The 72,089-nt window shown below is 38.4% G+C and overlaps 1 pseudogene; it reads left to right on the top strand.

Annotated features, from left to right (window-relative positions):
* The first annotated feature begins 48,777 nt into the window (after positions 1-48,777).
* Positions 48,778-53,618, top strand: LOC120107177 (annotated as a pseudogene).
* Positions 53,619-72,089: the final 18,471 nt, after the last annotated feature.

Genomic DNA, 72,089 nt, shown 5'->3' with positions numbered 1-72,089 from the left:
CATGGCAGGGGAATAAAAAAAAGAAACTTGAAGAAGTGGCAAGAAGACAACAGAGCTGAGAAATATTATTCAAATCAGGAAACTAAGTGTGTACACCTCCTTACAGTGACAAATTGAGAAGGGACAACAAACATGCAACTGGAGAATGAAAGGCAGCAAAGACTAAAAAAGGCATATAGAATGAGTGTTCGGAGGTTTTATGGGGGAGACATGGAGGGAGGAATATAGCAGCCAATAACATGAGAAAAAGCTATAACTGGATCCCTAGGATAAAAAATCATTGGCCAAGAGAGCCATGGTGCCAACAAGGTGGTAGCCTGGTGGTAAGGGGGCTTGGACTCTACCTGAGTTGTCCGGGTTCAAAACGTGCGGGCGTCAATTAAATCAGGGGACCACATGCCCCACGCCCGAATGGCTCTGTGTGAATATGCTTTTCTTCCATCAGTACTGAGATGGCGCTGGGGTGACGTACTCACACGTGGATGGCCCAGTGGGGTTTTCCACGAGTTAGGGAGGGCACGGGAAAATTTGCGACCCACATCGAACATTCCCTGGTGGAAGGGGGGCCCAGTGGGGGCTGCTACGCAGGTGGGGTTCTGCCCCTCCCCCTCCCCTCCTATTTTTCACCAAAAAAAAAAGAGAGCCATAAAGGTGCAAGCAGAGAAACCTTGGATATTTACAAGAAATAAAATTTGTCTTACATGTAAATATCTAGAAAGTGAAAGACAACTATGAATGAATGGATCTTATCTGTTCTGCTGAGAAGAGATGTGCAGGAAACTAATTGGTGTATTAGAACAACATAGGAAAAATTTCCCCAACCATACAACAATCTTGCTAAACACAACCGGTGTTTAAAAAGCGGCCATGGTATTCGGGCAGTCAAGAGACTGCATAATGCATATGCCATATACGGGTTGCATACGCAGGTACATATGCAGTTAGTATTTTTTAACTATGTAAAGATAAATAAAGTATATTAAGTACAATAAAAATAGCAATGAAGATAGTAATATTTTTCTGGATAATTAATATCAATATTATTAACATAAACAATTAACACCTAGTATTTATTATTTGGTATAAATACTAACAATAATAGTTACAACATAATCAAACCCCACATTTGACTTGACCATCAGTTTGAACATGTTTCATCCACACAAGCCCACATAAGAATGGGACTCATATTTGGTTCCATAATGCAAAGTGGGTCACATATGTAGCCATACAATGCTAATTGAGCCACACATATAGATGTGATGCTAAATCAACTCGTTTCAGCCCATATGCGGTATGAACGTATATGGTAACTGCATATAAGCAATGCAGGGCAGTCAGGGGACAGCATACACATGCGGTGACATATGTGGTCTTATGCACCCCACATTTTAAAACACTGAATACAACAAGCAAAACCCGCATAGTTTATTAGCTGCACAACATGTAAACAATGAAGTACTACATAAACATGTGTAATGTGTAACTAGTAAACATATTAGACATCAGGGTCATAACCTCACCAAGGAATTTTGTCAAACAGGCGGAGAGTGTTTTTGGACTGGTGGATCTAGCAATAATAATGCACAAAAAAATGTCAAAAAGCATTAAGTCCATGGCATGGCTTAATCAAAGAAGAGTACCGAAGACCATTGGCGACTCTAGTGGCAATGATGAGATGAGGTTGGAAGAAGTTGTGGATGTGATGAAGCGAGGAAGTTTGGGTTGTCGATGTTGTGGAGAACAATGACTACAGTCAAGGCAGCGCCACCAAGTCAGCAAAGGGAGGCGTTAGTCAGAGAAGAGACGAGAGGCAAAGGCATTGCCATGAAGTCGGAGGAGATGAAGAAATGGCAGAAACCTCAAAACAGGCAAACAAGAAAAGAGGGAAGTGGAGCCTTCTAGAGAGGGATCTATTTTTGGAGAACTCGGAAGAAGTGATAGAGGAAGGGATATAACAAAGTCCTCTATAATTTTAGACATGACAATAGAACAATCTCCTGATTTCATCTAAACTGGGGAAAAGAAATTAGGAAAAAGAAAATGATAAACATGGAATGTAAAAAGGTCACACAAAGTTAAGGAACTGCTAGTAGTAGTAGTAGTAGTAGTAGTAGTAGTAGTAGTAGTTGTTGTTGTTATTGTTGTTGTAGCAGACATACACATACATATGTATGTATGTATGTATGAACATATGCATATATATACGTATACATGTATATATGTACATATGTAAGTACATACATATGTTTGTATGCAATATGAATGTATGTATATATGTATTATTTATGTATGTGTATATATATATGTTTGTATTTTCATAAGTTTGTATCTATGCCACATGATTTGAAGAAGAAAAATGATGGGACATTGATTATGAGAATGCATATGACTGATCATATAACTGATTTGCGAAAAAGGAACAATACAAAAATTAGTTCACAGCACCACACATGATAACAGCACAATATAATGAGTTCACAGCACCACACATGATAACAGCAAAGAGATACAAATAATGGTCAGGTTGAGGACACAAATTAGGCTGCAATCATGGCTCAGATCCAGCCAGTTCTCATTTCCATAAAGGAACCGGAAATGAGCAATATAAATGAGTTCATAGAACAATATCTGACAGCAGCTGATGAATATAAGGGAAGGGTAGAATGAACACAAAATTGAGGCTTGGGTTGGTAAAAAAATAACTAGGGCTTAAATTGAGCCAGTTCCTCAAATGAAAACTAAGAAATTTCGAAAAAAAATTAATTAAGGCTTATATTGAGTCCTAACATGAAATAAACAACATAAGCAAGGCCAATTTTATTTCAAAATATATAGCAAGGGCGATGTGAAACACCGTGGCTAGACAATACAAAACTAAAGTTAGACCAGCTTTAAATGAGACGGGAACTTGTTCTCTTTCCACCCAGATATAATCATCAAACTTAAATTAGAAAGAGACAATAGGACATAAATTAGCAAAAAAGAGAGCCAAATGACCTATCATCTTCCCAGACACATACATTGTCTTATCCAATCCCATCTCCAACAGTAAATCTTATTTTTCTGTACATGCCCTCCATAATGATGCAAATTTTCAACTGCATCAATCTTTCTAGCCTCTAAATTGTTGCGGTCCTTAAAAGTACTAATCTAACATGCTAGCACTTTCAGGACTAAGTTTCACTATTAAAAAATCATATATTCAACCAATCTTCAGCAAGAACAAGCAAAAAAAAAACACAGTTAATACAACCAGCCTATATTATATTAAGCAAGATTTCAAACTCTAAAAAAACTAAAAATTCAGTCAAAAGAGATGAACTGGAAAAAAAACAAAAATTCAAAGGCTGAAACAGTTCAATCCAACTCAAAGCCATGGAAACTTCTGATTAAATAAATAAAATGACAAATAAGGGGAGGAACCCTTACTTGCAAGGTCGGCAGCGGCGAGGGAAGGCGGGTTGGGGAGAGAAATCGGCGGCCGCTGCGAATATTCTCAGAGAAGGTATGAGGAGAATAACGACGAGAACGGGAGTATGAAGAGAGACTGGATGGGATTAGGGCTCCTCGAGGTGGGAGGAGACCATGGGGGAGGGGAGAGGACGAGGGCTAGGGCACAGGGGAATAGGGGAGGAGAATAGAGATGGGAATTGGTAAAGGTAATTCGCCTTTCATCAATGCTTTTTGCTGGAATAAACCCAGGATGTGCTAGTTCCACCGCACACTTGGAATTGTTATTCCTGGAACTCGCCCCCCGTTATGCTTCCCATTTCCACCACCCCGGCAGCAATGCAAATGGGTCCGGCGGACCCAGTAGCAGGCCGGAGCCATGATTTCTCCGCATATAGAAATGGGAGGAGTTTTTTTTTTTTTTCAAAAAGTGCTAAAGATCACTGCTCCATTCAACAGTCCGACGTGGAAGTAGGTGATTAGCTAAGCGGTAGGCAGGGTTGTTTTGTGGCCCTAATACTCATTATAGATCAGGGTTCTATTTAATTTGCTTTTTGAGAAGCTTGTGTTTACACATTCCCTTTTATATTTGGGTGCTTGATTCAATTAAGAGATTGAATCAGAAGGTCTAAGGTTGTAGTTGGTGATCCTTTTGCGAAAACCAACCGGGTTGTTTGTTAGCCCGAGTAAAACAAACAAGGAGGTTCGTTGTGAGCCGGTAAAACAACAAGTTTGGTTGTGAACTTGTAAAACAACCGTGCTGTAATTCTTAGATTATAGTGAAAATCTCGAGTGAAACTTGGGAAGTGGACGTAGGAGCAAGGTTAGCTCCGAACCACTATAAATATTGTGTCTTTATGCCGTGCTTTTCATTATCTCACTGTCTTCATTTCTCTAGCATTTCAGACTAACACTTTAGATTAATAAATCACTTCCTATTCCATCACGAGTTAAAATTTTACATTTTTAATTAAGACCCAATTCACCCCCTCCTCTTGGGTTGCTATCAGAGTAGGTGCTCTTTAATAGTGACTGTTGTCTAAGTCTCTCCTTGAGTAAAAGATTTAATGGCAACTCAATTTGGATCAACCTCAGGTGAAAGACAGTCAACCAATAGGCCACCCCTATTTAATGGAACAAACTATACCTATTGGAAGGCAAGAATGAAAATATTCTTTCAAGCCCAAGACTATGATGTTTGGAGTATTATTGTCAATGAGCCTCACATTCCCACACACACTGTTGATAACACAGTAATTCCCAAACTCGAAAAGGACTGGGATGAAAATGATAGAAAAAAGGCACAACTAAATGCCAAGGCTATGAATGTGCTTTATTGTGCCTTAGATGCAAATGAATTCAATAGAGAATCAACATGTAACTCCGCTAAGGAGATTTGGGATAGACTTGAAATCACTCATGAAGGCACAAATCAAGTTAAGGAGTCAAAAATTAATATGCTAGTGCATAAATATGAATTATTTAAAATGGAGCCATCCGAAACTATTACTTCCATGTTTACTACATTTACTGATATCATTAATGGACTGAAGAGCCTTGGAAAAGTGTACTTTAACAGTGATCTTGTCAGAAAGATTCTCCGTTCACTACCAAGCTCTTGGGAGGCTAAAGTGACGGCAATACAAGAAGCCAAGGACCTCAGCATCCTTCCTCTAGAAGAGCTTCTCGAATCCTTGATGACTCATGAACTCACCATGAACCAACACCTTAAGGATGAGAATCAGAAGAGAAAAGGAATAGCACTGAAGGCTTCTACCCAAAAGGAATGTAATGAGAGTAGTGTTGAAGGAGAAGATGAGAATGAGGATGATGATATTGCCCTTCTCGCGAAAAAATTCAGTAGGTTTATGAGGAGAAGGAGGATGAACCTCAAAAGGAATCCTATAATAAGATGTGAGGTTGTGGAGTGATTGATTAAAACCCTATTTGATTTTGATGAGCTCAAAGTATTTGAGTATATCGTTTGATTACTAATGAATTCAATTGAGTGTTTCAGTGAAAATCCTGTCTAAAGTGTCCCAAGACTTGGTTCATAAGTTTTGGATAAGTTAAGAAGTCAGCTTGAACCAATGTCTGAGACTCGAGTCGACTCCAGAGTATCACGAGTCGACTCCAAGCGTATCAAGTTCACTGGCACGAGCTCGAGTCGACTCCAGATCAGTACGAGTCGACTCCGACTGAGAACAGACAGAAGAACAGAAAGCTTCAACTCAGAACCTGTCAACGAGTCGACTCCTGAAGTGCGCGAGTCGACTCCGATGTTCACCGAGTCGACTCCAGGATAGTAAGAGTCGACTCCAAGAGGAACACAAAGAAAAAGTCAGAGAGCAGTTTTCGGGTCTGAGATTCGAGTCGACTCCAGTGGAACGCGAGTCGACTCCGATGGATGGGAAGTCGACTCCAAAGAAGGTGAGAGTCGACTCTCAAAGGAACTCAAGGAAAAAGTCAGAGAGCGATTTTCGGACTCTGAGATTCGAGTCGACTCCCGCAATACGCGAGTCGACTCCGAGACTCCACGACCATCAACAGACAGAAGATCAAGTTACTGCCTCTGAGATTAGAGTCGACTCCCAGACAGCTCGAGTCGACTCCAAGACAGCTTCACATCAAAAAGGCAGAAGACCAAGTTTCGGAAACTGAGAGCCGAGTCGACTCCGAGGAAGTTCGAGTCGACTCCAAAAGACAGAAGATCGGGAGTTCGGGCTCTGAGATTCGAGTCGACTCCCAGGACAGTCGAGTCGACTCGAGTGGACAAAATTCAAAATTAGATCCACGGACTTCAGGGGATGAGCCGACTCCACAAATGCCAAGTCAGCTCCAAAAGTTGGCGAGTCGACTCTAAGTCAAGACGAGTCGACTCCCAGTCGAGAAAGCAACTTTAATTCAAATCTGGTACAGTTGCCGAGTCGACTCCGGAAGAGTATGAGTCGACTTCCGCTACAGCCGAGTCGACTCCTGATCGCGCGAGTCGACTCCAACCCACCAACGGACACATTGTCAGGCTGCGCAGAGTGTGCAGAACGGGCAGAAAAAGCTCTCTAACGGCTAGTTTCCGTGGGGGTTGGTTTAAATAGCCACAGAGGACTGTAGCAGAGGAGAGAACAACTATTCCACTCCAAGTATTCAAGGATTCAACTCTGCAACTTGTTCTTCAACGAGAAAAAGAGGAAGATCTGCATTTACTGCATCCACCTACATCTTCCCAGCAATTAAAGCCTCCTCCTCCTGCATTCAAGTCGACTACTCATTCAAGAGGAGACCAGAAGTTTAAGAAGCCATTCCTCTTCTCCAACTTAAAAGCGTTTGAGGCTTCTTAACTTCATTTATTGTTCATATTGTCTTTTATCTGCTTTTGAGAAGCTGTAGTTTTCTGTTTCTTCTTTTCATCTACACATTGTATTTGCTTGGTTCAATCGGGGGATTGAATCAAGGGGATTGAGGTTGGTTGGTGAGCCGAGTGTAAAACCAACGTGTGTAAGGGTTCGATTGTGATTCCGGGAAAACAATCGGGGCGGTTCTAGTCGGTGAGCCTGGGAAAACCGACCGAGTTCGTTGTGAGCTCGTAAAACAACAAGTTTGGTTGTGAGCTTGGAAAACAACCGGCTGTAATCCAAGGGGGTTATAGTGAATTCCCAAGTGAGACTTGGGGAGTGGACGTAGGAGCAAGGGTTAGCTCCGAACCACTATAAAACTTGGTGTTTGTGATTGCTTGTTTCTATTCTTCTTCCTCTCATATCACTCACAGCACTTAGTAATTAATTAAATAACTTGCAATAGTTTTTAATTAGTCATCCATAACGTTTTAAATTATCTAAATTATTTTAAAACCCAATTCACCCCCCCTCTTGGGTTGTCTATCTGGGCAACAAGTGGTATCAGAGCCTAAACTCTTCCACCCAAGAGTAAAAGATCGAAATGACAACCCCATTCGGATCCTCTCACATTGAGGGTCAGTCCACCCAAAGACCTCCATACTTTAATGGATCCGACTACTCATATTGGAAGGCTAGGATGAGAATATTCATCCAAGCCCAAGACTATGAGATGTGGACCATTATAGTAAATGGCCCATACATCCCATCCATATATGTAGAGGGTGTCACAGTACCCAAACTAGAAAAGGATTGGGATGAACATGACATGAGAAAGGCACAACTAAACTCTAAAGCTATGAATGTGCTTTATTGTGCCTTAGATAGAAATGAATTTAATAGGGTCTCTACTTGCAATTCTGCAAAAGAGATTTGGGACAGACTTGAAGTGACCCATGAGGGCACGAATCAAGTCAAAGAGTCCAAAATAAATATTTTGGTTCATAAATATGAACTATTTAAAATGGATTCTAATGAAACAATTACATGCATGTTCACTAGGTTTACTGACATTGTCAATGGCCTAAAAAGCCTTGGCAAGAACTATACTAACAGTGAGCTTGTCAGGAAAATCCTTCGGTGTCTACCAAGGTCGTGGGAAGCTAAAGTGACGGCAATCCAAGAAGCCAAGGACTTGAACAAGTTACCACTTGAGGAGCTTCTTGGATCCCTAATGACGCACGAGCTAACCATGAAGCAACACAATGAGGAAGAGTCCTCCCATAAGAAAAAGGTAATAGCTCTAAAATCTACTTCATCTAACAAGGACTTATCTTGCAGCAGCAGCAGTGAAGAAGAAGAAGATGAGAAAGATGATGGTGAGGCACTTCTTGTGCGTAAGTTCAAAAAATTCATCAACCACAAGAAGTCTTATCATCAAAGGAGAGGTCCCTCAAATTCCTATAGAAAGGATAAGGGTAAGGAAAGAGAAAATGAGGGGATTGGGTGCTATGAGTGCAAAAAGCCGGGACACATCAGAGCTGAGTGTCCATTACTAAAGAAGGGCAGCAAGTACAAGAAGAAGAAGAAAGCCCTTGTCACCACCCTATCGGACTCCGACACATCATCTTCATCATCGGATGAAGAACAAGAAGAAAAGGCCAATTTCTGCTTCATGGCCAATGAAAATGAGGTAACTTCCGAATCACACCTTGATTTTTCTTTTGATGAACTTTATGATGCATTTAATGAATTAATAATAGAATATAAGGCCATAAATCTTAAGAATAAAGAACTAAAAATAGCTAATCAATCATACCTACATAAATACGATAAATTAGTTAAGGATAAGGATTTAATCACCAAAGAAAATATAGAACTTAAGACAAGCAACCAACTTTTAACTCAAAAGACTAATACCTTAACTAAAAATAATGAAAAACTAAATAAGGAATTTTCAGAACTTAAAAACCATAAACAAATCTTAAACAAGGATCTCACAAAAGAAATTAATGATTTAAAAGCAGAAAATCAAACACTAACTAACGAACTTAACAAATACAAACCTTTGGTTGAAAAATTTACATATAGTTCTGAAAAGTTAAATATGATACTCAATAGTCAACGAGCAGTATTTAATAAAGCGGGTTTAGGATATAAACCAAGAAATAAACAAAAACTTCTTAGTAACTTCTTTGTTAAAGCTGGGAAAACTAAAACTAAGAAAATAACCTGCTTTTGTTGTGGAACTATAGGTCATAAAGCAAATGTGTGTAATTTTAGGAAAGGTAAATCAAGAAGGAAAATTAAAAGGGTATGGGTTCCAAAAGGAACCAACTTGACTAACCATGAAGGACCCAAGAAAACTTGGGTACCTAAGATGACATGATTTGCTTGTGTAGGAGTGTCTTGCAGCCAAGGTCAACAAAAACTGCTGGTATTTGGATAGTGGCTGCTCAAGGCACATGACGGGTGATAAGGATCAATTTTTCACCCTTGAAGCTAAGAAGGGAGGTGCTGTGACCTTTGGAGACAACAACCAAGGTCACATCATTGGTATTGGTAAAGTTCAAATCACCCCTTCTACTTTTATTGATAATGTTAGATATGTTGATGGTCTTAAGCATAACTTGTTAAGCATTAGCCAATTATGTGATAAAGAATATGATGTTATGTTTAAACCATCACTATGCATTATAACAAACCCTAATGATAATAGTTTAGTTTTTAAAGGAATTAGACGAGGAAATGTATATGTCGTAGACCTTGAAGATCTTGCAAAACATAACCAATGTTTAGTTGTTAATGAAACTAAGGATAATGATGCTAGTTGGTTATGGCACCGTAAGTTAGGTCATGCAAGCATGGACACAATAACTAAACTAGTTAAAAGAGATTCCGTGATAGGTTTGCCAAAATTAAAATTTGAAAAGAACAAAATATGTGAAGCATGTCAATTTGGCAAACAATCTAGGAACTCATTTAAATCCATAAAATGTGTCTCTACCTCTAGGCCTCTAGAATTGTTACACATGGACCTATTCGGACCAACTAGAACAACAAGCCTAGGTGGAAATAAATATGGTCTAGTTATTGTAGATGATTACTCTAGGTACACATGGGTCATGTTCCTAGCACATAAGGATCAAGCATTTTCTGTTTTTTAAGAAGTTCCATAAGGAAGTAACAAATGCTAGAGAGTCTTCAGTCATAGCCATTAGAAGTGACCATGGAACTGAATTTGAAAATCAGTTATTTGATGAATTTTGTAGTAAAAAGGGGATAACCCATAATTTTTCTGCACCTAGGACACCACAACAAAATGGAGTTGTGGAGAGGAAAAATAGAACTCTAGAGGAAATGGCTAGAACTATGTTATGTGAAAGTAACCTCTCTAAGTACTTTTGGGGAGAAGCCATTAATACTTCTTGCCATATATTAAATAGAGTTCTATTGAGACCCATCATAAAGAAAACACCTTATGAACTGTGGAAAAACAGAAAACCAAAAGTTAATTACTTTCATGTTTTTGGATGTAGGTGTTTTGTTCATAATAATGGGAAAGATAATCTAGGTAAATTTGACTCTAAATCTGATGAAGGAATATTCTTAGGTTACTCTACAACTAGTAAAGCCTATAGAGTCTTTAATAAAAGAACTTTAGTTATAGAAGAATCTATACATGTTGTATTTGATGATTCTAGTGACATCTCCTCTAGTAAGAAAGTTAACTTTGATGATGATGTTGAAATTCTTGAAGAAAAGATAGATGAGATGGCATTACAAGATGATAATCAAAAATTGATTGAAGGAGCATCATCAAGCCAAGAGGCTATTGTGGATCATGGGCTAACTAAAGCTTGGAGGTATGCTCACGGGCATCCTAAGGAACTAATTCTAGATGATCCATCTCAACCGGTTAGGACTAGAGCATCCCTTAGGAATTTAAATAACCATCTAGCTTTTGTCTCACACTTTGAGCCCAAACATATAGAAGAAGCCGAAAATGATGTAAATTGGATAAATGCAATGCAAGAAGAACTAAACCAATTTACTAGAAACAAAGTGTGGAACCTAGTTGAGAGACCTTCTGAATATCCAATTATAGGTACTAAATGGATTTATAAAAATAAACTAGATGAAAATGGAATCGTAATAAGGAATAAGGCTAGACTAGTAGCAAAGGGGTATAATCAAGAAGAAGGTATAGATTTTGATGAAACCTTTGCTCCCGTAGCTAGACTTGAGGCCATTAGACTATTATTAGCATATGCATGCTCTAAGGACTTCAAACTATTTCAAATGGATGTAAAAAGTACATTTTTAAATGGGTATATTAATGAGGAGGTATATGTAGAACAACCTCCTGGTTTTGAAAATCATCAATACCCTAATCATGTATATAAACTGAACAAAGCACTTTATGGTTTAAAACAAGCACCTAGAGCATGGTATGAGAGACTTAGCAAATTCCTATTAGAACATGAATTCTCTAGGGAAAATGTAGATACAATACTATTTCTGAAAAAGCAAAATAAAGATATGTTATTAGTACAGATTTATGTTGATGATATCATTTTCGGTGCTACTAACAATCGCCTCTGCGAAGAATTTGCTGATTTGATGCAGAGTGAATTTGAGATGAGCATGATGGGAGAGCTGAACTACTTCCTCGGGCTCCAAATCAAACAGTCTGAAGGAGGCATCTTCATCAATCAAGCCAAATATATCAAGGAGATGCTCAAGAAGTTTGATATGGAGGGAAACAAGTCAATTAGCACCCCCATGAGCTCATCATGCAAATTAGACCAAGATGAATCAGGTAAATCTGTAGATCAGAAACTGTATAGAGGTATGATAGGATCATTATTGTATCTTACTGCAAGTAGACCTGATATTATGTTTAGTGTTTGCATGTGTGCTAGATATCAGGCTAATCCTAAGGAATCACATCTAGTTGCAGTTAAGAGAATTTTTAAATACTTAATAGGAACTAAGAATATAGGATTATGGTACTCTAAAGAATCTAGCCTAAACTTAATAGGATACACAAATTCAGACTTCGCTGGATGTAAGCTTGATAGAAAAAGTACCAGCGGGTCGTGTCAATTTCTAGGAGAAAATCTAATCTCATGGTTTAGCAAGAAACAAAACTCGGTTGCATTATCCACTGCTGAAGCTGAATATGTTGCAGTCGGGAGTTGTTGTGCTCAAATCTTGTGGATTAAACAACAACTAGAAGATTATGGCATTAAACAAGATAAAATTCCCATTAATTGTGATAATACAAGTGCCATTAATCTAACTAAAAATCCAATTCAGCATTCAAGAACTAAACACATTGAGATAAGACATCACTTCATAAGAGATCATGTATTGAATGGTGATGTGACACTCCAATTTGTTTGTACTGATAATTAATTAGCAGACATTTTTACAAAACCCCTAAGTGAAGAGAGGTTTAGTGTGCTTAGGAGGGGATTAGGAGTGATTGATCCATCCTAGTGGTGGTTTCCACTAGATTCATTGATTTTGATGATTAGATTGTGGTTAAAATAGAGTTTCTTTTCAATGATCATCAAATCAGATCATACTTTAGTGTTTTTCCCTCATTTGGCACGATTATAGCATGATTTTTAGGTGCGTGCCAAAGTTAGAGACGACTCGAGTAAGTTTCAGAGTCGGCTCCTAAGGGGGAGTCGACTCGCGCATTTGCGGGAGTCGACTCGCATAGACGGCAGCAGAGGGGGAGTCGACTCGCATACAGTCGGGAGTCGACTCGAGGTCTACAGGCGCATAAGGAGAGTCGACTCGCGCATATTCTGGAGTCGACTCGAGGTCGAGTCGACTCGCGACTCAGTGGAGTCGACTCGCAGTCGGGATCCGACTTTTTAACCCTAGATTTGTCGTTTTGAAAACATTTTTCTCTCAAGCCGCCACTGTTCAAAAGCTCTAGAGCCGACTCCTAGGTCGTCCCCGATCGTCCCCAAGGCTTTTTCCCGTCGATTCTTCACCGGTCATTGAGTTTTCCTCCCTTCCTAGGTCATTCCCAGTCGGTCCTAATCATTTCCCGTCGGTCCCTCACCGTTCTTTAGGTTTTCATCCCGTCTAGGTCATAATGCCGCGTAAGACTGTGGTCCGGAAGAGGTCCCGACCCGAGGCCGGTCCCGAGCGACGCTCCAAGGCGCGGCACGATCCCGCGAGGCCACCACCTCCGGCTCGTTCCCCGCCTAGGGCGGTTCCCGCGAGGCCATTGGCCGGGAAGGCCGTCACCACCGGGAGATATGTCGACTTCGACTATCTCTCCCGAGAAGGGTTCACCATAGGTGATAGGCTTAGGGTCCAGGGCCTAGAGTACTTCCTCACTTTAGATCTCCCCACATATCCTGGCCTTGTTAGAGAGTTCTATGGTACCGTCCATCGGGGAGATGGGGGTATCGAGGGCACAGTAGCCGGTGTCCCTCTGTTTGTTACGGAGGATCTTATTGCCCACATCCTCCACCTTCCACACGTAGGGGTGGCTCCCACACACCCTGAGGACAGGGTTGAGGCCCTTACGGCCGTTCTAGGGCATCCACCCCAGTCACCTCTAGACGAGGTATCCGCTAGCTCACTACCGATTGAGGTGCGGATCCTCTTGAGTATATTGTCTAGGTCCATCTTCCCTAAGACAGGGAGATTTGATTTTGTAAATGAGAGAGACCTAGCTCTTATGTTTTATATTCTTCAGGACACCCCAATCAACTTTCCCAAACTCATCTATAGGTATATGTGTGAGCCCCTAGATAGACCTAGGCTCACCCTCCCATACGGCATGATATTCACTCTTCTATTTAGGGAGTACGAGATTCCCATTCCTGAGGGGGAACCCTTTCGCGCATTGCGATGGACTGATCGCACGCGTGCAGGGACCCTACACAGGATGGGGTTTCGGAAGAGAGAGGGGGTATGGGTTAGGAAGTCTACCATCACCTCACAGACCGCCAGACCTTCCCCCAGTCCTGAGCCCGATTCAGACTACCCCGACCTTCCAGACCTTCCATCCACTCCTGCTCCTACCACCTCCGCCGGACCCTCCTCCTCGGCTCCACCATCTATGGAGGTCCGCATTGATCCTGAGCAGCTCCGGGAGCTGCGGCAGGAGATAGTCCGAGATCTGAGGGATGAGCTGCTTCGGGAGCTCCGAGGTTCGGTGCCTACTCCCTCTCCTGCGCCCACATCCTCTGCATTGGTCCCCTCCCTGACAGCCGTGACAGACATGACGGCTGAGGTGCGGCAAGAGATATACAACATGAGGACCTTGATGCAGGCTCAGTTCCACGGCTTGAGTGAGGTCACGAGCACCACTCGGAGGATGCGAGATGACATCGGCCGTGATATGTCCACTACCACCGCGGGGGCCGAGCGCTTGTCGAATGTGCTCATCGACAAGCTGGACGGACTGCAGAAGTCAGTACTTGAGCTGGATACGACCCAGAGCAGGGCCATCCAGGCCATCATTCGACAGCTCGAGAACGTGACCAATGCGGTCCAGTCACTCGTGGAGCGCATGCCTCGAGGAGATACATCCTCGAGAGGAGGAGCCACGTCCTCGAGAGGAGGAGCCACCTCCGCGAGAGGAGGGGATACATCCTCGAGAGGAGGAGCTTCATCCTCGAGGAGACCATAGATGTTCGTTTTGTTTTGTTTTGTATTGTTTTACTTTACTTATTGTATTCTGAAATGTACTTACATACAAATTAATACAATGAGTAGCCGCATTTTTCTTCAATACTGTGCCATTTGATGACTGATTGGTTGTGCCATTGATTGTGCGTGATTACCTCCTTTTTGATATGATGACAAAAAGGGGGAGAAATATGTATAAAATATGTAAAAAGGAAAGAAATATGTAAAATATGTAAAAAGGGGAGAAATATGTAAAAAATATGTAAAAGGAATCAATGGAAATCAATAAAAAGATAAACTCTTAAAACACACAAATTTGTTCTAAGTGAATTCGGTACCTCGAGGCTCATTATCTCTCTTTTGGGGCTCCTAATGGAGTAATCTCCAGAATCTATTCAAGGGATATTCGGAGATTAGCTGAATCCTACTCAAGAACAAATTGACAGATTTTTCCTCTAAAAACCAAAATTTCAGTTCAAAAACTTCAAAGCATTAAAAGGAAATTCAAAGAGTCAAAACAAAGTAGAATGCATATGTTGAGGGGGAGAATCTGAATTTTAATCAAGCTAAATCATTAATAACATATAAGCCAAACAATTGATTGCATAATATGAAGGCTTATATAATTCCAAATGAAAGGGGGAGCTTTAACTCCGAAATTTATTGTTTCACTCCTTTCAAGCTTGGATAAATTGAATTACCAGACATTTGAATTCATTTATGGATTTTACTTCATTGTTTATTAAGCAATTCATTTTACATATACTCAATGTTTTGTCATCATCAAAAAGGGGGAGATTGTGGAGTGATTGATTAAAACCCTATTTGATTTTGATGAGCTCAAAGCATTTGAGTATATCGTTTGATTACTAATGAATTCAATTGAGTGTTTCAGTGAAAATCCTGTCTAAAGTGTCCCAAGACTTGGTTCATAAGTTTTGGATAAGTTAAGAAGTCAGCTTGAACCAATGTCTGAGACTCGAGTCGACTCCAGAGTATCACGAGTCGACTCCAAGCGTATCAAGTTCACTGGCACGAGCTCGAGTCGACTCCAGATCAGTACGAGTCGACTCCGACTGAGAACAGACAGAAGAACAGAAAGCTTCAACTCAGAACCTGTCAACGAGTCGACTCCTGAAGTGCGCGAGTCGACTCCGATGTTCACCGAGTCGACTCCAGGATAGTAAGAGTCGACTCCAAGAGGAACACAAAGAAAAAGTCAGAGAGCAGTTTTCGGGTCTGAGATTCGAGTCGACTCCAGTGGAACGCGAGTCGACTCCGATGGATGGGAAGTCGACTCCAAAGAAGGTGAGAGTCGACTCTCAGAGGAACTCAAGGAAAAAGTCAGAGAGCGATTTTCGGACTCTGAGATTCGAGTCGACTCCCGCAATACGCGAGTCGACTCCGAGACTCCACGACCATCAACAGACAGAAGATCAAGTTACTGCCTCTGAGATTAGAGTCGACTCCCAGACAGCTCGAGTCGACTCCAAGACAGCTTCACATCAAAAAGGCAGAAGACCAAGTTTCGGAAACTGAGAGCCGAGTCGACTCCGAGGAAGTTCGAGTCGACTCCAAGACTGGACGAGCCAAAAGACAGAAGATCGGAAGTTCGGGCTCTGAGATTCGAGTCGACTCCCAGGACAGTCGAGTCGACTCGAGTGGACAAAATTCAAAATTAGATCCACGGACTTCATGGGATGAGCCGACTCCACAAATGCCAAGTCAGCTCCAAAAGTTGGCGAGTCGACTCTAAGTCAAGACGAGTCGACTCCCAGTCGAGAAGGCAACTTTAATTCAAATCTGGTACAGTTGCCGAGTCGACTCCAGAAGAGTATGAGTCGACTCCCGCTACAGTCGAGTCGACTCCTGATCGCGCGAGTCGACTCCAACCCACCAACGGACACATTGTCAGGCTGCGCAGAGTGTGCAGAACGGGCAGAAAAAGCTCTCTAACGGCTAGTTTCCGTGGGGGTTGGTTTAAATAGCCACAGAGGACTGTAGCAGAGGAGAGAACAACTATTCCACTCCAAGTATTCAAGGATTCAACTCTGCAACTTGTTCTTCAACGAGAAAAAGAGGAAGATCTGCATTTACTGCATCCACCTACATCTTCCCAGCAATTAAAGCCTCCTCCTCCTGCATTCAAGTCGACTACTCATTCAAGAGGAGACCAGAAGTTTAAGAAGCCATTCCTCTTCTCCAACTTAAAAGCGTTTGAGGCTTCTTAACTTCATTTATTGTTCATATTGTCTTTTATCTGCTTTTGAGAAGCTGTAGTTTTCTGTTTCTTCTTTTCATCTACACATTGTATTTGCTTGGTTCAATCGGGGGATTGAATCAAGGGGATTGAGGTTGGTTGGTGAGCCGAGTGTAAAACCAACGTGTGTAAGGGTTCGATTGTGATCCCGGGAAAACAATCGGGGCGGTTCTAGTCGGTGAGCCTGGAAAAACCGACCGAGTTCGTTGTGAGCTCGTAAAACAACAAGTTTGGTTGTGAGCTTGAAAAACAACCGGCTGTAATCCAAGGGGGTTATAGTGAATTCCCAAGTGAGACTTGGGGAGTGGACGTAGGAGCAAGGGTTAGCTCCGAACCACTATAAAACTTGGTGTTTGTGATTGCTTGTTTCTATTCTTCTTCCTCTCATATCACTCACAGCACTTAGTAATTAATTAAATAACTTGCAATAGTTTTTAATTAGTCATCCATAACGTTTTAAATTATCTAAATTATTTTAAAACCCAATTCACCCCCCCTCTTGGGTTGTCTATCTGGGCAACAGAGGTAGAAAAGGATAAGGAGTAACGGAAAGACCCCTTAGTGTGCTATGAGTGTAAGAGACCCGGACATTTTAGGCAAGACTGTTCGCTTTGTGAAGAAACCACAAAAAGAAAAAGAAGAAGGCATTTGTTGCAATGTGGGGAGATAGCGACGAATCCTCATCTGGAGAAGAATCCCAAGAAGTAGCCAACATTTGCCTTATGGCTTAAGACAATGAGGTAAGTTCTAGTGCATCACCCAGTTTCACTTTCAATGAATTATATGATGCCTTCAATGAGTTAGTTGTGATTATAAGAAACTTGGTATGAAAAATAAGAGTTAAGAACTGAAAAAAAAACTCTAAATGAATTATCTGAAAAATACAATGAAGAAAAATAATCCTTAACCAATGAAATGCAAATGTTGAAATCTGAAAAAGCAGAAGAAAGTCAAACAAAATGAAGAGCGGCTAAATGAGAACCAAAACCTTAAAAAAGAAGTAGATAAGTATAAGTTCATTGTAGATAAGTTCACTTGCAGTTCTGAAAAATTAGATATGATTCTAAACAATCAAAGAGCTGTTTTTAAAAAAGCCAGGCCAGAATTTAGGCCTAAAAAGGAACAAAAACTTTTAAAGAACTTTTTTGTCAAAGCAACAAAGACTGAATCTAACGATCTACATGTTTCTGCTGTGGTAAACCCGGGCATAAATCTTATGTGTGCAACTATAGACAAATATTAAAGAAAAGTAAAGAAAATTTCGGTTCCAAAATGAACTACTCACACTAACCATAAAGGACCCAAGAAGACTTGGGTACCTAAAGCCTTTTGATTCTCATACAGGTGTTGAGTTGACCCGCAGCGGCACGACGATCGCGGCGGAATCCGCTTGCCGGGCCCGGTGCATCGCATACGCCGGAACATGATCGGGTGAATTCAAAAGTTTTCTGATTCAGAATGATTCAGAACCCTTTTGAATTCAGATGGGGACTAAACTAAGATCTAATAATTAATTATAAATTGTTAAACTACCAGTAAATCAGAAATCTAAAAATTCAAATGAAGATCTCATCTTCACCTTTGTGCGGGTAGAAGAACACCGCAACCGATGATCGTGGTTTGGTTCCTTGTAGCTGCACAAACGTCCGGCCTCTACAAGTATCCACACGAGGTTGCTGAAGATCAAAGATGGGGCTTCACCGGGGTGCTATCTCCTTGCAAAAGCCTATCTTGGATGTCGAAGAAGAAGGAAGAAGAAATCACAAGGATCCCACCTTGTGCAGCCTTCAAAGGAAGAACAAATGCTTTCTTTGTTTTGATTCACTCCTTGCTGATTTAAAAATCCCAAAAATTCCTCCTTGCTGCCCCACGCCTGGGAGAAGAACTCTGATGAGGCTTTGGGGCGTGGGGCTTCATAAATAGGGCTCAAAAAAAAAAAAAAAAAAAAAAACTAGGCGCCAGGAGTCCTAGTCCTACTAGGTTTCCTGGCGCCCTCCCATTATCGGCGGGCCCCTTGATTCTTGGAGGGCGCTGGCTCCCAGCAAAGAAGGAGAGGGGGCCACGCCCCTCCTTGCCCTCTTGGCTGCCCCCTCTTGCCTATTTTGACTCCTCAAAATAAGGCATCAAGAGGGAGGCTCTATTCAGGAAAAAAAAAAAACTAAATTAGGTAGGGTTTTTAGGGACTTGATCTAGCCAACTCTTGACTAGGATTTGAGTCAAATTTCTTTGGGTCAGACCCAACAAAATTTGACTCAATTAATCAGCAATAAAAGACTTAATTATAATCTAATTATAATTATTTAATTCTTCCATTTAACTCACTAACTCTTAGTGGGTTATTTCGAACATCAATCTTATTGACAATTGACATTGTGATTCCAAATCACAATTCGACAATCCTAATAATCAGAACCCCTAATGTGTGTGACCTCGTAGGTTCTAATCTAACTGGTAATGAGACATATTGAGATCTCCATCTCAATATCACTGAAACACCTTTCAGCGGACTGAAACACTTTCAGCTCTACTCGTCAGGGTTTATCGATCTCCTCTAGGTGCAGTTATCATATGATACAGTTCTTCTATCGTGGATTCCTACAGGACAGAGGTCATAGACAACTCGTCAAACCCCATCGTCTGTCATATATCAATATTTATTCGACTTAAGTTCGAGAGTGGAAAACTCTTTCTCCACTGTGTATACTGCCCTGTCGAGGTCTTACGAACTCAGTCTTATAAATCACATAGGATCTCTCCTTATCTATCAAGGTCGATAGATTCCATATAGGTGCATACCCTACTCCTACAGTGAACCTACTGCAGCCAATCTACACTGCATGGACCCATATGTCTAGAGACCATGTATATGTGCAGTCAAACTACAATAACCTCACTGTGGTAGCCGAAGCACCGCAGGTCAAAGGACCAGTCACACTACTGCAACATCAAGCAAGTCATTGACGAGTGGATAGACATCCAAGCGACTTCTTGTCTTGGTCACGCTCAGTACCCTTATTCTCTAACAAGCACCTGCACTATTATTTCAGTGTCCCCATACCATGGACTTGAGTCTCGTCCATCCTCAAGGAAAGCAATGTGTGCACTGATATCATTGGATCGATCACCGTCCTCGTGATCATCCATCGACCAGGAGCATTTAGAAATTAATCACCAATGATGCATGGCTCAAATTTTCAACTCTTGAAAATATGCATCATCATCTTATTAATTCCTTGGACGATTCATAGACACATAAACAATATGAATGAAAAAAATACCTTTTATTTACTCAATAATAATAAAGTCAAGTACAAAATTATGTTCCATAATTAATAATGTGTCAGCCAGATTGGCTTATAGGGCATACATCTAACAATCTTCCACTTGCACTAAAGCCAATCAGTCATATATCTAAGCCCCATCTTCTCAAGGTGGGCTTCAATCTTTTGCTGACTCAGCTGCTTAGTGAACGAGTCCGCCACATTGTCCGCGGAGTCTACTCTCTGCACCTCGACATATTTCTTCTCAACATAGTCGCGTATGAGGTGAAAGCGCCGCTCTATATGCTTGGACTTCTGATGAGACCTTGGCTCCTTAGCAAGAGCTATGGTGCTATTATTATCGCAGTAGAGTGTTATGGCATCTGATGACATTACATCCAACTCTGTAATGAATTTTTTGAATCAGAAGCCTTCCTTAGCAGCTTCAGAGGCGGCGATGTATTCAGCTTCCATAGTAGAATCAGCAATAATCGGTTGTTTAGAGCTCTTCCAATTCATCGAACCACCATTGCACAAGAACACATATCCAGACGTAGACTTTCTATCATCGACATCAGTCATGAAGTCTGAATCTGTGTATCCTTCTATCTTTAACTCTGATGCTCCTCCAAAGACCAAGAACAAATCTTTAGTTCTTCTTAAGTACTTAAGAATATTCTTCACAGCTGTCCAATGCTCTTCACCTGGATTCGACTGATATCTGCTAGTGACACTTATAGCAAGGGCTATATCAGGTCGTGTACACAGCATGGCATATATGAGGCTCCCTATTGCCGATGCATAAGGGATCTTGCTCATGCGTTGAATCTCTTCAGATGTGTTGGGGCACATCTTCTTGGAGAGATGAATTCCATGCCTAAGGGGTAAGTGACCCCTTTTGGAGTTTTCCATGCTGAACCTTTTCAGTACTTTCTCTATGTACATCTTCTGTGACAGGCCAAGCATCCTTTTAGATCTATCTCTATAGACCTTTATCCCCAAAATATAGGATGCTTCCCCAAGGTCTTTCATGGAGAACTCTTTTGACAACCAGACCTTGACCGAGGTTAGCATGGGAATATCATTCCCTATCAGGAGGATGTCGTCCACGTATAGTACGAGAAACACGACAACACTCCCACTAACCTTCTTGTAAACATACGGTTTCTCTTCGTTCTTGATGAAATCAAACGTTTTGATTGCATCATTGAAATGAGTGTTCCAACTCTGAGATGCTTGCTTTAGTCCATAAATGGACATTTGCAGCTTGCAGACCTTGTGATCTCCATCACTGGAAGTGAAATCCAAAGGCTGTTCCATATAGATATCTTCATCAAGATATTCATTCAGGAAAGCAGTTTTCACATCCATCTGCCAAATTTCATAATCATGAATGCTACAATGGCAAGCAATGTTCGGATGGATTTCAGCATGGCTACAGGTGGAAAGGTCTCCTGATAGTCAATGCCTTCGCGCTGACTATACCCTTTCGCTACTAGCATTGCCTTATAGGTCTCTACCTTTCCAACCGAACTTGTCTTCCTTTTGTAGATCCATTTGCATCCAATAGGTACAATACCTTCTGGTAGATTCACTAAGGTTCAAACTTGGTTGGAATGCATGGAGTCTAACTCTGACTTCATAGCTTCCAGCCATTTTTCCGAATCGATATCTGATATCGCCTCGTCGTAGGTTTTGGGATCCTATATGTGTTGTTAGAAATTTGCCCTAGAAGCCAATTTGGCTGACGCATTATTTTATTCTGGAACATAAATTTGTACTTGACCTATTAAGTTGGGCATTCTTTTCATTCATGTTCTTATGTGTCCATGAATCGTCCAAGGAATTAATAAGATGATGACGCATATTCTCAAGAGTTAAGAATTTAAGGCATGTGTCATTAGTGATTAATTCCTGAATTGTTCCTGATCGATGGATCATCATGAGGACGGTGATTGATCCGCCGAGATTAGTGCACATATTGCTTTCTTTGATGGACGAGTCTTGAGTCCACAGTGTAGGAATACTGTAGCAATTGTGCAAGTGCTTGTTAGAGAACAAGGGTACTGAGCGTGACCAAGACAAGAAGTCACTTGGATATCTATCCACTCATCAGTGACTTGCTTGATGTTGTAGTAGTGTGACTGGTCCTTTGACCTGCGATGCTTCGGCTGCTCACAGTGAGGTTATTGTAGTTTGACTGCACACATACATGGTCTCTAGCCATATGGGTCCATGCAGTGTAGATTGGCTGCAGTAGGTTCACTGTAGGAGTAGGGTATGCACCTATAAGGAATCTATCGACCTTGATAGATAAGGAGAGATCCTATGTGATTTATAAGACTGAGTTCGTAAGACCTCGGCCGGGGCAGTAAAAATAGTGGAGAAAGAGTTTTCCATTCTCGAACTTAAGTTGAATAAATCTTGACATATGACAGACGATGGGGTTTGACGAGTTGTCCATGACCTCCGTCCTGTAGGGATCCACGATAGAAGGACTGTATCATACGATAACTGCACCTAGAGGTTCTTCATTCCATTCTGTTGGGTAGCCACTACATGCTGCTAGGTGTCACTGGTGGATGGTGAGACTCACAGGAAATATCTTGATGATCGATAAACCCTGATGAGTTGAGTTGGAACTGTTCCAACCCATTGAAAGAAGTTTTCAATGATATTGTGATAGAAATCGCAATATATCTTACTACCAGTCAGAATAGAACCTATGGGGTCACACACACTAGAGGTATTGACCGATCCGATGGTTCAAATGTGATTATGAATCATGAGTAATCAATTCAATTGATAATCAAATTGAAGAAGGAACAATGGGAATTGATTAATTGGACTTGGAACACGAATCCTACTTGGAGTAGGATTTCTGGAGTCCTAATTGGATTAGAACTGGGAATCCTACTTGAACTAGGATTGGGAGTCCTACTTGGAGTAGGATTCCTACAATTCTAATTAGATTAGGATTTTGAATTCAATTTGGATTCCTACTTAGAATAGGATTCCTAGAAGTCCTAATTGGATTAGGACTTTGGATTCAAAGAAGAGTCCTAATTGGATTAGGGCTAAAATTAAATAAGTCCTAATTGGATTATGATTTCTTAAGTCCCAATTAATTATTAATCTAATGACTCCTAATTAGATTAGGATTGAAGGGTTCAATTGAGTCATGATTCATTGAGTTCTAATTGGATTAGAACATTGCATGGATCAAACCCAAAATTGGTTCACCCTTGGACTAAGCCTAATTAGATTAGGGCTTAGCCACATTAGGGCATCCCAATCCTTACTTAATGAGGATTAGGGTTAACCATGAGGGAGGGGCGCCCCTCCCCCTTTTTCTCCTTGGTGCGGCAACACAAAAGGGGCCGGCGCCCCTCTTGGAAAAAGATCAAAGGCTCCTAATTTTTAGGAGCCCTTCATGCCTTTAAAAGGAGAAGTGGGCGGCACCCTAGGGCATCAATTGAAGCCCTCTCCCTCTCCAACTCGTGGCCACCCTTTCTCCCCTTGGTTTTCAGCCGCAAGCAAGATGAGAAGAAAAGAAAGCTTGGCGGCCATCTTCTTCCCTCCTCCTTGGTTCCAACGCAGGGAAAAGGAAGTAGGCTCCAGGGGCTTTGATTCTTCTTCAAACTTCATCCTTCTTCTTCCTCCTCCCAAGCACAATCAAGGGTTGATTCAAAGGGAGGACATCAGCCATCCAAAGTTGTCTCTGCAAGGAAGCTAGCACCCCGGGAAGACAAGAAAGCTTTGATCGGATCTCTACTTCATGTGGATATCCGTAGAGGCCGGACGCGTGAACAGCTTCAAGCGAACCATCCTCCTAAACCACGAACTTCAGTTTGCGGTGATCATCTACACGCACAAGGTGAAGATCTAATCTTCATAATAGTTTTAAAAGTTTTAATTCTAATCTATCTACGAACGGTTTTTAAACAACGTTCATAGGATGAACGATTGATCCCGCGCATGCCTCTTCCGCTGCCATCTGAAATTTTTAAATTTTCTGCAACATGGACGGATTCCCAACAGTGGTATCAGAGCCTAGGCTTCGTAGATTAAGGTTAGAATTAATTATTAACAGGCATGATAGATCTGAAATTTAAAAGGATATGTATGCTGAAATTTTCTGCATGCAGAATTTTTCAGGATTGCTGATTTTTATATGCTGATTTTTATGTGATAAATTGATGATTCTAATTACATTGTTAATGGGATTACAAAGTTTAGAATCATGTTTAGCATGATCAGCAACCCATGTCATAAGATAATAAATTAGATTTCAGATCTGAAAATTATAATTGTTGCATGTGGTGATGATCATTGGATTCAAACCCTTTTGGTATCAAATGTAAAGACCTGCGATGTGATCTGTAATGTCATGTAATTTTTCAGATGCTTGCATGCATCTTATTTGATGTTTTGACAGGCCTGCGTGCCTCCTAAAAAGGGATGTAATTTATTATTCAATATCTGGTTGTATTTCTGTGATGTGATGTACGTCAACGATCAAGTCGAAGACAGTACATGAGATGAACGGCGATCTGAGCAGTTGATGGAGATTGGATCAAGAGTTGATCAGGGATCGAATCAAGGAGGCTCGGAACCAATTCAAGAGTTGAAGACCAACTGATCAATTGACGTGCATGTGCTTGTAATATAACCTAATCAGAATCCATGATCATCACCTATTTAAAGTTTAGCTTTTATTTATTGTTGCAATTATAACTGCCTGTGATGTGCTATTTGCATGTGATGCGAATATGAGCAGGGTAGATAGGTTTACATATGATGCAAATTAGTAGACCAATCCCAATGAGACCTAAACTAAAACCTCCTCAATCAAGTCGAGAGTGAACCAACATGAGCGAGTCATATTAGATTAATTGATCTAATTGGTGTCTAGGAAAGTATGAAAGGTGGTTACTTAATTAGGACCTTACTCTTTGAGTAAGGGGAGCCTCCCACCTACTTACCTGGCCAATTGATCGATTACCTCTTATGAAGAGTTCAAGGTTGCAAACACTAAGACCTGATTAACCGATATTAAGTCCATAGGTCTTCCACCTAGTAGAGCTGCTATGGTCTTTCTGATGTTGATTTGTCTCGGCTGGACACAGTGGGCAAGTTGCATCGGGGGACTGGACCTCTCTATAGACATGAGATGTTGTAGGGTAAAGGTGGGGTTGGGCACCAATAACTGTTAGGTGAGGACCCAATGATGACTTTATTTCTACGGTTATATGGTGGGTCTGACTTAACTAAGAAATGGGACCAATAACTGTTAGGTGAGGTCTTCATGGCTTAGAGACCAAGTAGTATTGCAACATGCTTAAGAAGCATTGTACAAGAGTTGTACGCTCATCTATTTATGTGTCACCAATAACTGTTAGGTGAGGTGGCATGTAAATCGGTGGGACCGCAGTACCCACTAGAAATCCTAGTCGTGTAGGATTTCCATTTTCCTATCAGGGGAGTGTGAGGAATTCGAGAAAATAGTGAGAGGTACATTTGTTCTAAAAGACCCTAGAACAAATTAGGATCAAGTACAAAATTCTAACTAGAATCTTTACTCTCTGAGGATTATAATATCAGCTTCTAGACTTTTAACTCATATCCTATTGAACAACCGTTTGACCAAACCCAATTATAAAGACTGGTTCAGCAAATTTCAAAATAGTTTTGAATTGTGAGAAATTAGGGTATGTGCTAGACCATGGAATCTCTGTATTACCAATCTGTCCGATCACTGATCAGCGTAAGACGCATGCTAAGTAGACGAATGATGACAATAAAGTTAGATGCTACATAATGGCATCCATGTTCAATAAATTATAATGCCAGCATGAGAACATGAAGATTGCCATGGACACATTAAATCACCTGCAAGAGTTGTATGGTGATTAGAGTCATGCAGCTTGGTTTGAAGTGTCCAAGAGGCTCTTCAAGGCCAAGATACGCGATGGGCAGTCTGTCCATGATCATGGTTTGACCATGATAAAGGGCTTAGAGAAGCTTGAGAAGCTCGGAATAACCATACATAAGGAATTGCAAATAGATCTGATCCTGCAATCCCTTCTAGATTCATATGAACAGTTTCTAGCAGACTACCATATGAACAAGATTGTATGCACCAAAAATAGAATTGTTAAATAAATTGGTAACTACTTAGGGATCTTAAAGAATTCAAGGGGCATCGTTCTTGCTGTCGAGTTGGTTTCTACTTTCAAGAGAGAGTCTATCTGGAAGAAGAAGAAGCCTGCGAAGAAGCAGAAGACTGAGAAAACGCCAAGTAAGGAAGTTCCAAGAAAAAGGCCAATTGCAAGGAAAAGTGTTTCCATTGCATCATGGACGGCCAATGAAAGAGGAACTGTCCTACATACATGGGAAGCATAAAGAACATGAAGGGTGACAGACCTTCAGAAGGTATGTCAGATATGCTCAGGATACTTAGGGACTGTTACCTATTGCTAGCAGAAATTTGATTTCTGTATTTTGTTTAGTATAGATAGATTTTTATAAGACTACTATTTCATTTATTTGAGAAATAAATTGGTTCAACATGATTTTACGATTGACAGTCTCTATCACATACATATGGATGTATCTGTGAATGTATTTGAACAAACAGTAAATACCATAGGATCTAATAGATCCAGAAATGAGATAAATCTAAAGTATTTGTGGCACCTCAGGCTTGGCCATATAGGAGAAGACAGAATAAACAAATTGGAGAAACATGAGTTTTTGGGCTCATTGACTTTGTGAATTCTACCTTCAAGGAAAGATGGCCAAATTATCCTTTGTAGGACACAGGAAGGTCCACTGAAATACTTACCCTAGTACATACTGATATGTGTGGCCCATTCGATGTGCAGGCTAGGGGTTGTAATTTTTACTTCATTTACCGATGATAACTCACGGTATGGATATGTGTATGATATACAAATCTGAAACTTTTGAAAGGTTCAAAGAGTTGAGATATGAAGTAGAAAAACAAACAGAAAAACTCATTAAGGTTCTTCGATCAGATCGAGGAGGTGAATACCTTAGTGGAGAATTCCGTGATTATCTCAAGGAGAATGGTATAGTTTTATAATGGACTCCTTCTGGTACACCTCAGCTCAATGGAGTGTCAGAGAGGAGGAATCGGACTCTATTGGATATGGGCCGGTCCATGATGAGCTTCACTGATTTATCCTTGTTTCTTTAGATAGATGCCCTATTTTCAGCTATTTACTTATTGAATAGAGTTCCCTCTAAAGTCCGTTCCTACCACACCATATGAGATATGATATGGTAAGAAGCCGAGTCTTGGTTATCTCAAGATTTGGGGATGTCCAACTCAACTCAAGCGACAACAGGCGGACAAGATAGATGATGACCCAAAGATTGATTCATAGATTGATTTTGATGATCACAAAACCTTGAAGTATAGATACTAATGTTTATGTTGCAAAGAGAAAGATATTTATTTTGCAAGGAACATAGCAAGTTGGGAGAACACAAGAAGGCCTCCAAAGCTCTCAAGTTGGAAGAAAGCTACAATTTATTGGCCCAAGCTTAAAGTTCAAAGAATTCAAATTGGAGGAGTAAAATCAAAAGAAAAATTCAAAAGAACAGTCTTCGAGTCGACTCCAGTGGAATTCGAGTCGACTCCGAAGAAGTATGAGTCGACTCCGGAGAAGTATGAGTCGACTCCTAGGAGTCACAGGCAGAAAAGTCAGAGAGCAGCTTTCGGGTCTGAGATTCGAATCGACTCCAGTGGAACGCGAGTCGACTCCGATGGTTGGTAGGTCGACTCCAAAGAAAGCAAGAGTCGACCCTCAGCGGAACACAAGGAAAAAGTCAGAGAGCATTTTTGGGACTCTGAGATTCGAGTCGACTCCCGCATTGCACGAGTCGACTCCGAGACTCCGCGACCATCAACAGACAGAAAACCAAGTTACTGCCTCTGAGATTCGAGTCGACTCCCAGACAGCTCGAGCCGACTCCAAGGCAGCGCTACACCAAGATGACAGAAGGCTGAGTTTCGGAAACTGAGAGCCGAGTCGACTCCGGGGAAGTTCGAGTCGACTCCAAGACTGGACGAGCCAAAAGACAGAGGATCGGGAGTTCGGGCTCTGAGATTCGAGTCGACTCCCAGGACAGCCGAGTCGACTCGAGAGGACAAAATTCAAAATTGGATCCACGGACTTCAGTGGAAGAGCCGACTCCAGAATTGCCAAGTCAGCTCCAGAAGTTGGCGAGACGACTCCGGGTTAAGTCGAGTCGACTCCCAGTCGAGGCATGCACTTTAATTCAAATTTGGAACAGTGGCCGAGTCGTCTCCAGTAAAGCACGAGCCGACTCCTGCAACAGGCGAGTCGACTCCTGATCGCGCGAGTCGACTCCGATCCCAACGGTCATATTGTCAGGAGGTGGAGACTGGTTCCAACGGCTCTATTTTTGTCTCTAACGGCTATATTCTTGTCTCCACGCCATCTAAAGCTATAAAAACAAGAGGAGAGCTAGGAGAGACGGCATGGAAGTGGGAGAAAACAATTAGGGAAGAGATTCCAAGGGAAATCTCCCATAAGCACAAAAGGGCCATCAAAAGTGAAATAGAGAGAAGAAGAGCACCCAAGTGTATCCCGAAGCTTCTTCTCCATCTGTGTGCTGCCGCGGTGATCCTCTACTTCGTGCCAAATCAGAAGAGGGTCAAGTAAAGAAGAAGTCGAGCTCCTCCATCTTCAAAACTCGTTTGAGGGCTTCTCTTTACTCTATTTGTTTATATTGTTATATTTGCTTGTTTAAGAAGCTTTGATTTGTTTCTATTCCTTGTTTTAATATCTTGTAACTTGATTCAATCAAGGGATTGAATCAAGGGGTTAAAGGTTTGTTGGTAAGCCAAAGGGAAAACCAACGGTGTAAGGTTTGTTGGTGAGCCAAAGGGAAAACCAACGGGGTTTAAGGTTGGTTGGTGAGCCAAGTTAAAACCAACGTGTGTAAGGGTTTGATTGTGAGCCCGGAAAAACAATCGGGGTTGGTTCTAGTCGGTGAGCCTGGGAAAACCGACCGAGTTCGTTGTGACCTCGTAAAACAACAAGTTGGGTTGTGAGCTTGTAAAACAACCGGCTGTAATCTATAGGATTATAGTGAAATTCCCAAGAAGTCTTGGGGAGTGGATGTAGGTGCTGGGATGCACCGAACCACTATATTTTTATTGTGTTTGTGATGCTCTTTGTTGACTGACTTCCTCACTCACTTACATAGATATTAAGCTTGCTTAACTCTTCTTCGTGCATTCTTTAGTTGCAAGCATAATCAATTTACTCAATCATTAAATTGAATAGCATACTAGGGCAAAACTAGACTAATCTTTTATTGAACATGCTGCTTAATAGTTGATTAGATTAGAATCATACTCTTGCTAAGGTTAAGCTTCACTAAGCATCCATACAACTTAGCATAATTAATCTAAAAGATTAGAAGTAGTTTAAAAGGTTTTAAAAGACCCAATTCACCCCCCCCCCTCTTGGGTTGTCACCTTGGGCAACAAGTGGTATCAGAGCAGGTGCTCAAATATTATTTGTAGTCTTAACCGACTAGAGCCAAAGATCATGACAACTCAAATAGATAGTTTTCTAGGAGAAGGACAATCAATTGATACACCTCCACTATTTAATGGCACAAACTATACACATTGGAAAATACGCATGCGCATTTTTATTCAATCACAAAACTATTATTTATGGAAAATCATAATAAATGACCTTCACATACTTTCTCAAACTTTTAATGAAAAGGACTTAGCACAATTGAATGCTAATGCTATGAACATGTTATATTGTGCTATTCATAAAACAAAGTTTAATGAAATTTCTACATGCTTATCTGCTAAGGAGATCTGGGATACTTTAGAAAATATTTATGATGAATCTCAGATTAGCTCTCATGTGCTTCAATTATATACTAACGATGAGACTGCAGAAAAGGGTGTTGAATCTCCCTCAGTCGAGTCGGCTCCAAGTATCTCAGAGTCGACTCTCAAGTTAACCGAGTCGACTCCAATAAGGTCCGAGTCGACTCCAAGGCAAATCAGCTTCCTAAAGACAAAGAAGAAGAGAAAGCAAGAAGAAAGGAAGAAAGAAATAAAAAGGAAGAAAGCCTTGATCAAGAAAGAGTCAAGCAAGAAAATAAAAGTTAGGAGCAACAATGATGATATTAGCTCCAAGGAACTACAAGAGGTAACTAACTTGTGTTTTATGGCACAAGAAGACAAGGTAAAAACTGAACCTACTCTTACTTCAAATGAATTTCTAGAAGAATTCTCCTATGATGAATTATTAAATGCTTTTCATGATTTGTATGATGAATGTAGAAAATTAGCTATGAAGAATAAAAATCTTAAGAAACTAAATCAGAAAATTTCAAAAGAAAGAAATTCTAATGATGAAATACAACATAAACTAAATTCTGAAAATGAAAGCTTAAGGTCATTTTCAGAAGAATTGATTCAGAAAAATCATAGCTTAATTAAAGAAAATCAAAACTTAAGTAGAGAAATTAATCAATTAAAATCTTTTATTAACAAATTCACCGTAAGTTCAGGACGACTAAAGATGATGTTTGAAAGCCAATATGCTGACTTTGATAAATCAAAATTTAGCTTGGCTCCTTCACTTAGCCATAAATCTCTAGAGAAGAAGGTTATCAATTCACCAAGCAAACCATTAAATAAGATAACTTATTTCAAACATGAAAAGAATGGGCATAACAACTTTACCTATCGTTCTAACACAATTAAATCAAATGGTAAAGTTATTACTATTAAACAGATATGGGTTCCAAAAGGAACCATATGTCCTAACTCTCAAGGACCCAAGCAAGTTTGGATACCCAAAATGAGAAAATAAGGATGTACACATAGGTGTGCCAAGGTATCCATGGAACATAAAGAAACTTAAAAGATTATTAACAAAAATAATGAAATCAACAATCCTTGCATCTCATCATTGTTTTTTGATTTAATATTTGATATGAATTGCTAGTATTGATTAATTTTGTGATATAGAAAATACTTTTGGAAATATAATCAAATCACTTCATTTTATAAGATACCTTACTCACCATTGGATAAAGCTGCTAAATGATTAATCATTGTTAAAAATAACTCGATGAATTCTCTATATGCTTGATTAAGAATTTTTATCCATGGCATTATTTTTATTGATCATAAATATGATAATGTATACTTGGTATGCTTTTGAATATATGCACTATGAATACCAAGATTAAAGAAACCATCATTGGCATATAGAATCAACTCATGCTAGTATGTACTTAATCTCAAAAGACCTTGCCATAGGCTTACTTGGATTATTTACTTAAAGGTCAAAGTTTTGCTATGCATGCTAACTAAGGAAACAAACAAAAATCATTCTAAATCTAAAGATGTTGTTTCCATCTCTAAGTTTTCAAAAGCTTACATTGGATTTGTTCTTGGCACTCAAATTGAAATATTTTCTGCATTGGCACAAACTCACAAAAAGCGATCAAATGATAAAGGTTTGCAAACTATGAAAGTAAAGTATCATGGCATAGTTTTAAAAACCAATTTTATGTTAAGTTGTGCACAGAAAATAATATTGAATACAATTGTGTCTGCACCAAGAACACCTTAAGTAAAATAGGGTTAATAGAATTTTTGAAGAAATGAAAAAGACAATTGTGTATGATAGTCATCCTTAAAAGCTATCATCACTGTTTGTCTTACATATGATTTCTATTAGATCTATTTTTGATGAAAATTCCTTGTGATCTTCTGAAAAATTGGAAATGAACCATTGCATATCTTTCATATTTTTCAGTCATACACGATATGCTTGATATGATCTTATGAAAATAATGCCAAATCTGATAAAGATACCTCTATCCTTGGATATCACTCATCAAGCAATGCATATAGAATATTCAATGAAAAAATTTTAGTTGCAGAAATATCAATTCATCTTATTCTTTATGAGACTAATGATCCTTCATGAAGACACTAAAATCAGATTATTTGACATGTATATGATTTTCTTTTTCTCTCATATAATAATCTGAAAACTAAAACACTCATTACGAATATAATAAAGCAATATATGATTTAAAACAAGCATCAAAAGCATGATATATAAAAGCTTAAGTAACCTTTTTGATAGGAAGTAATAGTGATAAATCTATGCATCAAAAAGAAGAATCTATGATATCTTGCTTGCTCATAGCACACATTGATGGCATCATTCTTGTTCTACCAATGAAAATTTAATGAAAAGTTATATTGCAAAGTGAGTTTGAAATATGATGAATGAATTAATATCTTCTCTCAAACTCCAAATTAAGACAAACAGGAAAGGGGATCTTCATTGACCAACGTTAGTCCACAAGAAAACTCTTATAGAAGATTGGCATGAAGAAGGTATATCTATGACCCCATCTTGTAGAAATTGAAAAGGGTGAGCAAAGTAGATCTATTGTTTAAAGCTGTATTGAAGCATGATAGAATAATTATTTTATCATACGGCTAGTAGACTAGATTGTATGCTCATTATGTGACCTTGTGCAAGACTTCAATCTAACTTTAATTAATCATATTGATAACCAATAATCATAATATGAATTTTGATAGAAACAAATGTTTAAGATAAGTTGATTAAAACTTAGTTAACATATCTTATTGATAATCATCTTAAGCAAATAAAATCTAAGCTAAATCGATTTTGAAATTGATTTGACCTTGGTAAATCTTCCTATTGCCTCACATGCTTGTCCTTGAACTATCTTGGTTAATGAAACTATCTTTTGAGTTCAAGTGATATGTGCTTACTTATATTTTAGGCAATCTCTTGAGTAAAGTGACTCAACATGTAACTATTGTCATATCTTATATTGAGTCATCTAATTAAAAAATTATTATATATGTTGGATGAATGATTTGTATCTTAAAGAAACTAATAACCTTCCTTCAAGAAAGAATAATGAGAAATTTCAACTTGAAGGATATCTTCATGTAAGATACACTAAAACATTCACATGCAAACAAGAGAGAAGACCTTCTTCAGCCAAAAATTCATACATAAGAAATCTGTAGGTATTTGACTGAAGAATATATAATTCTAGATATCTCTCTCATAAATTAGCCAAGCAAAGTCAATGACCTTAAATCTTATTATGACATGATTAAAATCATTAATTGTTAATCTTTTGGATATCATGTCCATATATGTATTAATTGACTTATGCATTTGGAAATTATTTCATGATTTGCTCAAACTAAAATTTTTCTATGGCTATTTCATAACCATGAAACACACAAGTATATGATTAAAACGTTGATTTAGAATGACTTGTGAGATGCTACGAATTCTTGGGCATAATGAAAATGTTGTTTGCATGATATACCTCTATATGATACATTTGATCATTTCTTTATTCTGCTCCTCCATATAAATTACTTGAGAATAACAAAATGAAAGAGAGATAAAGGAAAGAAAATGAACATTATTCAAGAGAGATAAAGATCTAAGTAAAAGGCAAATACTTCAATCTTAAGGAAAAGTAAAACAAGCATAATATATTCGGCACATATGAAAGGGATAAAATCCATAATTGATTACACTTAAACAGGGAGAATTAGAAGTAAACATTTTAATCCTTCTATATTGCTCATCATAGGGATGGTGCCAATGGGGAGGCTAGTGGTAGTACCCGACACTATTTGACCCAACTATTCGGTGTAGGGCATATTAGGGACGGCACAAGAGGGAGGCTAGTGGTAGTACCTCGTGCCCCTTCCCAACTCCACCGGATAGGGAGCAAATAGAGTATAGAGCATAAGAAAGTAAAAATGAAAGACAAAGTAAATGATAATATACAAGAAAGAATCAACTCAAATTTTTAGTCACATGGAAACACACTTTAAGGATGAAATCAGTGCCAAATTATATTTAAATAGGGGGAGTCTATTTGAAAAGAATTGATTTTGATCCTTGACATGCTTATTCTTAATATTTTAATGTATGACTTAACACACACTGTATTTTGCATGTGGCATGATGCTTTAAACTATGGGTTCTCAATGTGTTGTAATGTTCCATGATTGAATAATTTGATTGAATGTTTGAAATGCTACATAACATCTTTTGTTTGGTCTTATTGAAAAGAAATTTCAGATTTGTCATTCACAATCATCGTTAAAATCTGAAAGTTAAATAAATCTGTAAAAAGAAGAAGAGAAGGATATCTCTATTTAGGAAAAATAAATTGATTTTGTTCTATCCTTCAACTTGCCTAAATTTGGTATATAATGTTCAAATTCGTACCAAAACTCAACATCTAATACAAAGATTCTGAATATGCTCTCATATGTGTGAAATATGTATTTTCAATCGTAATCATTTAAGATGAGCTTTAATGTGGAAGATACATATCTCAAAGTATGATTAGGAAAGCCTTGAATCAGATTTTGTATAAAAGTTTAAATTCCATATGATTACTAAATAAAATGTTAATGTAAGAAAAACAGAATTTATTTTGATTGCTCCGATACGCATCCGAAACATATCATTTCTTATCTTCAAAGTATACTAATTTTGATTCAAATGATGTGTCTTACGATGATCTTGATTGCAAGTAAATATTTCTAAAATATTTGACCTTATTTTAATATTTAAAAATTCATTGAGCTTCATATATACATTGCTGAAAAACTGTGATTAAAAAAATTGAATTCTATAAATACACATACCTCAATGATCATCTATATGTTTTTCACTCCTATATTCTTAAAGACTATCATCAGAATATATATATAAAGAGTGATTAATATTTCTATACATTTTCTCTAAGTTTAAGAAAAGGCATAACTTGTTCTTAAAGGATTAGAAAGAGTAATTGCTACAAATTTTGAATAATACTAGATTACTCTACATTCTCGACATCATAGAATTTCAGTGTCATTCACGTTTATCACTAAAATCCGAAATTCAACAAAAGGAAAGAAGATTAAAGAAGAATGCATCTTTTGAGGGGGAGCTTTAGATATTCATCTTACCCTAAAATTACTTCAAGTTGATGCATACCTTGAATCTTATGGATTGATTTTGATGGACCGCCTTATATTGCAAGACATGCTTTAATTACCTTGAGATGAGTTCTATAAAAGTTGTCTTATCTCAAACCTTAAGTCTTATGAAAATAAGCTCAAACTTATGGAAAATATATTTTTGAGATTGACAATTTTATTGAACATTATCCTCAAATTCTAAACTCTTAAATGGAATGACCAATTGAGGGGGAGAAAGGAATTTTCAGAAGAAGAGGTCTTACGGAACTTAATTGCGTATATCTATAACTAAAGGAGAGAGGAAGAATACTAAATGAAAAATGATCCTAGTACTCTCCAATATGTATCATCTGAAATTTAATCTGAAAATCTTTATGATACACCTTGAGACGTGTTATTTGGCTAGTATATCTTATGCATAAATCATGAACCAAATTGCAAGTTGAGCTTAAAGAGCCTCCAACTTAATGAAAAAGGGGGAGAATAACGTGTAAAATTTTCCTGAATATCTTTTAGCAAATCTATTTTGATATTCACTAATGAATCCTAATTGACTTGATCTTTAGAACTTAAATTGTGTGCCAATTCATATTTTTATGTATCAAACTGTGCTTATTTACTAAAGGGATAAAAGAAAGTTTGTAAAAGAACTCTAAGATGTATCAAAAACTACATGAAATCACGTTTTGATACTTGTGCCCCAATGCTTTTATTATCATAAAAGAACCTTGAAGACATTAAAAATTAATGATCCAACATGATGATATGTCTCTCAAATATATAAGTTTTGATCTTTTACTCTGAAAATTAACTAAAATTGCTCTCATGTTTGATAAAATACTTAATAGATTGGGCAAAAGGTCTTAAATGAACAAGCTTTCATACTTAGTGAAGAGAGGTTAGATTTCCACTCATGGTTTTCCTTGAATATCATTAGTGGTACTTCTTGAATTAACTAAAGAAAGATTCCACCTACACTTGATTAGAAAACTATCTGTGGTATCAACTTAGAAAAACTTCTTGAAAACTATCTTAATTGGCTCTGATCTGTGCTCACTAATCTGATTCCAATATTATTGCCTTAAGTTATATGATTCATATCCTTGCAATAATTTAACATTCCAATCAGAGTACAATAAGGGAAAGAAATATTTGAGTGTTCTTATCTTGGTGCTTAATGTTTCCCTATCTTTTTGATGTTGTCAAAAAGGAGGAGAAATATCTAAGTATATGCAAATATCTAAGTATATACAAATCAGCTTAAATTGAAATATGTTGATTGTGTTAAGCTGATTAAATCTAAAGCATCATCATGAAGTATGTTTTTAAATATTTATGTTTTCTACTTCATGCAACTTAGCTATGTATTACTTCTAGAAATCAATATCTTTTATATTGCATATACTCCAAGTTTTGTCATCATCAAAAAAGGGGAGATTGATGACCCAAAGATTGATTCATAGATTGATTTTGATGATCACAAAATCTTGAAGTATAGATACTAATGTTTATGTTGCAAAGAGAAAGATATTTATTTTGCAAGGAACATAGCAAGTTGGGAGAACACAAGAAGGCCTCCAAAGCTCTCAAGTTGGAAGAAAGCTACAATTTATTGGCCCAAGCTTAAAGTTCAAAGGATTCAAATTGGAGGAGTAAAATCAAAAGAAAAATTCAAAAGAACAGTCTTCGAGTCGACTCCAGTGGAATTCGAGTCGACTCCGAAGAAGTATGAGTCGACTCCGGAGAAGTATGAGTCGACTCCTAGGAGTCACAGGCAGAAAAGTCAAAGAGCAGTTTTCGGGTCTGAGATTCGAATCGACTCCAGTGGAACGCGAGTCGACTCCGATGGTTGGTAGGTCGACTCCAAAGAAAGCAAGAGTCGACCCTCAGCGGAACACAAGGAAAAAGTCAGAGAGCATTTTTGGGACTCTGAGATTCGAGTCGACTCCCGCATTGCACGAGTCGACTCCGAGACTCCGCGACCATCAACAGACAGAAAACCAAGTTACTGCCTCTGAGATTCGAGTCGACTCCCAGACAGCTCGAGCCGACTCCAAGGCAGCGCTACACCAAGATGACAGAAGGCTGAGTTTCAGAAACTGAGAGCCGAGTCGACTCCGGGGAAGTTCGAGTCGACTCCAAGACTGGACGAGCCAAAAGACAGAGGATCGAAAGTTCGGGCTCTGAGATTCGAGTCGACTCCCAGGACAGCCGAGTCGACTCGAGAGGACAAAATTCAAAATTGGATCCACGGACTTCAGTAGAAGAGCCGACTCCAGAATTGCCAAGTCAGCTCCAGAAGTTGGCGAGACGACTCCGGGTTAAGTCGAGTCGACTCCCAGTCGAGGCATGCACTTTAATTCAAATTTGGAACAGTGGCCGAGTCGTCTCCAGTAAAGCACGAGCCGACTCCTGCAACAGGCGAGTCGACTCCTGATCGCGCGAGTCGACTCCGATCCCAACGGTCATATTGTCAGGAGGTGGAGACTGGTTCCAACGGCTCTATTTTTGTCTCTAACGGCTATATTCTTGTCTCCACGCCATCTAAAGCTATAAAAACAAGAGGAGAGCTAGGAGAGACGGCATGGAAGTGGGAGAAAACAATTAGGGAAGAGATTCCAAGGGAAATCTCCCATAAGCACAAAAGGGCCATCAAAAGTGAAATAGAGAGAAGAAGAGCACCCAAGTGTATCCCGAAGCTTCTTCTCCATCTGTGTGCTGCCGCGGTGATCCTCTACTTCGTGCCAAATCAGAAGAGGGTCAAGTAAAGAAGAAGTCGAGCTCCTCCATCTTCAAAACTCGTTTGAGGGCTTCTCTTTACTCTATTTATTTATATTGTTATATTTGCTTGTTTAAGAAGCTTTGATTTGTTTCTATTCCTTGTTTTAATATCTTGTAACTTGATTCAATCAAGGGATTGAATCAAGGGGTTAAAGGTTTGTTGGTAAGCCAAAGGGAAAACCAACGGTGTAAGGTTTGTTGGTGAGCCAAAGGGAAAACCAACGGGGTTTAAGGTTGGTTGGTGAGCCAAGTTAAAACCAACGTGTGTAAGGGTTTGATTGTGAGCCCGGGAAAACAATCGGGGTTGGTTCTAGTCGGTGAGCCTGGAAAAACCGACCGAGTTCGTTGTGACCTCGTAAAACAACAAGTTGGGTTGTGAGCTTGTAAAACAACCGGCTGTAATCTGTAGGATTATAGTGAAATTCCCAAGAGGTCTTGGGGAGTGGATGTAGGTACTGGGATGCACCGAACCACTATATTTTTGTTGTGTTTGTGATGCTCTTTGTTGACTGACTTCCTCACTCACTTACATAGATATTAAGCTTGCTTAACTCTTCTTCGTGCATTCTTTAGTTGCAAGCATAATCAATTTACTCAATCATTAAATTGAATAGCATACTAGGGCAAAACTAGACTAATCTTTTATTGAACACGCTGCTTAATAGTTGATTAGATTAGAATCATACTCTTGCTAAGGTTAAGCTTCACTAAGCATCCATACAACTTAGCATAATTAATCTAAAAGATTAGAAGTAGTTTAAAAGGTTTTAAAAGTCCCAATTCACCCCCCCTCTTGGGTTGTCACCTTGGGCAACAATTGAGGATAGGATAATTAATGCTCGTTTTGTAGGATATCCTAAAGAGTCATTAGGATACGACTTTTCATCCCAAAGGATCACAAAGTGTTTGTGAGCCTACATGCTATCTTCATGGAAATAGTTTATCCTTGATAGAGACAGTGGAAGGAAAATTGAGCTTGAAGAGAAAGTCTCTAAAGAGCAACGAGCCATTATGCCTATAGAATCTATTTATATTAAGCCAGTACACGTAGTACCTCCTCCACCTCGTAGAGGAAGTGTTCCTCATGGGAGATAGAGATCAAGGTAAGGATCCCAATACCTACAACGAGGCGATGTTAGACATCGATTTCGAGAGATGGCTGGAAGCAATGAAATCAGAGTTGGACTCCATGCATTCCAACCAAGTCTGAACCTTAGTAGATTCACCAAGAAGGTATAGTATCTATTGGGTGTAAGTGGATCTACAAGAGAAAATTAAGTTCAGATGGCTAAGTAAAGACCTATAAGGCAAGGCTAATGGCGAAAGGTTATAGTCAGTGCGAAGGCACTGAATATCAGGATACTTTTTCACCTGTAGCCATGCTAAAGTCCATTCAAATATTGCTTGATATTGCAACATAATATGATTATGAGATATTGTGATGGTAATCACAAGGTCTGCAAACTGCAAAGATCCTTCTATGGACTAAAGCAAGCATCTCGGAGTTGGAATACTCGTTTCAACGATATAATCAAATCGTTTGATTTCATCAAGAACGAAGAGGAACCATGTGTTTATAAGAAGGATTAGTGGGAGGGCTATTGTATTCCTTGTATTGTACATGGATGATATTCTTCCAATTGGAAATGGTGTTCCTATGCTAACTTAGGTCAAGGTTTGGTTGTCTAAGGATTTCTCCATAAAAGATTTTGGAAAAGCATCCTATATTTTGGGAATTAAGGTCTATAGAATAGATCTAAAAGGATGCTTGTCCTGTCACAGAATATTACATAGAGGGAGTGCTGAAGGGGTTCGGCATGGAAACCTCTAAAAGGGGATTATTACCCCTTAGGCATGGGATAAATCTCTCCAAGAAGATGTGCCCCAACACATCTGAAGAGATTCAGCGGATGAGCAAGATCCCTTATGCTTCGGCTATAGGGAGCCTCATGTATACCATGCTATGTACGTGATATGATATAGTCGAGAGTGAACCAACATGAGCGAGTCATATTAGATTAATTCATCTAATTGGTGTCTAGGAAAGCATGAAAGGTGGTTACTTAATTAGGACCTTACTCTCTGAGTAAGGGGAGCCTCCCACCTGCTTACCTGGCCAATTGTTCGATTACCTCTTATGAAGAGCTCAAGTTGCAAACACTAAGACCTAATTAACCAATATTAAGTCAATAGGTCTTCCACTGTAGTAGAGCTGCTAAGGTCTTTCTGATGTTGATTTGTCTCGGCTGGATACAGTGGGCAAGTTGCATCGGGGGGCTGGACCTCTCTATAGACATGAGATGTTGTAGGATAAAGGTGGGGTTGGGCACCAATAACTGTTAGGTGAGGACCCAATGACGACTTTATTTCTACGGTTATACGGTGGGTCTGACTTAACTAAGAAATGAGACCAATAACTATTAGGTGAGGTCTTCATGGCTTAGAGACCAAGTTGCACTGCAACATGCTTGAGAAGCATTGTACAAGAGTTGTACACTCATCCATCTATGTGTCACCAATAACTGTTAGGTGAGGTGCCATGTAGATTGGTGAGACCGCAGTACCTACTAGAAACCCTAGTCGCGTAGGATTTCCGTTTTCTTACTAGGGGAGTGTAAGGGATTCGAGAAAATAGTGGGAGGCACATTTGTTCTAAAAGACCCTAGAACAAATTAAAGATCAAGTACAAAATCTAACTAGAATCTTTACTCTCTGCAGATACAATGTCAGCTTCAAATCCTTTGACCTGTATTCTTGAGACCAACCGACTAACCGGAACCAATTACAAGGACTGGCTTAGAAACCTCAAAATTGTTTTGAATTGTGAGAAACTGGGCTACATACTCGAAAATGATATCCCTAGACTACCAGCACGTCCTACTGATGATCAGCGTGTGACGCATCAAAAGTGGACGGATGATGACATCAGAGTCAAGTGCTATATCATGGCATCCATGTCCAATGAACTACAATGCCAGCATGAAAATATGAAGACTGCTAAGGACATACTGGCACACCTGCAAGAGTTGTATGGTGAGCAGAGTCGCACAGCTCGTTTTGAAGTGTCCTAGAGGCTCTTCAAAGCAAAGATGCGCGAGGGGCAGTCTGTCCATGATCACGGTCTGACTATGATCAAGGACCTAGAGGAGCTTGAGGAGCTTGGTATGAACATGCACAAGAAATTGCAAGTAAATCTGATCCTTCAATCCCTACCTGATTCATTTGGACAGTTTATAGTAAACTACCACATGAATAAGATTGAATGCACTAAGACTGAACTGATAAATATGTTGGTAACTGCTGAGGGAGCCTTGAAAGGTTCAAGGGGCAATGTCCTTGCTGCTGAGTTGACTTCTGGTTCCAAGAGAAAGTCTACTTGAAAGAAAAAGAAGCCTGCTAAGAAGCAGAAGAAAGACAAGAAGCCAAAGAAGGAAGTTCAAAAGAAAAAGGCTAATGACAAAGGAAAATATTTCCACTGCAATGTCGACGGCCACTGGAAGAGAAACTGTCCTTCATACCTCGAGAGCCTGAAGAACAAGAAAGGTGACACACCTTTAGAAGGTAAAGACTTGCTCATAATTGAAACTAATTTAATGGTTTTGAGGATGATAATGTTATTTTGATGATTAACACAACCATTGAGGCCATATCAAATTAGAAATGCAAATTAACTCGATACATCATTGATAAATGGCACACCCTCGATACACTCATGATACATTAGGAGAATGAGATCAAGATGTATTTTCATGATTAATAATGAGATAAAATTTGCGATAGAAAAGGGATAGTGAATTCTAAATTCTAATTTGGCAAAGTTTCAAGTTAAGCGTACTCTCAAGAAGATGATAGTAATTTTCATTGTTAAGAGTATGTGGCACTACCATGATATATATTCAAAATTGCTTGGAGTATATTTCAATAATTATATGGATGAATCTAACTCTAAGTTGCAGCAAAGAGTGGAAAGAGTCAACCCCAAGATTGGTGGAGTCGATCCCGGCACTTCAAAGAACCATCTGACACACTTCTGCAGAATTGGCACGGATGAACAGTACTTGGGTCGACCCAAGTAAAAGTTGAGTCGACCTTATCTTTGAGTCAACCCAAACTGAACTTGAGTCGACCCAAAGGCTGTGTCATTCAAAAACTGGTTCTCTGGAATCCCTGAGAGGGTCGACCCAAATGTAACTTGAGTCGACCCAACCTTGAGTCGACCCAAAAAGAGTTGAGTCGACCCAAGTGAAGGAAGGCTGAAATACAAGGTTCTGTATTTTCTGAGAGGGCCGACCCAAGAAAAGCTTGAGCTGACCCAAGTCTGATGAACAGTAGTTTGGGTCGACCCCAGAAAAGTTTGGGTCGACCCAAGCACGGGCAGAAGCATAACGACTAGTTGTGCAGAAGTGCTTTTTGGACTCCCAACGGCTATAAACGGCTAGTTTCTTCAGTCCAACGGTCAGGAAGGACTATTTGGAGGTTGGAGAAGTATTTAAGAGGGAGTATTCATCAGAGGAAGAAAGCTTTTGAAAATCATCAAGTGCATTCAAGAAAACCCTAGCAAGGCAAGCTTCATTCAATTGCTTCATTCAAAGAGCCAAAAGAAAGTGGTTGAGCAGATTCCAAGAGACATTAAGAGCTCCACCAACCCTTGAAGAGTGAAGCAATCTTGACAAAGAAGAGAAGAGCCTTATTAAAGGGATAACTATATTCTAAACTCTTCTTTATAGCTCATAATTGTTTTATTTGCTCATTTAGGAGCTTTAGTTCCTTGTTGTTTATTCTTGTTGTAAGGTTTGTTGGTAAGCCCGTAAAACCAACATTGTAGGTTGTTGGTAAGCCCGTAAAACCAACGTAGGTTGTTGGTAAGCCCGTAAAACCAACGTAGGTTGTTGGTGAGCCCGTAAAACCAATAGTTAGGTTTGTTGGTGATCCTAGAAAACCAATTGTAAAGGTTTTGAATTGTGAGCCCGGAAAACAATCCTACTGTAATCCGAGGGGTTATAGTAAAATTCCCAAGGGAACGCTTGGGGAGTGGACGTAGGTGCCTTGAGGTGCACCGAACCACTATATATCGTTGTGTTTGTGTTGTGCACGTTCTTATGCTTATTCTTGCATTATCTTTCATCTTTGCTCTAGTTTAATTCATTCAAATAATTTAAGAAAGCATCCACCGCACTTAACTAAGAAAACTTTTAAAACACCAAAAATTTATAATAACCCAATTCACCCCCCCTCTTGGGTTGTCACCTTGGGCAACAAGTGGTATCAGAGCAGGTGCTCTCTTGTCATTTATAGTCTTAACCGACTAGAGCCAAAGATCATGGCAACCCCGCATAATATGTTATTCACCGAGGGACTCTCCATAAACAGACCTCCACTGTTTGATGAAAATAACTATATCCAATGGAAAGCTAGAATGAAAATCTTTATTCAATCACAAAACTATGAGTTATGGAATGTCATAACAAATGGCCCTCACTCACTCTCTCAGACTATTAATGAAAAAGACTTAGCACAATTGAATGGTAATGCTATGAACATACTATATTGTGTTATCCATGAAACTGATTTTAATAAAATCTCTGCATGCTTATTTGCTAAGGAAATCTGGGATACTTTAGAAAATATTTATGATAAAATTCAGATTAGCTCATATGTGCTTCAATTACATACTAACAGTGAGCCTGCAGAAAAAGATGTTGAATATCCCAATCTGGAAGAAAGAACAACAAATGAAGAATTCGGTGATGAAAACAAGGATCCATACCCAAACACCGAAAAATTCAAAAGCTTCCTAAAGACAAAGAAGAAGAGGAAGCAAGAAGAAAGGAAGAAAGAGATAAAAAGCAAGAAAGCCTCGACCAAGGAAGAGTCAAGCAAGAAAATGAAAGTTAGGAGCAACAATAATGATACTAGCTCCAAAGAACTACAAGAGGTAACTAACTTATGCTTTATGGCACAAGAAGATAAGGTAAAATCTGAATCTGATTTTACACCTAATGAATTTCAAGAAGAATTCTCTTATGATGAACTATTAAATGCTTTTCATGATTTGTATGGTGAATGTAGAAAATTAGCTACGAAAAATAAAAATCTTAAAAAGCTAAATCTGGAAATGTCAGAAGAAAGAAATTCTACCGCTGAAATGAAAGACAAATTAAATTCTGAGAATGAACACTTAAGATTAAATTCAGAAGAATTGATTCAGAAAAATCAGAATTTAATTGAAAAAAATCAAAACTTAAGTGAAAAAGTTAACCAACTAAAATCTTTTATTAACAAATTCACTATAAGTTTAGAAAGATTAAAAACGATGTTTGAAAGCCAACATGCTATTTTTGATAAATCAAGACTTGGCTGGACTTCTTTACTTAAATCCCTAAATAAAAGGGCTATCAATTCACCAAGCAAACCATCAAATAAGATAACTTATTTCAAACATGAAAAGATTGGGTATAATAACTTTGCCTATAGGTCCAATACTATTAAAATAAATGGTAAAGTTGTTACTATTAAACAAATTTGGGTTCCAAAAGGAACCATATGCACTAACCATCAAGGACCCAAGCAAGTTTGGATACCTAAAATGAAAATATGAGGATGTAGATATAGGTGTGCCAAGTTACCCATGGAATAAATGGAACTCTCATACAAATGGGTGCGTTGACACATAATTTAAAATAAGTCTCAACTTATTCATTAAATCTAGTATCAGGTTTAACATTCTACATCATATATTAAAATTACGATACTCTCTGCATCAAAGCTTTAAATGCCTTATATGTATGTTAAATTTTTATCTCAACAATCTTAGCATAAAATTTTTCTAGTGCTTGCATGATAATAAGAAAACAATGAATGAATATGTATAACCTTCCCCTTTAAGTTTTTCAAAATCTAAATTTCTTCTCTAGTATAAATGTTTGATGTTGATTTCATGCTAAAACTTTATTGAGCATAATACTTATGAAATCTTATGTTATCCTTTGTGAAGGTATGAATGTAATTCATCATGTTATTATTATACCATTCATTCCTTATATGATTATCTGAAATGTATTATGATTTGCTTTATAAGTCTCATATATGCATCATAGGTTAAACCATAATCATCTCAAATTAGTTCAATCATAAATGATTAATGTGTTATGATCATAATAAGAAACTTACTTAAAAGTTTTTATAATAACAAATTGTCTTCCTTCTTACAAGTAATGCTCAAGACTATTCTAAAATTCAAAATCAATAAATCTGATCACTAAAATATTTCATTGAGCATAATCATTGTATCCATAATTAATATCTTTCCCTAAAATGATCTCAAATTCCACTGATTAATTTTAACTCATCATGTTTAATCTGAGCATAAAAATCTGTTAAAGCATGAATATTAATTTTCTTGAACTATCTCTCATAAGTCAAAAATATTTCTTATTTGCTCCAAAAGAAGATTGCTTGTCTTCCTGAAACAAGAGTATCTGTGTTGAAAGCTAAATCATAATCAGAATTTTGATAGAAACAACTACTTAAGATAATCTGATTAAAATTCAACTTGTATATTTTATTGATAATTATCTTATGCAAATAGAATCTAAGTTAAATTGATTCTGAAAACAAAAAAAATTGATTTAACTTTAATGAATCTTTCTATTGCCTCACATGCTTGTCCTTGAACCATTTTACTTAATGAAGTTATCTCTTTAGTTCAAGTGACTTGTGCTTGCTTATATTTAGGCAATCTCTTGAGTAAAGTGACTCAAATTCAATTATTGTCATGTCTCATGTTGAGTCATCTAGTTACGAAATATGTTGTATGAATGTTTTTGTATCCTAGAGAACCTAATGAATTGCCTTCAAGAAAAGAAAAAGATTTTGCTAATGATACAGGATTTATGAGCAAGAAATTTCAACTTGAAGGACACCTCGATGAAAGACACAATAAACATTCCCTTGCAAACAAAAAAAAAGAGAGATTTTCTTCAGCCAAGGGTGTAAAGAATCTAAAAGGTATTTGGCTTGAAGAATGCTAAATGCACTGGTAATCTAAACTCTTCTCTTGTGAGTTAGTTGAGCAAAATCAATAGTCTGAAATTAATTGCTGATCATCTTGATATCATGCTTCATTCTCATGCTAGTGATAATTGTTTCATGGTGTGATTAAATTGAAGTTTACTTTTTCCTATATAATGCATAACCATGAAATACATAAGTTTATGCCTCAAATCTCTAATTCAAAATAACTTGTGATAAGCTATGAATCATTGGGCATAATGAAAATGCTGTTTGCATGATATACATTTATATGCAGCATATTAGATTAATTTTTTATTCTGCTCTTTCATGTAATTACTTGAAAATAACAAAAAGAGAGAGATAAAGAAAAAGAAAATGAACATTGTTCGGGAGAAGTAAAAGCTAAGTAAATACTCCAATCTTAAGAAAAAGCAGAGCAAGCATAATATATTCAGCATATTTGTGAGACTTGTGTGAGCATTCTTTTAGAAGGGATAAAATCCGTAATTAATTATATTTAAATAGGAAGAGTTTGGAGTGAACATTTTGTTATTAAAAAAAATGATTTGACTTTTCTATATTGCTCATCATAGAGATGGTACCAATGGAGAGGCTAGTGATAGTACCCGGCATTATAGAGCATATAAAAGTAAAACTAAACAGAAATGAAGATCAAAATGTTCATTGACTGCTTAAAGAAAGAAATTCATAAAAATGAGGGAATGAATGACAAGATAAATAAAAGTGTATAAGGAGTTTGTGAAAAGTCAAATAAAATTTCAATCACTTGAAAACGTATCTTAAGGATAAAATCAATGCAGAATTATATTTAAGTAGAGGGAGTTTTACTTTAAAAAAATTGATTTTGATCCTTGACATGATTGTTCTGAATGCTTTAATACATAATGTTATGACTTAATGCATATTATGTTTTGCATGTGACTTGATGTTTTGAATTATGTATTTAGATAACAAATATCTTCTTTAAATATAACTTGTAATGCTCCATGCTTGAACAACTTGTTTGAAACACATTTCTAGCAATAGCAATTTCTTTTTTCTTTTATGATATTCATAAATTTGAAATAGATTTTAACTTTGCACACAAGCTTTTGCTTCACTTTTGACTTCGAAAAAATTTGTGTTCCAAAGCCTAATGAAAATTGTTTTCACTTGCATTCCATGCCCATCAATGATATTTTGAATTTCTCTTATACTCGTCTAATCGTATTTGTTGAACCCCTAATAGATTTTGATGAATACAAAACACTAGAGTATAATTCCATTTATCTTAACAATTTAATTGAGGATTTCATGTGTTTTATTAAAAATATTGTTAAGAATTGTCTAGGCATGTTCCCATAATTTTTAAGGATTTATTGAAGAATTTTTGAGATGAAGAAAACAGATCAGGGACAGCCGAGACGTCTCCGGGTTGTCTCAGAGACGTCTCTGGCACAAATAGGAAGAACTGGCACGTCGGGAGACGTCCCCGGCACCTGGCGAGGCGTCTCGCAGGGTCGGAGTCGACTCTCTCAGAAGCGGAGTCGACTCTCTCAGTGGCGGCAGAAAGGCTGATTTCAAGTGATACGCGCGAGTCGTCTCCACAGTACGCGGAGTCGTCCCCGCGAGTAAAAAGCAGACTGCCCGAGTCGTCCCCAAGGTAGCGGAGTCGACTCTCTCAGGGTATTCCAGAGGATGTCTTTTTCGGTGATAAGGCAGCGGAGACGTCCCCTGAAAGAGCGGAGTCGACTCTCTCAGAGAATTCCAGAAGACATGTTTTTCGGAGATATAACGGCGGAGTCGTCTCCAAGGCAGCGGAGTCATCCCCATGCAAAAAGCGCAAACAAGCCGAGACGTCCCCGTAAAGCGCCGAGGCGACCCTCTCAGAAAAATAGAAAAACAAGGATTCAAACCGTTCATCATCGGAGTCGCCCCCGTAAAGCGCCGAGTCGACCCCAAACATCGTCAAAAGTAAAATCTTACAGCCGAGACGTCTCGCGATGAAGCAGAGACGTCTCCGGAGCACCTGGGACGCGACTGACAACTTTTGCAGGTTTGGTTTGAATTTCAAATCTCTTTAACTTTATCTCTAACGGCTATATTTGCTTTTTGGGCTATAAAAGGGAGCTCTTAAGTGCTTTCCAACAACTTCTCACTAACCCAACACAAGATCATTCAAGAGAGAAGAAAGAAAAAGAGGTTCAAGGGAGTTAGTGCATTCAAGTGAAGAAATCAAGTGCCTTCAAGCTTCCCAAGTGATTTCGTGCTCAACTACTCTCTTCCGCTAGGCATTCAAAGCTCACATTCAAGCCAACGCGATCCACATCGGAAGAACCACCATTTTCCATGCTTCCAACGGCTAAAAGGGTTCTTCCGGGTTTCATTGTTTATCATTGTTATATTTGCTTATTTAGAGCTTTCAAATCTTTTGTAAAACTCTTTCAATATTGTGCTTGTTCCAGTCAAGGGACTTGGAACAAGGGAAAGGCGTCCCAAGCCTAGGGAAAATTGGGGGTTTTAGGGTTCGTTGTTAGCCCGGTGTAAAACAACGAGTTGGGTAGTGCACTCGCAAAACTACCGAACTGTAATCTTGGATTATAGTGGAAATTTCCAAAGGTGCTTTGGGGAGTGGATGTAGGAGTAGTGGAAGCTCCGAACCACTATAAAACCTTGTGTTTGCGATTGACTGTTCTCATCTCTCTATCTTTACTTTAGTTCATACATTTGCGTGCTTTATTTTTAATTAGTCAAAAAGTTTTAAAACACCCAATTCACCCCCCTCTTGGGTGACCATCTCTGGGCAACAAGTGGTATCAAAGCGGGTGCTCTGTATATTTCTTGAAGACCTAACCGTCTTAGCTAAAGATCTAGATGGCAACACCCTTCAACAATGTTCCTGCTGAGGGGCAGGCAACTAATAGACCTCCACTCTTCAATGGGACAAATTATACCTATTGGAAGACTAGGATGAGGATCTTTATTCAAGCACAAGATTATGCCTTGTGGAGGGTTATAGTTAAGGGACCACAAGAACCATCACACATGGTGAATGGCATTCAAGTTCCCAAACCTGAGGAGGATTGGGATGAGAATGATAATAGGATGGTTCAACTCAACTCTAGAGCCATGAACTCATTATTTTGTGCTCTAGATGTGAATGAGTTCAATAGAGTTTCAACCTGTACTTCCGCCAAGGAAATATGGGATAGACTTGAAGTTACCCACGAGGGTACAAATCAAGTCAAAGAATCTAAAGTGAACATTCTAGTTCACAAATATGAGCTATTTAAGATGGAACCTAATGAAACCATCACATGCATGTTTACACGCTTCACCGATATAATTAATGGTCTAAAGAGTTTGGGTAAATCTTATACTAATCCGGAACTTGTGAGTAAAATTCTCAGGTCTTTGCCGAAAGCATGGGAAGCAAAGGTCACGGCGATCGTAGAAGCCAAAGACCTCAACACTTTGGGACTAGAACAACTATTGGGCTCATTGATGACGCATGAGCTCACAATGAAGCAACATGAAGAAGAGTTGCCAAAGAAAAGGACAATCGCACTCAAGGCCACTTCGAGTGTGTGTGAAGAAGAAAGTAGTGAGAGCGAAGAAGAAAGCGAAGATGAGGATTTGGGTTTGATAGTGAGGAAGTTTAAGAAATTCATGAGAAGAAAGAAACCCTTCCCAAGGAAAAAGTTTGGAGGGAGAAATGATTGGGAAAAAGAAAAAGAAAAAGAAAGAGACCCAATCATATGCTATGATTGCAAGAGACCGGGACACATTCGTTCCGAATGCCCTCAACAAAAGAAGTACTTTGGGAAGAAGAAGAAGAAGGCATTAAAGGCAACTTGGGACGATAGTGACACATCCTCCTCCGAGGAAGAGAAGGAAGAGACCGCCAATTTGTGCTTCATGGCGTTCGAAGATGACGAGGTATGTCAAAACTCAACTATAAATTTTACTTTAGAAGAATTGTATGAAGCTTTTCAAGAACTTATGAGTGACTGTAGTATGTTAGGAGCAAAGAATAAAGAATTAAAAGCCTCCAATCTAAAACTAAAGGATGATATTAAAAATCTATTGATTGAGAAAGAGAGCGTTGAAAATGTTAACACCATTGATCTAGAAAATAAAAATTCAAAACTTAGCATTGAAAATAAAACGGCAAAAACACTAATTAAGAAATTAAATCTAAAAGTAAAATTCCTACTCGATAATAATACCTCACTTGCACAACATGTTGAATCCCTTAAAAAGGATAAGGAAGAACTAGTTAAAGAAAATTTGAATCTTAAGAATGAGGTACATAAGTACAAACCAATTGTTGAAAAATTTACACAAAGCTCTGAAAAATTAAGTCTTATTCTTTCAAATCAAAGAGCTGTTTTTAATAAAGCCGGATTAGGATATAAAACTAACAAGCAACAAAAGTATCTAAAGAATTTCTTTGTGAAAGCAAAAGATGTCAAAACTGAAAAACCTACATGCTTTCATTGTGGAAAAAGTGGACATAAAGCTTACTCTTGTATTCAAAGAAAGATCCAAACAAACAAGAGTACATTTGTAAAAGCTAAAAACATAACTAAAGTATGGGTGCCTAAGGGAACCAACTACACTAACCACGAAGGACCCAAGAAAACTTGGGTACCTAAGAGCTTCACATGATCATTTTGCAGGTATGCCTTGCAGCCGAGAATAAAAAGAGAATGTGGTATCTTGATAGTGGTTGCTCAAGGCATATGACCGGTGACAAGAGTCTCTTCGTCCCCTTGAAATCAAAAGAAGGAGGACTAGTCACATTTGGAGACAATGCAAAAGGTCAAATCATTGGTGTTGGTAAAATCTCCATATCACCCTCCTCATTTATTGACAATGTATTGTTAGTTAATGGACTAAAACATAATTTATTAAGTATAAGTCAATTTTGTGACAAGGATTTTAAAGTGTCATTTGAATCTTCACTATGCATAATTAGTAGTCCAGTTGACAATGAGATCATACTTACGGGACATAGGCATGGAAATATTTACATGGTAGATCTTGATGATCTCACCATGAAGGATGGCCAATGTCTTGTAGCCATGGATCCCAAAGCTAATGAGACTAGTTGGTTATGGCATCGTAGGTTAGGGCATGCTAGCATGGATTTAATTTCTAAATTGATTACAAAAGATCTAGTCAAAGGACTACCAAAAATAGACTTTGAAAAGAACAAAATTTGTGCTGCATGCCAATTAGGGAAACAAACAAGAAGTTCTTTCAAGTCTAAGAACATAGTCTCAACATCAAAACCCCTAGAACTAATTCACATGGATTTGTTTGGACCCACTAGAACTGCTAGTCTAGGGGGTAAGTAATTTGGTCTTGTAATTGTTGATGATTTTTCACGTTTTACATGGGTTTCATTTCTTGCACATAAAGATGAGTCCTTTCCAGCTTTTATCAAGTTTCATAATAGAGTTTCAAATGAACTCAATCTTAAACTAAAAGCAATTAGGAGTGATCATGGTACCGAGTTTGAAAATCAGTACTTTGAAAAGTTTTGTGACGAAAATGGTATCAATCACAATTTCTCGGCACCTAGGACACCCCAACAAAATGGGGTGGTAGAAAGGAAGAATCGCACACTAGTAGATATGGCTCGTACCATGTTGTGCGAATCGGATCTACCAAAGTACTTTTGGGCTGAAGCAATAAATACTTCATGTCATATTTTAAACCGTGCTTTAGTCAGATCCATCTTAAAGAAAACACCTTATGAGTTGATAAAAAGTAAGAAACCAAACATAAGCTATTTTCATGTTTTCGGTTTTCGATGCTTTATTTTAAACAATGGAAAGGATAATCTAAGCAAATTTAGTGCTAAATCAGATGAGGGGATCTTCTTAGGTTATTCCTCATCTAGTAGAGCATACAGGGTCTTCAACAAGAGAACTCTCGTTGTTGAAGAATCCATTCATGTTGTTTTTGATGAAACTAATGGAGATTCTTCTAAAAAAGAAGAAGATAGTGATGCAGGTATACTTGAAGACAGAATGAAGGAATTCTCCATACAAGACAAGCAACTTGAAGATGAAGTCAAAAAAGATACAATTCAGCAAGATGAAGAAGATCAACCCCAAGCAAGAAATCAAGATCTTCCTAAGGAATGGAGGTATGCACATGGTCATTCAAGGGATCTAATCCTTGGTGATCCTTCGCAAGGGGTAAGGACAAGATCCTCTCTAAGAAATACTAGTAATTATCTTGCTTTCGTTTCACAAATAGAGCCTAAATCACTAGAAGAAGCCGAAAAAGATGATAATTGGATGAATGCTATGCAAGAGGAATTAAACCAATTTGAAAGAAATGAAGTTTGGACTCTAATGAAAAGACCCCCTAATGTTTCAATTATAGGCACCAAATGGGTATATAGAAATAAACTAGATGAAGATGGAATAGTAATAAGAAACAAAGCTAAGCTAGTGGCCAAAGGATATAATCAGGAGGAAGGAATAGATTTTGATGAAACTTTTGCTCCTGTTGCTAGGTTAGAGGCTATTAGACTACTTTTGGCATATGCATGCTTCATGGATTTTAAACTCTATCAAATAGATGTAAAAAGTGCATTTTTAAATGGTTATATAATGGAGGAAGTTTATGTAGGACAACCTCCAGGCTTTGAAAACCACTTACATCCAGATTACGTTTATAAATTGCATAAAGCATTGTATGGACTTAAGCAAGCCCCTAGAGCATGGTATGAAAGATTAAGTAATTTCCTAATTGAAAATAAATTTAAGAGAGGAAATGTAGACAAAATCCTCTTCATTAAAAGAAAAGGAAATGACTTATTGCTTGTACAAATTTATGTGGATGATATAATTTTTGGTGCTACTAATGATAGCCTTTGTCAAGAGTTTGCCAAGCTTATGCAGGGAGAATTTGAAATGAGCATGATGGGTGAGCTTAACTTCTTCCTTGGGCTACAAATAAAACAATCAGAGGAAGGCATCTTCATCAGTCAGTCCAAATATATCAAGGAAATGTTGGAAAAATTCAAGATGAAGGATGCAAAGGAAATCAGCACACCCATGGGCTCAAGTTGCAAGCTTGACAAAGATGAAAAAGGTAAAAGTATAGACTGCAAATTGTACAGAGGTATGATAGGCTCTTTACTTTACCTTACTGCTAGTAGACCAGATATATTATTCAGTGTTTGTATGTGTGCTAGATACCAAGCATGTCCTAAGGAATCACACCTGCAAGCTGTTAAAAGAATTTTTAGATATCTAGTAGGGACATCTAATGTAGGCTTATGGTATTCTAAACAATCTGACATAAATTTAATTGCTTATTCCGATGCTGATTTTGCCGGGTGCAAACTCGACAGAAAAAGCACAAGTGGCACATGTCAATTCTTGGGTGCTAATTTGGTTTCTTGGTTTAGCAAGAAACAAAATTCAGTTGCCTTGTCCACAGCTGAGGCTGAGTACATTGCAGCTGGAAGCTGTTGTGCCCAAGTTCTTTGGATTAAGCAACAACTTGAAGACTTCGGTATCAAAATGGATAATATACCAATTAAATGTGATAATACAAGTGCAATTAATTTAACAAAAAATCCTGTCCAACACTCTAAATCAAAGCACATAGAGATTAGGCATCACTTTATTAGGGATCATGTGCTGAAAAATGATGTGATGATTGAATATGTATGTACTGAAAATCAATTGGCCGATATCTTTACAAAGCTCCTTTGTAAAGATAGGTTCAACTTCTTAAGGAATGCTTTGAGCTTGTATGATCCTAGCAAATAAATTCAACTTGTATTGCAATGCTTGGCTACTCAAACTAGTAATCCACCTCAAGGTCCATAAGTGAAAGCATGAATCCATCTAAGCTAAATGACGAACTGTTTGACTTTTCGGAGGATGGTTACCCTCCCTTGGACTCTTCATGGAGATATTTTCAGAGCTTATTTCATAGGTATTCGAAATTTGGTCAAACATTCCTCATTTCAATATTAATTATTCAAAAATTATTATCAAACTTTTATAGGATGTATTATTAAGGGGGAGGATCACAAACAAACTCACTCTGTATTCACCAAAAGAAATCATGTTGATTAATGTGGTTAAATAAAATAAATTGGGAAAAGGTTACAAATCAGTCTGAAATTTTTCAGTGCCGGAGACGTCTCTGGCAAATCGCAGAGACGTCCCCCCGGCGAGACGTCTCGCATCAGTCGCGGAGACGTCTCGGGGACCGAACGAGGATTTTTAAAATAGGTCGAAACAGCTCGAGCCGACCCGAGCTATCCCTTTCATCCCCGACAAAAACAAAAACCCTAGCCTCCATTTGCTCTCCACCACAAACCCTAGCCTCCATTTGCTCTCCATCACAAACCCTAGCATCCATGGCACCTAAGAGGGCTAGACGAACCGGTGGAAGGCGTCCTAGGGTAGCGGCCGACGGTGAGGAACGGAGGGAAGAGCCTTCCGCGTCGTCTCCTCCGGTTGCTCCGCCAACCGCGACCATTTCCTGTGCGAATCGCACAGTAACCACTGGGAGGTACATAGATTTTCATTTTTTAGATAGTGAGGGGTTCTCTATTGGAGAGAGACTCCATGCCCAAGGGTGGGAATACCTTTGTACCCTCAATACATCGACCTACCCCGGCCTAGTTAGAGAAATATTTAGTAATATGGCCTTAGGGGACTTAGGGTACACTGCATATGTCCGGGGGACGTTGGTAGAGATTAATGAAGATGTCCTATCTAGCGTTTTGCAAATCCCTAAGGACGGTGAGGCTCCTACCTCACATCCCCAAAGGGAAATAGCCCTAAACTTGCTTTTAGGACGAGAGGACTGCGGCCCTCTTGATGTAGTGAACTCACAAGACCTAAATGCCGAGATGAGACTACTTTTGAGTATTGTCAACCGGGTCTTGTTTCCAAAAACCGGTCGCTTCGATTTTGTTTCGGAGCGAGACCTAGTTATCATGCACCACATCCTACTAGGGATACCCCTAAACCTCCCTAGACTTATGTTGAACTACATTGCCGTATGTCATAGATATTCTAGGTTTAGCATACCCTATGGGATGATCTTTACCCTAGTATTCAAACATTTTAAGGTTCACATTCCAGAAAATGAACCTGCAAAACCCTTGAGAAACACCGACTATTATAATGAGAGCACAATGCGTAGAATGGAGTTTCACAAGGTAGATGGGTCATGGGTTAAGGTACCAAAAAGAAAAGCTCAAACCTTAGACCCTGAGATCCCACATCAGGAGCCTGACCACCACTCTCCTCCACTCAGCCACATGGACTTCCCTGATATACCCTCCAGCTCAGCTGGACCTTCCACCTCTATGCCACCTCCTCCTACAGTCACTGGGCCCTTCTCCCTATCAGAAGACCAGATGCGCACTTTAGCATCTGTGATATGCCAGCAAATGAGGGAGGAAATGAGATCGATGATCTCTACTGAGTTGGCCCCCATCAGAGCCTCACATGAAGGGGTTCTACAAGAGTTGAAGGAAATCAGAACTCAGATAGAAGCTACAGCGCAAGAATTAGTTGGTGTGAATGCCACCCAAACCTTCAGATCAATTGAGCTACAAGACAGCTTGAGGACCATTTCAAATAGCCTTCAAGAGTTGACAAGCCCTGGAGGCAATGTGGGCACTGTGGTTGCCCAACTTAGAGGAAGAATTGAAAGGGCAAGCATTGAATTTGAAGCACTAGTGGCAGCCTTCCATCAGTCCCAGGGAGAACAGTTCAGAACACTGCTAGATTCCATTAATGCATTTATAGATGCAGCTGCTAGGATTTATGAGCAACGTCGCCGATGAGGGACACCTTGTAGACATTTAGGGTTCTTCTTTTTGTAAACCCTAGGCTCATTTTGAAACACTTTTTGTATTAGAAATCAATACTTGTAATGATTTCCTCTTTTAACTTTGTAATGACTTCAAAGGTTTACGATGATACATGAATGACATACAATTTCTTTTGAAACCTTGTGTACATTGCTAACTCTGTGTATGTGATTCTGTGATTGTGTATGTGTTTCTGTGATGTGCCATAAAAATCTTATCACATACCTTAAGTGTTCAAATTTGACACAATTTATCAATGCATATAAAACAGGGGGAGCACAATTACTTTTACAAAAGTCTGAAATGAATTATTTTTACAGGGGGAGCACAACCTGAATATCAAAGGGGGAGTGAAATGAATTCTGAATTCATTAATAAAACAATAGATAGTGGGAGCATAACTTGAATATTTTTGAGTGATTCATTGTAATATGCTGAATTCTCCTAGGAATTGTGTTTTAAGTACCTACGTATAATTTGTCCCCTTCATTGTTGATGACAAAAAGGGGGAGTAGATATATAGAACTTATATATGGAGTAGAACCAATAGGGAATGCAAAATTGAAGAATATTGGCTTTAAGATAATTGTCCTTCTGAAAAGAAAGGGGGAGTCAAAAAGAACTTAGCTTTCAATTATCTTTAGCATCAATATCTCATTTTAACTTGATTCAAATTCAGTTGATATGCTAAAATTGCTTAAGAGCTATTAAGATCAATCTTATGCATAAGGATAGAACTGAAAATTGACTATTTTGAATTATGCACACTGTATCTAGCTCTAATCAAAACATTATACTTGTACATCTGATCAAATACTGTGTATATGTTTAAATTTCGAATTTTGCATATACTCAGTGTTTTGTCATCATCAAAAAGGGGGAGATTGTTGACCCCCTAATGGATTTTGATGAATACAAAACACTAGAGTATAATTCCATTTATCTTAACAATTTAATTGAGGATTTCATGTGTTTTATTAAAAATATTGTTAAGAATTGTCTAGGCATGTTCCCATAATTTTTAAGGATTTATTGAAAAATTTTTGAGATGAAGAAAACAGATCAGGGACAGCCGAGACGTCTCCGGGTTGTCTCAGAGACGTCTCTGGCACAAACAGGAAGAACTGGCACGTCGGGAGACGTCCCCGGCACCTGGCGAGGCGTCTCGCAGGGTCGGAGTCGACTCTCTCAGAAGCGGAGTCGACTCTCTCAGTGGCGGCAGAAAGGCTGATTTCAAGTGATATGCGCGAGTCGTCTCCACAGTACGCGGAGTCGTCCCCGCGAGTAAAAAGCAGACTGCCCGAGTCGTCCCCAAGGTAGCGGAGTCGACTCTCTCAGGGTATTCCAGAGGATGTCTTTTTCGGTGATAAGGCAGCGGAGACGTCCCCTAAAAGAGCGGAGTCGACTCTCTCAGAGAATTCCAGAAGACATGTTTTTCGGAGATATAACGGCGGAGTCGTCCCCAAGGCGGCGGAGTCGTCCCCATGCAAAAAGCGCAAACAAGCCGAGACGTCCCCGTAAAGCGCCGAGGCGACCCTCTCAGAAAAACAGAAAAACAAGGATTCAAACCGTTCATCATCGGAGTCGCCCCCGTAAAGCGCCGAGTCGACCCCAAACATCGTCAAAAGTAAAATCTTACAGCCGAGACGTCTCGCGATGAAGCGGAGACGTCTCCGGAGCACCTGGGACGCGACTGACAACTTTTGCAGGTTTGGTTTGAATTTCAAATCTCTTTAACTTTATCTCTAACGGCTATATTTGCTTTTTGGGCTATAAAAGGGAGCTCTTAAGTGCTTTCCAACAACTTCTCACTAACCCAACACAAGATCATTCAAGAGAGAAGAAAGAAAAAGAGGTTCAAGGGAGTTAGTGCATTCAAGTGAAGAAATCAAGTGCCTTCAAGCTTCCCAAGTGATTTCGTGCTCAACTACTCTCTTCCGCTAGGCATTCAAAGCTCACATTCAAGCTAACGCGATCCACATCGGAAGAACCACCATTTCCCACGCTTCCAACGGCTAAAAGGGTTCTTCCGGGTTTCATTGTTTATCATTGTTATATTTGCTTATTTAGAGCTTTCAAATCTTTTGTAAAACTCTTTCAATATTGTGCTTGTTCCAATCAAGGGACTTGGAACAAGGGAAAGGCGTCCCAAGCCTAGGGAAAATTGGGGGTTTTAGGGTTCGTTGTTAGCCCAGTGTAAAACAACGAGTTGGGTAGTGCACTCGCAAAACTACCGGACTGTAATCTTGGATTATAGTGGAAATTCCCAAAGGTGCTTTGGGGAGTGGATGTAGGAGCAGTGGAAGCTCCGAACCACTATAAAACCTTGTGTTTGCGATTGACTGTTCTCATCTCTCTATCTTTACTTTAGTTCATACATTTGCGTGCATTATTTTTAATTAGTCAAAAAGTTTTAAAACACCCAATTCACCCCCCTCTTGGGTGACCATCTCTGGGCAACAGTATTTTTGAAAGAAATTTCAGATTTGTCGTTCATGATCACCTTTGAAATCTGAAAGTTGAATATATTTGCAAAAGGAGAAGAGAAGGATACTTCTATTTTAATGAATATCATCTGAAAAATAAAAGAAAAGAAGAATCCGAATTTGCAAATTAGGCAGAATATATTGATTCTAATTTATCTTTCAATTTGCCTAACATTAATACATAATGTCCGCCAATTTGTACCAAAATACAATATGAATTACAAAGATTCTGGATGTGCTCTAATATTTTTGAAATATGTGTTTTCAATCTTATTAATTTAAGATGAGTTACAACGTAGAAGATGCATATCTCAAATTATAATCTTGAAAGCTTCTTTGAAATTTTTTATGAAATTCAGAATCTGATTTTGTAATGAAGGCTTAAACTTAATTTAAAATACTTCTACTGTCATATTTTTGTAATTTTCATTATATGCTTCAAAGATTGCATCATGCTGGAGAATAATTTACTATGATTCTTAGATAAAAACTACAGCTTAAGAAAAATAGAATTAATTTTGATACCTTGGTTGTTTGCTCCGATACGCATCTGAAACATATCATTTTTTATCTTATAAGTGTATTAAAATTGGTCTAAATGATGTGTTTTTCAATGATCTTGATTGCGAACAAATGTTTCTAAATATATGATGTTATTTTGATATTAAAAAGATTTATCGTGCTTCATATATACATTGCTGAAAAACTATAAATAAGAAATTAATATTTTGAATATACACTCCTGCATAATTAAATGCTTCTATCATTAAAAAGAAAAGCTATTTTTAAGAAGAGAGTTAATGATCCTAAGGCTTAAAATATTTCAACTCACTCCAATAATTCTTATAGGAAAGAAAATGTAATTACTTTTGAAAGAAATTTGAGCTTCAAAAGAATTATTTTCTAATTAATATTTCCATACATATTCAAGAAAAAATAAGAGAAAATATAATTTATTCTTGAAAGATTAAAAAAAAAGAGTGATTGCTATAAATTTTAAAAAAAAATTCTGGATCACTCTACATTCTTGATATTATAGAAGAAAAGAAAGTTTGAAAGAAAATGCATCTTTTGAAAGGGAGCTTTAAATACTCAATCTCTTTATTGAAAATTATCTTCAAACTCTAAACTCTCAAATGGGATCATTAATTAAGGAGGAGAAAGAAAATTTTAGAGGGAGAGATCATATAGAACTTAATCGTGTAAATTCACATTAAAGATTACTCTATGTAAATTTGGCAAAGGACTTTTAGCATGCTTTTAATGTCAAATTGGTTTCAAACTGATATCGATTTAAACATATTTTGGTATTAGACTTTGTGCTTCATTGAATATCTTTTGAAAGTTGGATTTTCATCTATACTTAATTGGTAAATCACTTGTTTTGAAAACTAAGTGAAAAGGATTCCATTTGTCTTAGTATTGAAAATTTACTTTGGAATCTACGAATGAGCTCTTATTGGCTTGCACTTTAGTGTTTCAATCCTGAGCCAATTCATTTTAATTGATTTTGATGCTATGATCTTTAAAGGAGTAAAAGAAAGTCTTTAAGAGAGTTTTAAAAGAACTTTCAAAGCCCTGAATTTTATGTATCCTACATTGCATAAATTCATATTTTGGTATCTATGCCCCAATACTTTTATATCATGAAAGAACTTTGAAGTCATTAAGAATTAAGGATTCAACATACTCTTATGTTTTTCGAGTATATAAGTTTTGATCTTTATCTGCTCTTATACTCTGAAAATTAATTAGATTGCTCTCACGTTGCTATATACTTAATATATTAAAAAAAAAGGTGTTGGATTTTCATTCGTGCTTTCTTTAAATATTATTCTTGATACTCCTTGAAATAACTTGAAAAAGATTCCATCTACACTTGATTTGAAAACTATCTTTGGAATCTACATTTAGAGATCACTTCTGGCTCACATCCTAAATGTCTCATTCTTAAAGCCAAACTTTGCATTCTTGATTTTGATGATATCTGTTACCCCTGAAATTGTTTCAGGTTTATTTTTTTTTAAAGAAAGGTAAAAGAACTTTAAAAGAATGTTAAAATCATCAAATTTGATATGATCTCATCATAATTTTGAAACTACCCTAATTGGCTCTGATCTATACTCATTATCTTGCCCTGACATTATTGCCTTGAGTTACGTGATTCATATGCTTGCAATAATTTGACATACATTGAATGAAATATTGCCTTGTGCTTAATGTTTCATTATTTTGCAATCTTTTTTATATTGTCAAAAAGAAAAAGAAATATCTGAGTATATGCTCATAATGCTTTATGTTTTGAATTGAATATAAATCAGCTTAGATTGAAATATGTTGACTATGTTAAAGCTGATTACCTCTAAAGCATTATCATGAAGTATGTTCTTAAAGTACCTTCCAAACTTTGTATTTGTTTTGACTTATATTTGCTCTTTGTGGTAGCTTGTATTTCTTCTCTAGAACATAGTGCTTTTGGCATAGACAATGTTTCTCTTGAGTTATGATCTTTGTGATTGTCATTACAATGCTATCCATTTCATTGTTATTCATTCTTTTTGATGATAACAAAAAGGGGGAGAAAATATAAGGGAGAAACTAGAAGCAAATTCTATAAGAAAAACAGTATAGGGGAGAAAATATAAAAAGTATATATTATATACTTAAGGGGGAGACATGTGACAAAAAGAAAATCTAAATTCTGGCACATAATCATAGAGATTTTTCTTGCCTCGATACATGACTTGAAACTCTTGCTTTGACACAAACTTTTGAAAATTTTGTCTTAATGAAATACAAGAGTAAGGGGGAGCAAAGCTAAAACTCATTTGGCATCCATTTGGATAGGATAGGGGGAGCTCTTGGTTCATTTATACAAACTCGAAATAAGACTACTTTGAAACTCTTGAACCAAAAGTACTTTATGAATGTTAAATCTAACTTTTCATATGAATTCCAATTTGCTTACACTTAATGTTTTGTAATCATCAAAAAGGGGGAGATTGAGGATGATAATGTTATTTTGATGATTAACACAACCATTGAGGCCATATCAAATTAGAAATGCAAATTAACTCGATACATCATTGATAAATGGCACACCCTCGATACACTCATGATACATTAGGAGAATGAGATCAAGATGTATTTTCATGATTAATAATGAGATAAAATTTGCGATAGAAAAGGGATAGTGAATTCTAAATTCTAATTCGGCAAAGTTTCAAGTTAAACGTACTCTCAAGGAGATGATAGTAATTTTCATTGTTAAGAGTATGCAGCACTACCATGATATATATTCAAAATTGCTTGGAGTATATTTCAATAATTATATGGATGAATCTAACTCTAAGTTACAGCAAAGAGTGGAAAGAGTCAACCCCAAGATTGGTGGAGTCGACCCCGGCACTTCAAAGAACCATCTGGCACACTTCTGCAGAAATGGCATGGATGAACAGTACTTGGGTCGACCCAAGTAAAAGTTGAGTCGACCCTATCTTTGAGTCGACCCAAACTGAACTTGAGTCGACCCAAAGGCTGTGTCATTCAAAAACTGGTTCTCTGGAATTCCTGAGAGGGTCGATCCAAATGTAACTTGAGTCGACCCAACCTTGAGTCGACCCAAAAAGAGTTGAGTCGACCCAAGTGAAGGAAGGCTGAAATACAAGGTTCTGTATTTTCTGAAAGGGCCGACTGATAGTCAACTTTAAAGACCACGCAATAGCACGTATCTGGTAGGATAGTGATTACGGGTATCGATCCACAGGGATTGGGATACAGTTATTTTTTTTAAAAATAAAAATATTTAAAAGGAAGAGTTTGTGAAGAAGAATTAAACTAAAAAATTTAATAAAAGAAAATGCAATTAAAAGGATATCAGTTTAGAGAACCTAGGGCAAGGAATTCACCACTAACATCGGAACAAGGGTTATTTATATTTTATTTCGTTCTTGGATTAACATGCAAATTGGCTACAAGCCTAATAAGCATTTAAATAAAAATTCACAAAAGTAATTTGGGCATAATCCATCTTCAGTTGGCATGAAATGTCTACCCTAATCTAAGGTGGCAGCACATCGCATCTTCCCTAAGCATGGACTATCTTATATTTACTTAGTGATCATGAAGAACAGCTGTACGAACATCATACTTAAAATCACAGAAAATAAATATGATTCAAAAGAAGATATTCATTAAAAACAATAAGTTCATACAACTCCAAGAATATAAAATAAAATATAAAACCCGTGTCCCTTTGTCAGGGTTGCATCCAGCCCTAGTGAGGAATTTAAGCTTCCATGCAGTGGAGGACGGCAGCAGCAGCACAGCAGTGGGCTCCCATCTTCATATGAAAATATTCCGCTTTCGTCCCACTCCCTCTATTCCCAAAATATCACAAAGTATTCTCTCCCTCTCCTTTTTTTTTATTCTTTTGTCGGAACTCCCTTGTGAAGAGCTCGGTGGGAGAAGATGGAAGAAAGGGAGCAGCCCCCTCCCCTGGTGGGGAAGAGGAGGAATGAGTGAGGAGAAATTTAGGTGAACGTATGAAGAGTCAGGAATTAATTGGAAGCACTGGGTTTTGGAAAAGAGTTCTTGGAGTCGACTCTGAAAATATAAAATTGTGAAATGATGTAGTGTCCGTTTAGGCTTTACCTAATTGAGCTTGACTTGACCTGCATGCATTAAACTTAATCAATAAATAATCAAATCAAACTTGAATTACCTTTGATAATTCATTAAAATGCACTGGTGAAGGTAATACATTTTTTTAGTTGAATTTACAAAATATGTGAATTAAAATAATGATAAGTGCTATGAATAAGATATTAATTTATGCATTATTTAGCACTTATCATATCCCCCAACCTACATTTTGCTAGTCCTCGAGCAAAATAAAAAAACTAACTCACTTTCGCAGGAATCGCGATTGCATTTACCGTATGCAATAAGGCTTTAAACCCCTAGGTGGCCCTAGTGGATGAGTTTGGTCTCGTGAGGGTTTCCGGCTCAGATACCCACAAACTGCTGTCAAAAGAATTTATTTTATTATTTTATAAAATCTAATTTCAAATGCATAAGTACCAATAATTTCAAAAGCACACAAAGTTTTAATTTCTAAGTCAGCCCAAATCCTAGGTTAGTATGCAACTTAAGTTGAAGTTATTAAGTTTCCGTCAGAGAGTTGTAAGACTTATTTATACTTGGGTGCTCGGTGATATCTGGGCCATACACAAGCTAAGATTTTAGATTCCCCAAAATACTGCTAAAACTAGTAGTTTCCAAGAATTGGTCAGATAAGACCTAATCACTGATTCAAAATCATACTTTCTTGCAGGATTTCGAGAGTTGTGGATGTTTACTTTAATACCTCATGGGCTTTATCTGTAATATTCCAGTTTACTCGAATTTTTACAACGATGGCTTTCACACTATCGTCTTTTTCAAGGTCAATTTTCTCTTTTGCTGTTGTTTTTTTATTATTTTTTTTATTTTTTTTGTTTTATTCTGTATTTATAAATTATGCATTTTTACTCTTGTAATGATTCCTCCGTGTAGCGAGCATTCAGTCAACACTCCCACACCAGATGGCATAAGGTGTTGGGCATCAAGACTTCCCTACGGACCTATGCTCGGGTTCATCATCACAAGCCCGCTGACCTTTGACAATAGGTAGCCCTTTTCGATGTACCTGACTAAATTCACTTTTCTTTTTTTTTCTCTTTTTTTTAATATATAAATATGGGATAATAGTGAATTAGATAGGAAGATTCATTAGGACTCAAGGTTGCTACCAGACTTAACAACATAATGTTGAACCTAACCCTTAGAAGTGCAGGCCATGTGTGTGGTGAAATTCCAAAGTAAAAATTATCTTACAACTCACTAAAAGAACTTTTAATGAAAAGAACTCAAGTTGTCTTACTTCTGACTAATCATTGGGCTTGTTAGTTTTTATATACTTTGTGCATTTATCATTGTAGCACTAAGGCATAGAAATTAGGTTTTTTTCTTTTGAGATGAAAGAGAAAAAACTTATTCATAAAATCAAAAATTTCGAAAAATTTCTTCAAAAATTCGAATCCTATACCCCCCAACCTAGATCAGACATTGTCCTCAATATATTTTTTTTAAATTATTTTTTTTATTATTTTTTTATTATATATATATATATTTTGATATTTTTTTTTACGAAAATATGATGCATATGGAGGATAGAAGCATTGTACCTTAATTGCAACAGTAATATGAGGACTCCTGAAAAAAATACGATAAGAAAATATGCAAAAATAATCTATGGAAATTGGGTTGCCTCCCAACAAGCGCTAAGTTTAACGTCTTCAGCCAGACGCAGTGCTTCCTTAATCATATCATACCAGGTTCATGCCGAGTTCTCCAAAGAAGAAAATTTGTGAGAAACTGACTATCGGGCACAGAGTTGACTGCTTCTATGGCCTTGTCTATATCAAAGTCAAAATGGGCCAAGCATGTTTTCAGAGGGTCATCTGCTAAAATATAAGGAAAGGCTTCTTCTGCAAGATCGTCCATTTTATCTATTAGGAAGCACTCAACTTCCTTTGCGGGTTGATCAGAGGCATGAAATATATTTAACTTGACCTTCATATTTCCAAAGGATATATTCATCACCCCAGTTCTACAATTTATACTTGCATTGGCTGTAGCTAAAAAGGGACGCCCAAGGATCACGGGGATTTGTTTCTTAGGATTAGGCTCATGTTCCATATCAAGAACGATAAAATCTACTAGAAAATAGAATTTATCTACCTTGACAAGAACATCTTCAATTATCCCACGTGGTATTTTTACAGATCGATCAGCCAATTGAAGGGATATCGAGGTTGGTTTTAACTCACCTAACCCAAGTTTCTCATAAACTGAGTAAGGTAAAAGGTTGACACTTGCCCCTAGATCTAATAGTGCTCGATCAATGAAATTATTTCCTAAGACACAGGAGATGGTGGGAGTACCAGGATCTTTGAATTTCGGAGGGGTGTTGTGTTGGAGAATAGAACTCACTTGCTCAGTTAGGAAGATCTTTTTAGGCACATGTGTCCTAGATTTTCGCTTTTGGGTATAAAGATCTTTGAGAAATTTGGCATAGGAGGGAACTTGTCGAATAGCATCAAGAAGCGGGAGGTTGATTTTGACTTGTTTGAAAACCTCCATCATATCCTCTAGTGAAGTTCCCTTTTTGCCAAAGGGAGCGGGTGAATTAAGAGCTTCAGGAAATGGGGCCTTTGGGATGTGAGTTTTGGCAGAAGGTGGACTAGCTGAAGAAGAAGAAGGTTTTAGATTTTCATGTGATACATTTCTCTCCTCTTCTTTACTTTTCTTATTGCTACCCTCCCCAATCTTATTGTCTACTACACGTCCACTCCTTAGGGTAGTCAAAGCATTAGCTTGTTCATGATGAATTGTATTTAGTTGATTTTCTTGAGCCATGTATTGTCCCCTAGGATTACTCACTGGTTGGCTTGGAAGCTTTCCTTCCTCTCGCTTGTTCAGTGCATTAGCTAGTTGCCCCATTTGGGGTTCTAGCTTGGCGATAGATTGCATGTGAGAGTGCACCAATTGTGTAATGGTTTTCAAACCTTGAAGGGCGGTCAACACTTTCTCCTCAAAGGCTGTGTTTCTATGGGGTGGAGGAGGAGTGTGTTGTAATTGAGTCGAAGGACGGTAGGGATGAATATTTTGTGGGGTTTGAAAATTCTGAAGGTTTTGAAAATTTTGGGAGTAGGGTTGGGCAGTATTCGAAGCTTGCTGCTTCCAAGAAAAGTTTGGATGGTTGCGCCATCCCGGGTTATATGTATTGAAAAATGGGTCATTACCCGGTCTGGGCTGTGTTTGAGCAGCATTGATGTGTTCTTGCACGAGTTCGGAGAATTGGGATGCTGAGGGGCACTCATGAATAGGGTGAGATGGGCTAGAACAGATAGCACACACTTGTGCTTGGGAAGAGTTAACGACATGTCCTCCCATCATCAATAGGTCAATCTTATGGGACAATGCATCTACCTTGCTAGACAGGTCCATAGAATGACTTATTTCACAAATGGTCCCTTTTCTTTGAGAACTCGGGGGTGCTTGACGAGAACAGGAAGCATGGTGGAGGGAGTTTTCATTGAGATTTTCAAATAATTTCCATGCTTCATGCTCATTTTTAAGCATGAAAGTTCCCCCACAAGAAGCATCAACCATCTGACGGTTTCGATCAGACAATCCGTCATAAAAGCATTGCACTAATTGCCACTTGGGTATCTGATGATGCGGGCATTTACAGATTAGGTCCCGAAATCTCTCCCAGGTTTCATGAAATTCTTCTCCCTCGGTTTGGGAGAAGCTTGTGATGGCACGTCTAAACTGGTTCGTTCTTCCTATGGAAAAGTATTTTTTAAGAAATTCTTGTTGCATTTGATCCCAAGAACGAATTGAATTAGCCTCTAAGGAATTCAGCCATTGCTTGGCTCTGTCTTTAAGGGAGAAGGGGAATAATCTAAGTTTCAAAGCATCATCAGTGAAGTTCTGAATCTTGACAGTGGTGCAAATCTCAAGAAATTCATCTAGGTGTTTATATGGATCTTCGTTGGTGAGCCCGTAAAAAGATGGGAGCATTTGGATCACACTAGACTTTATTTCATATTGTACAGCTGCTACTTCAGGTAATCGAATGCAAGATGGAGAAGTGTAAATGGTGGGAGTAAAGTACTCCCTCAAGAGTTTGGGTTGTTCTTCGGTCATCTCGACAGGTGGAGCAGATCCTATGGTTCTATAGGTGCGGATTTCAGCTCGAAGGGCCCTAATAGAACGCTCTATCTCAGAATCAAAAGGTACTAATTCAAGAGATCTGGAACGACACCCTAGCATACACTAATACTCTTCTAATCAGTCAAGTGCGGTCAAGCATGCATTAAAAGGAAAACACATCAATTCCTTATGTTTATCCTAAAATCACTAGACAGCTCCTAACTGGTTTGAAGAGGGCACCTAAGCCTCCAATCCGATCTAATGAACTGAGTTGACCAGGTAAGCTCCCAGGTAAGTGGGGGGGTCACGATGCGTTGCAAAGGTCCCACTTAAAAACCACTTGCCTCGAACAGATGAACTGTCTTCCTTAAAGGGACAAAGCTTGCCTAGACATCAACTGAGCCACAGAGCGAAATTGGTGCAACTTTCGGTGATCTTTGTCCTATTGAGCTCGAATGTCCCTAGGGGCCAATGTCTAATTGATTTTAATTAAGGTGAAGCTATGTAAGAATTGATTCACCTAATTTGGGCAAGAATCTGGTGATGAAATCCAGTTCTTATCTTGTTGGGGTGATTGCCCTTACTATGTGCAGATTAATTGGTGTATGTGTATCAAGCATGCATTCACACTTTTGTAAAAAATTAAAATCAAACAATCACCACAAAATTTCAGGCTAGATGGGAACCAATTTAAATAAGAAAGGTTCAGATGTTACCAGAATTTTCAGCAAATGTGTATTTTTTTTAAAAGCAAACCTCTACAGTATTCCTTTTTCAGCCGTTCCCTTTCTGATTGTTCCAAACTTCCTCTTCGGTTCCTGATCAAATGATACCAAGAAAAATCAAAAATTAGTAAGAGAGAGAAAGGAGATAAGGAAAGTAAAAAAATTGAAAATATTTTTATTTTATTTTAGATATATATATATATATATTATTATTATTATTATTATTTTATTTTTATTTTATTTTTTTTTGAATTTTTTTTATGAAAAGAAAAACAACTATGCTACCAATCCCCGGCAATGGCGCCAAAAATTGATAGTCAACTTTAAAGACCACGCAATAGCACGTATCTGGTAGGATAGTGATTACGGGTATCGATCCACAGGGATTGGGGTACAGTTATTTTTTAAAAAATAAAAATATTTAAAAGGAAGAGTTTGTGAAGAAAATTAAACTAAGAAATTTAATAAAAGAAAATGCAATTAAAAGGATATTAGTTTAGAGAACCTAGGGCAAGGAATTCACCACTAACATCGGAACAAGGGTTATTTATATTTTATTTCGTTCTTGGATTAACATGGAAATTGGCTACAAGCCTAATAAGCATTTAAATAAAAATTTACAAAAGTAATTTGGGCATAATCCATCTTCAGTTGGCATGAAATGTCTACCCTAATCTAAGGTGGCAGCACATCGCATCTTCCCTAAGCATGGACTATCTTATATTTACTTAGTGATCATGAAGAACAGTTGTACGAACATCATACTTAAAATCACAGAAATTAAATATGATTCAAAAGAAGATATTCATTAAAAACAATAAGTTCATACAACTCCAAGAATATAAAATAAAATATAAAACCCGTGTCCCTTTGTCAGGGTTGCATCCAGCCCTAGTGAGGAATTTAAGCTTCCATGCAGTGGAGGACGGCAGCAGCAGCACAACAGCGGGCTCCCATCTTCATATGAAAATATTCCGCTTTCGTCCCACTCCCTCTATTCCCAAAATATCACAAAGTATTCTCTCCCTCTCCTTTTTTTTATTCTTTTGTGGGAACTCCCTTGTGAAGAGCTCGGTGGGAGAAGAAGGAAGAAAGGGAGCAGCCCCCTCCCCTGGTGGGAAAGAGGAGGAATGAGTGAGGAGAAATTTAGGTGAACGTATGAAGAGTCAGGAATTAATGGGAAGCACTGGGTTTTGGAAAAGAGTTCTTGGAGTCGACTCTGAAAATATAAAATTGTGAAATAATGTAGTGTCCGTTTAGGCTTTACCTAATTGAGCTTGACTTGACCTGCATGCATTAAACTTAATCAATAAATAATCAAATCAAACTTGAATTACCTTTGATAATTCATTAAAATGCACTGGTGAAGGTAATACATTTTTTTAGTTGAATTTACAAAATATGTGAATTAAAATAATGATAAATGCTATAAATAAGATATTAATTTATGCATTATTTAGCACTTATCACCGACCCAAGAAAAGCTTGAGCTGACCTAAGTCTGATGAACAGTGGTTTGGGTCGACCCCAGAAAAGTTTGGGTCGACGCAAGCACGGGCAGAAGCATAACGGCTAGTTGTGCAGAAGTGCTTTTTGGACTCCCAACGGCTATAAACGGCTAGTTTTTTCAATCCAACGGTCAGGAAGGACTATTTGGAAGTATTTAAGAGGGAGTATTCATCAGAGGAAGGAAGATTTTGAAAATCATCAAGTGCATTCAAGAGAAAACCCTAGCAAGGCAAGCTTCATTCAATTGCTTCATTCAAAGAGCCAAAAGAAAGTGGTTGAGCAGATTCCAAGAGACATTAAGAGCTCCACCAATCCTTAAAGAGTGAAGCAATCTTGACAAAGAAGAGAAGAGCCTTATTAAAGGGATAACTGCATTCTAAACTCTTCTTTGTAGCTCATAATTGTTTTATTTGCTCATTTAGGAGCTTTAGTTCCTTGTTATTTATTCTTGTTGTATGGTTTGTTGGTAAGCCCGTAAAACCAACATTGTAGGTTGTTGGTAAGCCCGTAAAACCAACGTAGGTTGTTGGTAAGTCCGTAAAACCAACGTAGGTTGTTGGTAAGCCCGTAAAACCAACGTAGGTTGTTGGTAAGCCCGTAAAACCAACGTAGGTTGTTGGTGAGCCCGTAAAACCAATAGTTAGGTTTGTTGGTGATCCTGGAAAACCAATTGTAAAGGTTTTGGATTGTGAGCCCGGAAAACAATCCTACTGTAATCCGAGGGGTTATAGTAAAATTCCCAAGGGAACGCTTGGGGAGTGGATGTAGGTGCCTTGGGGTGCACCGAACCACTATATATCATTGTGTTTGTGTTGTGCACGTTCTTATGCTTATTCTTGCATTATCTTTCATCTTTGCTCTAGTTTAATTCATTCAAATAATTTAAGAAAGCATCCACCGCACTTAACTAAGAAAACTTTTAAAACACCAAAAATTTAGAATAACCCAATTCACCCCCCCTCTTGGGTTGTCACCTTGGGCAACAGGTTTCTTCTACTTCTAGTTGGATTATAGATTCTGGTTCTAGTGCTCATTTGTGCACTACCATGCAGGGTCTAAAGGAAAGTAGAAGGCTGGCGGAAGGTGCGGTAACCCTTTGGATTGGCAACGGGGCAAAAGTTGCTGCTGTGGCTGTGGGCACCTACCATCTACGACTACCGTCTGGTTTTAGTTTATTACTTAGAGACTGCTATTATGTACCTGCTGCTAATAGAAATTTGATTTCTGTTTCATGTCTAGCACAGGAAGGTCATGTTTTTACATTTGACAAAGACTGTTGTTCTATTTATTTCAGAAATAAAATAGTCGCACGTGGTTTTATGATTGACAGTCTCTATCATTTGCATATGGATGTATCTGTAAATGTGTCTGAGCAAGAAGTGAGTGCCAAAGGATCCAAGAGATCCAGGGATGAGATAAACCAAAAATATTTGTGGCACCTCAGGCAAGGCCATATTGGAGAGGACAGAATGAACAAAATGGATAAAGATGGGCTTCTTGGCTCATTGACTTCCGAGTCATATCCAGTTTGCGAGTCCTGACTTCAAGGAAAAATGGCTAGATTGCCCTTTGTAGGACATGGGGAGAGGACCACTGAAATACTTACCCTGGTACACACAGATGTGTGTGGCCCATTCGATGTGCAAGCCAGGAGACGTTATTCGTACTTCATTACCTTTACCGATGATTATTCACAGTATGGGTATTTGTATCTTATGAGACACAAGTCTGAATCTTTTGAAAAGTTCAAGGAGTTCAAGAATGAAGTAGAAAAACAAACTGGAAAACCTCTTAAGGCTCTTCGATCAGATCGAGGAGGAGAATACCTTAGTGGGAAATTTCGGAACTATCTCAAGAAAAATGGCATAGTCTCACAGTGGACACCTCCGGGTACACCTCAACTCAACGGGGTGTCAGAGAGGAGAAATCGGACTCTATTGGATATGGTCCGGTCCATGATGAGCTTCACTGATCTACAAATGTTTCTTTGGGAAGATGCCTTACTTACCGCAGTATATCTACTGAATAGAGTTCCCTCTAAATCCGTTCCTACCACACCGTATGAGATATGGCATGGTAAGAAACCAAGTCTTGGTCATCTCAAGATTTGGGGATGTCTGGCCCACGTTAAAAGACTACAGGCGGACAAGCTAGAGGCTAGGACCATAAGTGCTCGTTTTATAGGATATCCTAAAGAGTCATTAGGATACAATTTTTACGTCTCAGAGGATCACAATGTGTTTGTGAGCCATCACGCCATCTTCTTGGAAAACCAGTTTATCCTTGATAGAGGCAGTGGGAGGAAAATTGAGCTTGAAGAGAAAGTCTCTGAAAAACAACGAGTCATGGATCCTATAGAACCCATTCATACAGAGCCAGTACACATTGTCCCTCCTCCACCTCGTAGATCTAGTAGGGTCTCCCATCCTCCCGATAGATACTTAGGTATACTAGAAGAGGATACCGAGGAAATGTTCCTAGTGGGAGATAGGGATCACATACAAGATCCCAAAACCTACAACGAGGCGATATCAGATATCGATTTCGAGAAATTGCTGGAAGCCATGAAGTCAGAGTTAGACTCCATGCATTCCAACCAGGTCTGGACCTTAGTGGATCCACCAGAAGGTATTGTACCTATTGGATGTAAATGGATCTACAAAAGAAAAATAGGTTCGGATGGAAAGGTAGAGACCTTTAAGGCAAGGCTGGTAGCGAAAGGGTATAGTCAACGCGAAGGTATTGACTATCAGGAGACCTTTTCACCTGTAGCCATGCTAAAATCCATCCGTACACTGCTTGCCAGTGCAGCATTTTATGATTATGAAATTTGGCAGATGGATGTGAAAACTGCTTTTCTGAATGGAT

Source organism: Phoenix dactylifera, unplaced genomic scaffold (assembly GCF_009389715.1).
Source record: "Phoenix dactylifera cultivar Barhee BC4 unplaced genomic scaffold, palm_55x_up_171113_PBpolish2nd_filt_p 000785F, whole genome shotgun sequence".
NCBI lineage: Eukaryota > Viridiplantae > Streptophyta > Magnoliopsida > Arecales > Arecaceae > Phoenix > Phoenix dactylifera.
Note: the sequence above shows the minus strand (reverse complement) of the source record. Positions and strands in the feature narration are given on the sequence as shown.